Source organism: Pinus tabuliformis, chromosome 6, assembly GCF_031772625.1.
Source record: "Pinus tabuliformis cultivar Carrire ecotype Pingquan chromosome 6, CPIR1, whole genome shotgun sequence".
Classification (NCBI taxonomy): Eukaryota; Viridiplantae; Streptophyta; class Pinopsida; order Pinales; family Pinaceae; genus Pinus; species Pinus tabuliformis.
In genome coordinates, this window is record NC_142292.1 from 285,475,206 (window position 1) to 285,547,294 (window position 72,089).

General features: G+C 38.6%; 1 protein-coding gene and 1 pseudogene across 1 annotated transcript; one reads left to right on the top strand and one right to left on the bottom strand.

Annotated features, from left to right (window-relative positions):
* Nucleotides 1–5,700: 5,700 nt before the first annotated feature.
* Nucleotides 5,701–48,791, top strand: LOC149258464 (uncharacterized). Its single transcript, XM_089418250.1, has 4 exons — nt 5,701–7,470; nt 8,962–9,108; nt 9,233–9,358; nt 48,024–48,791. Exons 1-4 carry the CDS (start codon nt 5,896–5,898, stop codon nt 48,789–48,791), a joined length of 2,616 nt encoding a protein of 871 aa, XP_089274376.1. The 5' UTR covers nt 5,701–5,895.
* Nucleotides 48,792–65,918: 17,127 nt separating this feature from the next.
* Nucleotides 65,919–66,485, bottom strand: LOC149258465 (cyclin-dependent kinase B2-2 pseudogene; annotated as a pseudogene).
* Nucleotides 66,486–72,089: the final 5,604 nt, after the last annotated feature.

Below are 72,089 nucleotides of genomic sequence, written 5' to 3' on the forward strand. Positions count from 1 at the left end.
AATTACAACTAAAATATAACTCAATCTCATCTCCTTAATTTAAGGGATAACTGTTGCATGACTTCAGAAAGACTTCTAACTTGAATTTCTCCAACTAATTAACTCAAGATGAATTAATTAATTATTTTTCAAGCAGCTAGTGAGACTAAATTCGAATTTTAATTCACAATTTTAATTCAAGGACAAATTAAAGTTGGAATATTATGGATTCTATTTTTATCATTTCTTGTTGCTATTTTCAACATGATGAATAAATCTAACTAAGGAACATGAAGAAGATAAATAAGATTCGCAAGAAAATATCAAGGTTAAGGAAAATAAGTATAATAAGCTGCCATTATTGATTTTCCAACATGGTATCATAGCTAAGGTGAGCAAGGAAGGCAGCTGGAAGGACACTAGAAGGAGTTACTTGTCAAGGGGAAGGGAAAAGGACACTCTGAAGTAGAAGACTTCAAGAAGGATTGGAGACTCATTGAAAAACTTAGGAGGGTTTCTACAAGAAGATCAAGTCTACATCAAGCTCGCATCAAAGGAAGATATGGGAGAAAGAATTAAGAAGAATATTGATCTCTTTCTCAAAGTAGGTCCACTTGGAAGGAATTCTTAAAGGAAGCATCAAGAATCTTTGGAGCGGTTGTTGAAAGAAAAATCTTTCTAAGACATCATCAAAGACTCTTCAAAGATCTTGAAGGCATCAAGAAGATTAGAGACATCATCAAGGAGAACCTTAGTCATCAAGTAAGTAACATATTATTACATCATGCCTGAATCTTCAAGTCATATGGGTTCTTTTTGCAAGGAAAGCAATAAGCTCGTTGGCGCATCAAACTATATAGAATTGAAGAAAATAATTGACTTAATACTCACACAACAAGAAGTAATGGAATATGTTACTGGGGAAATTAGTGAACCTAAGAAATATAAGACACAAGAACTAGAAAAATACAAGAAAGGAGAAATAGGGTCACATAGGATCATGTTGGAATCCATTAAAGATTCTCTTGTTCCATTTGTTGCAAATTTGAAGACTCCAAAGGCTATGTATGACAAGCTAGTGAATTTGTATTCGGTAAGTACAACAGGTCAAAAGATGTTGTTAAGGAACAAGTTGTACATAATGAGGAAATCAAAGGATTAGGATGTGGCATCCTTCCTCATGACAGTCTCTCAACTAAGAGGCCATCTGTAAGGACTTGGGGAACCAATCATTGATTCTGAAGTAGCCATCTGTATACTAAATGCATTGCCACCAGAATGGAGCAACTTTGCAACAAGCATCTACTCCAAGAAGGATTCAACTCCCTTTGATAAGTTGTGGGTACAATGCATATTGGAAGAATCAAGGATCAAGGTCAAGGATGATATTGGATTAGATGGGCAATCTCAAACCTTTCTAGCCCGAGTCAAGAAGTTAGAGAAGGGAAAGTTTGGCAAGGCCAAGAAGAAAGACATATCCAAAGCACAATGTTTTGGATGTAACAAATTTGGACACTCTAGGAGGAACTTTCCAAACTAGCATAACAATAAGATAAAGGAAAGGAATGAAGCTCATGTGGCCGAAGCAATGGGAGAACATGAGAAGAAGGCAAAGAAGGAAGAAGTGAAGGATCTTTACTACTAAAGAAGGTTCATTGACTGTCCGGTTCTCTGTGAAGTTTAATATTTATTTTAGGATAATATGTTTTGTTTAACATCTTAGAAAGAAGCATATGATAGTAGCATGTATAGAATTTACATGATTAAGTTTCTTTGTATAGATCATCTAGATAGATGGATAGATAAACCATTTTGCATATTGACCATCCAAGCATTATCTAACATTATATTGGAAGATATCATCCTGCTTAGTTGAATCATCATGATTCAAGAAAGACCATCGTTTTTTGAAGGTCTTTGGAAAAATCATCATGTCAAGGTTAAGTAGACATTCCATGTAATGTGGAACCAATACTAGTAAAGGGATGAAAGAATGCAATGGGTCAGGATGTAGGCTCTTTGCGAGATATATGAATATCTAAATGATTGGATGAAAGCATAGGAATGCATGTTGGATATAAAACTCTGGATAAGATTCTTGTGTATAGAATCTTGTGAAAGAAAGTTGGTCATAAAATATGCTTAGGTATATGGATATATGATGCTTGAAAGGAATATGATTTGGCTTACTTAAGGATGTGTAAATAATTTAAGACTTTCTCTAAAATATATGTATAATGATGATTAACATCTAGTCTAGTCTCTAGAAGAAAAATTGTAACTTGGTAATAAAGTTCGATCCTTCGGCGCTTTGATGCATGAAAGAAGATTCATATGGAGATGGATCACGAGGATGTTGATGGAATGAGAAGGTCATCATAACGAGGCAAGTCTAATTTTCATTATTGTTGGTTATTTGGTTAACATATTATTTTGCTACCTGGAAGAATGTTGCAGGAATATATGATGGCAGTTGAGGCAAGTTCAATTGTATGGATGAAGAATATTGAGGGAAGCTCAATATTTGGTACTAGAAAGCTGTAAGTTCAAGAAATGTTAATTTGGAATGGGATGGTAGAAGTATGATAAGATAACCTGAAGGTTAAAGAATATCACATTTATAAGGAAGCCATGATCAAGCTTCAAGTTTCGGAAAGCTCAATGCAATGCCTTCATGTTGAATATGAAAGTGATAAGCAAGAAAGGTACCCTGAAACTTGTCACAAGATTGAAGAGAGAAGGTGGCTCCATGATACCTTGAAAGAAAGAAAGCTCGATGATGTAGAGGAAAGAGGGAGCCAGAAAACTATGAAGAACTGGTAGCTAATACTCTTATGAAGGCAAATTGTAAGGCTTGTGATGATGACTTCTCAAATAAAAGGGAAGTCTAGATCTCCTCTATTTTTTTAGAGGGGGTTATTCTCAAGATTAAAGGAGAATAGGGATGTTGTCTTTGGTTGAGAGGGAGTGATGTGGGACATCAATTGTACATTATCCTCTTCAAGTGATGAAGAGAGAATGGCAGAGAATTGGATAAGAATTTGCGGTTCCTTGATGATATTACATTCAAGAAAGGAAAGGGACCAACACTCTTTGAGGATGTGATAAGTATCCAAGTGAAGAGTGGTCGAAGAGGACTGATATTCTTTGAGGACTCAAGATTCGAGATCCAAGATAAGAATAGTCCTAATAGGACATATCTTATAGACATCCAGATGGGGTATGTGCCTTGTAGAGGTAGTGCGGTATCACACATAAAGCCTCCCAACATAATGCTCTTGATTAAAGAAGAGATTGTCAAGTTAGGCCTAAGAGACAGTGCTGGTCATGATGATGATGCTTACAATATGGCTTATCAATCCGACTCTTTTTGTGATAACTCTTCAATTTGAGATATGATGTTGTACTGAGTGTACAATTATGAATACCTCCCTAGTTAAGAGGGATTGTTGAAAATGTAACTAGTTTCGGTCTTCATAATTGTTGTACTCATTTCAATATGTATCCTATGTAACAAACAAGAAAAGAAAAGAAAATATATTATTATTAAAGCATGGGTTTCATGCTCATTATTGATTGTGTTTTAGGTAAAGCATGTTCTTCATGCTTATAAGGTTTGTTAGGTCTTAGGATTTACTGTCTCGAGTCAAAGGAGTCAACATCATGTTTGTAAGACTCTTATGGGCAAAAATATATTTGTAAAAATATTTATTTTTGAGTTTAGAAAATCCTGGAAGCTCCTAAAGTACAAGTCAACCCTGGGAAAATCAAGTCGGCCTAAAGGAGAGATTTCGACCCCTTGAGAAGGATATAAAAGGAAGCAATTCAACCTCATTTGGAAACACTCACTCAACAAGTTCAATCTACAAGAAAGAGTTCGATCTATAGCTGGGAAGAGCAGGAAAAGAAGAGTGAAGGCCAAGAAAGCACAAAAAGGACATAAATATTTTGTTTTGGGCTCTATCTCTCTCACACGTGCGAAATTCTAGCGTTTTTGGGTTGCAGGAAGAAGTGAAGTTACAGGTCTGAGTTGCAGGAAGATGAAGTGCAACATCTTGTAACTAGAAGGAAGGATACTTGATCTAGAACTCATAAGGAGTTGTCTTGCTATTAGGAAGGTCCCAAGAGGAGGCTGATCTAGGGTTTACTTGGAAGCTTTAAGGCTGAAATTGCAGGGTCGAAGTTGCAGGTTGAGTAGCAGTATTGAAGCTGGCAGGTCAAAGTTGTAATGTCTAACATTTTGGTGCAGAATCAAGGAAGGATTTAAGGAAGGGATGACTTGGTACTAGGAGAAGGATTGGTCTAGGGTTTGGGTCTTTGTATATCATTTGAAGCATATTTTAAGAAGAAAGGCAATATATGTGTCTATTGTTGTTATTATTGTTCTTGATATTGTTTGATGAATAGATCTAACTAAAGAACACAAAGAAGATAAATAAGATTCACAAGAAGATATCAAGTTAAAGGAAAATAAGTACAATAAGTTGCCATTATCGATTTTCTAACAATTTCATCCTGGAGTTCTCGTGGGAAGGCAGGGGGGGGTAGTTGCATTGAAGAGGTAAACAACAATTAGGGCTTGCAACTGAGCACAGGGTTTGCCAAAAGGGCCTTAACCATCAGAGCCACGTCTCGACCACATCCATTGTTGAGGCACGGTGATAATGAGGCGAGTGAACCTAATTGGTGAAGTCTCGAAAGACAAAAGGATTTTAGGGGATTGAAAACCAAAGTGAGGCCAATGCACAATGTACAAAATGAAGGATTTTAGGGATAAAGGTGGAAGGTAAACCAAAGGCTAAAGGAGCTGCAAAGGAATGGTAAAACCAAGACACAATGTGAGGAAGATTGTCGTAGGCAGGAGGAGGACAAGGCCACCTCACCCCTAGATAACACGTTGAACCTTCCCCAAAAAATCCTAAACCAAGCAAACCAAAGTAATATAAATGTAGCTGACCCAGTGGAAAAAATTAAGAGCAAAGACAATACTAGTATACTTGTTGGAGTTGAGCTCCCATAAACCTAGAAGAGTTTAAGTGTAGGTACTCCCACTAGTGGGTATGCGGGCCACATGCAACCTTGCCAATACTTGGAAAATGTAGATAGTCTAGCTCATGAAATGGAGTGAAGGATGGAAGGCCAAACCAACATGGAAGAACAACTTGGACCTTCCACGTTGCTTAAGGAACTACTATAGAAGCCGCAAAGGAAATATCCCATAGATAACCCGACAACACGACATTGACACCAAATATCATCAATTTGACCCCAATAATTGTAGGAAATTGAGGAAGTTTCAAAGATTTCCAAATTAAGACACTGCATTATCATTAAATGTGGGTGACACTATCCCTCTCTTTAATGTTTGGGGTGACAACGGAATAACAAATCCGCTCAATAACCTAACACACATCTCAACACCCCATCAAATTTTTATTTATTTTTATATAATTTATTATTATATTTAAATTTTTAATCCCCTATCCTTATCACTAATGTAAGTAATTCATAAGAGAGTATCAATAATCACAATAATAATCCACAAGAGATAAGATATCCCTCTGGCAAGAACTTAAGATTACCGCCTCGCTTGCCCGGATGGTCACATAGAGAGTGGCCCTGTCCCCACAAACCAAAAACTCCTCAAAAACAACATAATTTCCCCACCCCACACTAACGTCTTTCAAGGGAAATGGCAAAAGTTGAAAAGCTACTTAAGGCGGTGCAAATATTTTGAAATAAAGAGAAGAGTATCCCCACCTTCGAATGCCTATAATACTAGATCAGAGAGTGCTGCGATCCGATGTAGTGTAGGGTTTAGTGGTTCTGCATGAGGGTTCAGGAAGATTCAAGGGGTTTATCTCGGGATTTAAGCCTCCGACCGGATCAGTAGAGAGACTGTAAAATTGAGGTGCAATGGCTGTGTCTTCTTCACCTTCGACAGATTTCTCTTTCGAAGCCCAAGAATTAAGTTCGCTGTTATTGAATGCTTCCTCATCATCGTCTGATATTTTGAATTCATGCCGGGTCGTGGAATCCTTCATCGATAGGCACAGCTGGGATCAGACCAGGCATTTTTACATAACATGCTTCCCCGTTCTGCTCCGCAAGATCTTCGGCTTCGAGGAGGTCTTACAGCCGTCCGGCATTGGCGGATGGATCGCGCAGACCTCTGAGCATTCCGCGAATGCGGTCGTAAATCTTCTCTCGCCGTCTGGAGCTTTGTTTTCGTCAATCTTTGCCGCAGACGAGGAAAATGTGGTTCGCTATGTGTTTCCATCCGAGCGCCTTCCGGCGTGGATTCGTCACATGCTTCAGTCGGAGAGGGGTTTGTATATTTTATCTGAAGTCTGCCCTGCTTTATTTAAAGACCGATTGAAGGAGGACGGCCATGGAGGAGGATTTCAGGTGCAGTTGAATGCATTTGAGTATTTTATGTTTTGGTTTGCTTATTACGCTGTATGCAAAGATAATGATATTATGCATCGTTCGGATGCGGATGAAATGAAATTGGGGTTTAAGAAGGCTTCCCGGTCTCGTTTCGAGAAATGGGCGTCTTCTCTGCATAGTTTGCACGGTAGCCATGACAATGGAAGGCCTGTGAAGTTCAATTCTAGCCCTTATTTGCATCTTCTGAATTTGTATCTACACAAATTTGTTCCTATATCTGATTTTTGTGCTCCCAGTGTGTCTGTACATCATTTTTTCGAGGAGAATCCATCGATATTTTCTCGCGCCGAGTTTGTTGTTCATACCTTTGTACAGTTTTGGTTGGTGAATGACGATTTTTCGCCCTTACCTTCACGGGTTTGCCAGTCTTTTGGTATTTTGTTACCTGTTAATAATCGATATCATAGGTATGCTCTCCCCAGTGTAGAAATCACAGAGGCTGTGAAAATACTGGTCAATTATGTAAGCAGTACTTTGTGTTGTCCTCAAGAAGAGTTGAATTCTGGATGGAGAGCTGCATCACAAATGGATACCTTGAGATTGAGTTCATTTTCCTTGTCACGGAGTAGTTTGGTTGTGCCTGCTACATGGTCCCTTCTGTTACAGAGGCCTTTGTACAGGTTTATATTACGAGCTTTCAGTTATTGGCCAGTAGGTGGTTGTCTGAAGAAGGCTACACACATTATTGATCTATGGTTGGATTATTTACAGCCTTGGAATATTGGTGAAGAAGGCGAAATGATGCCCGCTCTCGAAGAGGATCATTATTTGGAGGCAGAGAATAAGATGCTTAGGGATAGGGATCAACGATTATCTCCACTTTCAGGTAGCTTGCTTCAAAAGCAAAAGACTGGTACTGACTCTGTGGGATCATTAGTAAAAAGAAGCACGAAAGAAAGTTGTTATGGATATAATGATCATTGGCAAAACTATGTTCTGGCTAATTATCCTTTTTATAGCTCTCTTGTTGTTCAGTTTCTTGTATTTGCCCACAAGTTCGTGCACATCAATACCAAGGCAGTTCTTCAGATGACTCAGAAGGTGCATTGCTCTTTCCTTTATTCTATTATGTCTTATTGATAATATCAAGGAATAGATGAATAAACTTTGACATTTCAAGCAAGACCCCATGTTTATTTAAAGCAAGATCCAATGGTGGATTAAAGGTACTTATTTCAAGTTAGGATCAACAATTAGGATTATTATACCTAGGTTTTGTATCTAGAAAATTCAGACATGATGAATTTACTTTTGGAAGTGTGAAAATCAATTAGTTGGAACTTCCTCTTGCATGGGAATAATCACATAGCAGGAAAGGAGAAAAAGTGTCGTCCAGATCCAAATGTAGATTGCTACCTTTTAAATATTGAATTTGCCTATGCAGTCAGTGCTATATTAACAGAAAAATTCAACATTAACAACAAATGATCCATTCCTGATAGATTAAGTTGAAAAATTCAACATTAACAACAAATGATCCATTCCTGATAGATTAAGTTATGAGCAGTCTTAAGTTAGAATATGCTATACATGTTTAATTAGTTATCCATTTGACCTATAATATAATTTCATCTAAAGTAATTAGAAGTAAAAAAAATTATGTGAGTAAGACGTTTAAACCTTATACTTTTCAAAAAATATGTTCACACTTTATTTAAATAAATTACTTGAAGATCTATATTAATAACTTATGTGAATATCAACTTATGTGAATCTATGCTTAAGATGGATCCATGCTGGTAAATCATAATGCTTTTCTGACCAAAAAATGTCCTGAATGTGTGTAGTAAGTCTGTTGCTTTCAAAGAAAATTGAAGTCCTAAGTTTCTCAAATCTTTCCCTATAACTGTCTGGATAATGTCGATATGCCAATAATCGGCATTCGTAATCCATTCTCAAGTCACATAAGAAGTGAGTGCAACTCAATGTTACTTAGGTGGATCATGGCTGGGTGGGCAGTGGTCTTGCCCGAAACCTTGCGTTTCCTGCCAAGTTTGATGATTTTTTTTTATGTCTTATTGAAAATGTTCCTGGATTTCAATATTTCACTGTTTTAGCTTGATCTTCTAACAGGTTCACTTCTTTGATAACGGTAGCAGTTGGTGGTTATTATTTCTAATTTGTTTCTTTTATCCAGATAGAAACAATACTTGAAATCCAATTTACATTTGTGCATTTTCGTTGTATATTCATGATCACTTTAATTTTCAACAGGTTTGGTATTTGGCTGAGATTTATCTCAGTTTATACTGGACTTCATAGTACATGTATAATTTTGTTTGTTAATGTATTTTCTGACAAGTATATCAAATGGGATTCAAAAGGGTGGACTGTGGTTATTCACAATTCACAGTTGAATTTCCATGCGTATTTCATTGTATCATTAGAACTGAGATATGTAATGGCAATAACATCTCTTTTTGAACGTGTCCTTTGCAGTGTTACCTCTATTCTTTGCTTTTCCAGAAAACCGGTTTTATAATTTGTTAAAGTCTGTTGTATTCTAATGTAATATTTTGTTTTCATCTGTAGGTATTAAGTGTTTTGGTATCTTCAAAAGAGCTACTGTGTCTTATTCGAAGCATAGATTCGACATACAATGATGTGAAGTCGGGAAGTGCGCCATGCTGTTTTGACAGTTTGCATAAGGTTGTGCCTGCCATCCGAGAGCAGCTACAGGTCTTCCCTCTATGACCTATACAGTGTTCTGATGTAGGCTACCTTATCCAATGCACCATTTTTAAAAAGGTTTTGTTTGGAAAATACCTCATTATATTAAGATGTTTCTTTGTGACTACTACAGGACTGGGAGGGTGATTTATCAAATTTTGAGAAAGGCAGTGAAATTACTCACTCTCCTTCGCAAAAAGAAACACCAATGTTGCAACTTTTCAGTGCCAGTGATAGTGGAGGCCATCAAATGCTAAAGGTAAGTTTTGTGAATAGTTTCTCTTTTTCTCTTTCTTTTTGCAAGACTCATTGGGTTGATGGGTAGGTTTATAATTTATTCTGCCCGTACATCAAAATTGGAACCTTACAAAGATAATTCCTTACAAACATTAATTCAACACAATTATTATTTATGCCATTATAAGGAGGTAACTGCATCAGTAATTGTTTATATTAATTTTCCCAGAGAAAGATGTTCCCTTAACTTGCCCACATATTAAGTGTTCCAAGTGAGGAAGTTGGTACATTGTCAGAGTATGATGGAATCCCCCTTTCTCCCTCCTTTCCCTGTAATTTTTTTTTTCTGGGTGAGGAATGGAATTGACTTCTAGTTGAAATACCAGCTGGTAACTGGACAGAACTACTTGGGAATAGATCCTGTAACCTCCCTGGGTATTATGCCTTCTGTAGAAAGGGTTGGGCAAACTGAGCTATACTATTGCGCTAAGTGTTCATTGCATATGTACAAACATGAAACCAATCACTATCTTTATTGGGATTTTCTATAACTAAAATGGAAATGAATTCTATAAATCTTCCATACAAAAAGTTAGAATGAATTTAAAGCTCAGGTAGCTGGACATTATTTTATTCAAGAGGAGAGCTGTGTTGGAGTAGATTATTCCTCAATATTTTGACCACACTGCAGAGCTCATCTTCAGGGTATAATTGAAGTTTGATTAAATTTGGGCTTGATAAGAACATACTTTTAAAAAATTGATTTCTGATTAATCTTAGCTGGATAATAATCTGATTTAATTTTGCTAGTTGGAAAATAATCCGCCATGGTCTGGATTCAACTTGTCCTGATGATGAACCACACTTGTTGGTTTGAAACTCGTCGACAAATGATTTATGATGTGATTTATGCAGAAAAATCTTCTCAATAATTGAGTTTCTAAACTTTATAGATGATTTTTATTTTTTGTTTTTGGGAGGGGTTGGGGAGGTAATTTAAAGGCCTTTTATTAACTGTTGATGATTACATATGATCCAACCTTCTGTATGCCTCTGGTCTGCCACTAGGGAAACCGGGGTCCATTGGCAATACAGGAAGTCTGCTGTCCAAAAATATACATTTTAAAAAAATATACTGAGTTCTAAAAAGCCTACAGTGCCTTGGCTTAACAGCCACAAAATATAACACATAATCCTACTATAATAGTAAAGATAGAAAACATAAATTTTCATGAGGAGACTAGGAGGTGGAAACCTCCACATCTATGGGTGCTTGATAACCTGGACTGTCTAGATGAGTTGGGCCTTTGCCATGCAGTAAGACTGCTTTTATCCTAGTCAAATGCTTGTCCATGGCTTTAAATTCCAACTGCATCATGTTCATCATCATCAGAATTTTGTTTTTAGTGTCATTTTTGGAAAGGAGTACCCTTCCCTGCAGCTGTCTAGTTGTAATGGGACTGGAACATCTACTCTTGATAGATGACCTTTCAGCAATGAAGCAGTGATACCTCTCAAATTTCCATTGCCATTTTCCCACCCTCAAATGCTAGTTCCAACTCACGCGGCAATTGATGAGCTTTCGGGGTTATGTATGCCCTCAGGAGGCCCTGCCGCAGATAGAATGCACCTCAGAAGTAAGTGCCCCAGCCAACTGAGGAGTAAGGACTTGATGAGAGGAAAAAAATAAAGAGACCTGAGTAGGAGCTGATCCCAAGAGGAGGGTAGCCCAAGATGGTCTGGTCCCTCTCTCAAACCACACCTCGACAAAGCCTCACACCACCATAAACAAAACCAGAAAAACCATAAAGCAGCAAGAAATAACAGAGGATGCCCTGGATTCAGCATAATCAGATAGAAATTGCCATTCATGAATAACATTTACCATCATGAAACAATACAATGTGCCTTTGCAAAGCTTCCCAAATCTGAACTGAGACCTTGCAAAGATTGCTTCTCTCATGGGAGGAGTTTGGTGGAGAGTAAAAGCATCATCTGAGATAATGAAGGGACGTACACATTCTCATGAAGTGGTGTGGTGGGCACATCTACCTTGCTGGGGTTAGATGAAGTTAATTTGATGTAAAGCATCAAAGAGGAAACCTGACATCAATGACTAGTTAAATGTGTTGTTTAGAAATTAGACGAGGTTAGAGAAGGTTATATTGAAATTTCACATTGGGTTGGCCTATACTTCTATCCCTTTTTTGGTTTCTTCTCTTTTTTCAGCTTTTATTTGTTTACGCAGAGGAGAAATTGCATGTTTGCAAAATGATGCTTTCAGAAACATCTTCATCCATCTGACAAATCCATAATTTCTCCATAAATATACAAAAATGGTGAGGAGTGCAGAGTTCCTAAACTTCTGGTCTGTCTGATCTTCTGCTGTTAAATCTTAAAGTTAGCTCTAAGAGTCTAAACAAAACAATTTAGTAGTTAATTTTATATGAATTGAATCTTCTGTGTCTACCTTAGATAAAGTTTTACTTTGAAGCACATCGTTGTAGATTATACAACCTTTAGGCATACATATTTTCTTGATTATCTCTTCTATTTTTTGCCTCACACCAGATACTTCTAATTGATTTATTCCAAAGTGTGTTTCCATCAATAGTATCAATAGATTTTCGTATAGGGGACCTTGCTAAAAAGATCTTCCATTCTGTCCCTCGTACCTATTTAAGAAATGCCACCCATTTCCAATGGAGTAGAGGCCACTTGTTTTCATTTTTATCTCTCCAAAGGATTTTTCTAATGATGCTCTCTAGATATTGTATAATTGTAGCAGGGGCCATTAGAATGTTGCTTTCATAGAGGGATATCTGATAGGATTGGTGGAATTGGGTTCATCCTCCCCACTGAGGATAAATATCCTTGAGTCTTGTACTTCAGTTTTTGTTTCAGCTTATCGTATAATAACAGTGTCCAGTCTCTTGCCGTATGTTTCAAACTTGACAGGTAAATAGGATAGGCCAATGGGATTGCTAACTTCATCAGTGTTGATGAGGTAGGGATGTAAAGATTGCCCCATCTCTTCTATTTAAGAAAAGCCCTATCTCTTGTCCGTCATGCCTATGGGGGAAGTTCAGTTTAGGTTTCAGCTTATTGTATAATAACAGTGTCCAGTCACTTGCCTCATGCTTCAAACTTGACAGATAAATAGGATGGGCCAATGGGATTGCTAACTTCGTCATTGTTGATATAAGATAGAGGTGTGAAGGTTGCCCCTGATAGAGGATATTACAAGTAGAGGAAGGTTCTCAACATGGCATTACTAAGTGATTGCATCCATCTAGAATTTGAAGAATTATAAATTTTTGCTTGTCTCTGCATTACAAAATGTTTCCATCCATCTAGAATTTGAAAAGTCATAAATCTTTGCTTGTCACTTCTTTGCCCAGTTAAATGGGACAATCAGGAAGTATGCGGTGTTGCTCTTGAGGGCTTCTGTTTAGGGTGGAATTTGAAGAATGATAGATCTTTGATTGTCGCTTGCTGCCCCAAATAGATGCAACAACTGAGAAGTATGAAGTGATCCTCTTGAGGGCCTGTGGTTAGGGTGATACAAGTACACATTGATATTTGTGTCTGATACTTCTCTTATGAGGAGAGCAAGTCATTGTTTGTCAGTGTAGTAGAAAAGGTGGAAAGGGAGCTTCCCAGTCATGAATCGGTGAATCTATTTGTCTTTCATCAGCGTAGGAGAAAAAATTGGAAAGGGAGCTCGCCAAGTCATGAATAGGTGAATCTATCTCTTGAGATTGGGCATTGAAAGATGGGGTGCTCTGTCAATGGCATAAGTGGCAAATCTTGTTTTGCTGCAGGATGTGGTGATTTGTCTCAGTCCAGAGTCCTTGAGAACTAACATGAAACCAAGGTCATGCATCTAGTCCTTGTTTATGAAGGTTGGATCATAATGCTATCTTTCAACTCCAGAAAGTGATTAGAGTGGAAGGTCTTTGCTAGGTCTATTTTCATTGACATACCTGTGTGCTTTTCTTTGTCTGTGTATGGTTTCTTGTGCTATTTCAGAAATTTGACTTCCATGTACAATGCATCATTGATCTTTTGATATGAGATGGTTCAACGGAGGCCAAAGTCTGGTAGTAATGACTTTGACTATGATTCTGTAAACTGAGTTGCACAACTAGATTGGTCAGCAAGATACAAAGTTACTGACATGATCTTTTTTAGAATGAGGATGAATAAAGTGATGTTCATAGCCTTTTAAGATCTTACCAGACTACCTTGATTTTTTCATCTCATAAAGGATATTTTTTTATGTTGCCATATTTTTTGGAAGAGAACCACTGGAAAACCATCCTGTTTTTCTGTGTTGTTCCTTTTATGGAGAATACATATTACAACTTGATGTAGTTCTTCTCCTGAGATCAGGGCCAGGAGCTTCTGGTTCATTTCTTTTGTTATTGCTCCAAGGGTGATCTGGTGAAGCTTTTCTTCATTATTTCTATATATTGATGCCTGATCAATGTTAGCAGAGTCTTGAAATTTTTTTGGCTTTTGTGCACAGTTGATCACTTTTTCAAGGAAATTTGTGTTAGTGCTGATTGTTCACTTGATTTTAAACTTATTGAATCTTCTTGTTATAGCTTTCTTTTATTGGAAAGATGTTCTGACAGTTTGTGCATTCGGAAAATTCATTGTTTTAGTTTCTGCAGTTTGTTTATGATAATAAACGTACGAGTGCCTGCTATAGTCTTCTTTTCGTCCTACCACCTCTTGATTCTTTGTTATAATTCTGATTGGCTAAATCATGCTGCTACTAAATGGTGTTTTTTTGGCATTTCACTCTTATCCAGGATTAAACTAATGGACTGATGGTTAGAAATAAGTCCCCTACAATCACCTTCCATATGCCACCTACAAGGTATTCTAATACTACGGGTCAAGATGACTTATTTTGGAGGTCTAAGGATAGGTAGAGGTTTTGGCAGGGCCAAAGATGACCAAGATATTTAATGCTAGGGTTCAAGCTCTCTAAGATTAGACCAATGACAAGACTGCTATAAGTTAGGGTTTGAATGATGTTCAATATTAGAGCATGCAATGGCATATAGCGGCCTTAGAAAAACCCTACAAATGATGTTCAACAAGAAGGGGACATGGGCTTCCAATAGAGACTAGGGCTTACTTAAGCTAACTAGTTTTAGGGTTGTTAGATGTATGTAAACAACAATGAATTGAGGGGATGTTAGCCTTATTAGGGTATGCAAACCAATCTGATGTTAGATTTTGCCTTTAGATGGTTTATATGGATTATCCTACAATTTGGAGCCACTCTTATGCAGTAAAACAACCCTTTATAAATTAATCAACACCTAAAACCCTAGCAGTTGCCCTAGCAGTCTAGGAGATAGAGGGTTCAGAAAAAAATATATTTGGTTTTAAGGTGATCAACCCACTTCTAGACTCGTACCTTAACCTACAAGGGCAAATGGAGCCTAAATAGAGCAAAATTCCAAGAAAATATTATGATGGAGTAAGGGGGAATGCCCTCAAGCATCCACTTGTAAAACAATAGCAAAATAGTCTTGAGGGGATAAATAAGGTCTGCACACTAGGCAGTTCCTTATAGGATATTAAGAAGACAATTTTATAGGCATTTATGAAGCAAAGTTTCATCAATGATAAACATTTAGTCATGAAACAATAGACACCTTATTTAATGTTGAAAATGGTATCAAGGAGAGGTGTTACTAGGCTTTTATCCCTTTTAGCCTAGTGAGCATATTAATTAATTTGGTCACCATGATATTTATGAGTTATACTAATGGCATGGGTGGAAAAGGTACTTAGAAGTGTTGTACCATGTACTTTTTCTAATATTAAAGTCACTTTGTACTTTATAAAGTGACTTTATCTGTAAAGTACTAAGTGTACTTTACAACTACACATCTTGAGATTTGAGGATGAAATCTCAACTATTGGATCCTAGGTTTAGGGATTCAATCTTTTCCAAGGAGACAAAAGAGGGAAAAAAGGAAATCATTCTTCACTTCACACTCGAGAGAAAGCATGAAAAGAAGAAGAGGAGAAGAGAAACTTCATGAAGGAGGAGAGGTTGCAGCTAGGAGGCAACATGAATTTCTAGAGGAAGGAGGTTGTACAACAACACAAATCAAAGCAATGAGGCATGAATTTTGAGCAGCCTATAGCATGAATTCCAACGAGTAGACAATTTGAATTTTGAGGAAGATTTTGTTGCTGCCTCAAATTTTGGGACAACAATCACAAGCAACATCAAAATCGAGGAGTTGTTAGGCACAAATTTTGAGGCAGAACAATCACCTTCTAGCGCATATTTCAAGGTATAATTTTGGGCACAAATTTTGAGGAGCTAGGTTGAGAATTTAATGCAAAAATTTGGGCATAAAAATTTGTGAAAATTCGATTTTATAGTGGGCACAAATTTCTAGATAAGAGCATTTAATGCTACAGTAGAAAAGGGAGATAAATATTGCGTTTGTTTTATGTACTTATTCTAAATTTCTCAATCAATAAAATCCTCCTTTGAAGACCGGTTTTCCCCAAGAGGTTGTGGGGTTTTCTTGGGGTTAGGTTGACCAAAAAGTAGTGTCTCAAAAGTGTTGAATGATTCCATAATTTTTTCATTAATTAGGAAAATGAAAAATTAGTAGAAGCACTCTTTAATGTTTGCAATAAATGCATACTGAAATTTATATTTGCATATCAAAACATGTGGGTTGGGCTTAAACAAACACATTTAAACATGTAAACTGGGTTAAGGGTGCATATCATTTATTTTCTACATGGTATCAAACCTAAGTTGAGGCTCATATCTCAATTTTCACTCAGCTGATAAAGAGGGCAACAAGCATCTAAAGTCTTCAAACAATGAACTAATACCTTTGAAACATTGTCAGAAACCCAACAGTAAAGAGGGAGGAAGGTTCCAACTTTTAGATTTGCTCCATTTTGTTGGTTGTGGGGTCATGGCTACTGGGTTGAGAGTAGAGGATAGATTGGCAGGGGTTGAAAAATTTTGCCGATGGAAGGAGAGAATTATGCTTTTACTGGAGTTCAACAAGAAGAATGTGGAGTCAAAGAGGATCCTTTTAGATGCCATCAATGTTAATTTTAGGTATGTTCTATGCTAGAGCAATTTATTTAAATTTTCCCAGTTAGCAATCACATCAGCATTAAAGTAAACTGCAGATAGAACATAAATATAAATCGCAGAAGACAAGCCAAGCCAAGAGGACACAAGATGTGGCGCCAGCCAGGGATAAACCCCAATGTGGGGAAACCCTTGATCAATCTTCTTTTATGTTCTTCAAAGTTTAGCAGAGAAAGTGAGAGAGATAGTACATTTACAATAGAAGTCTATCTTGACTTTTGATATTGCATGAGATCAATTGAAGACATATTGCTTCAATTGATTCTCTAAGGTGACTCCTTCACCTATCAGAGTGCTGCCTTTCGTCTATTTGCTGCACATAACTGTGTGACACCATGCTGTATTGTCACATGTGTCGAACCTTGATGACTGCGCTGCTCTTGCTCTCATCATCATGCTACTCATTATTTATCATGCCCATCATGCTGCATCATACATCATCATGCTGCATCATACATCATCATGTTGTCTCATCCATCATCATGTTGCTCATTATAGAGATGGTTTCTACATATTCTTCAAGCCTTGCAACTGCACCTGCTGTAGATTATGCAGCATCATGATATTAGACTGTTCATTCTTGCCATCCTTTATTATGACTGAGATCACTATGTCGTGCATTTTTGTGGGATCACTGGAATCCTTCTCATTATAATTATGATGGTACTATGACTGTAGGTCGAGACAAAGAGTGTCACTTCAAGACTCGTGTCTTCACAAGTATGCCTGAGACTGTTACGTCTCGATGACAACGTATCTTCACGACTGTGTATAAGGTGTCTCCATGACAATATATAGATGACTCCATGATTCGCATATAAATGTTTACATGGCTGCGTATGAGTTTCCATCCATAACTGCGTATAAATGAGCCTTTGTTGCTGTGTATTAAGATTCATTGACAATGTTGTGTTTGATTGCGGCTCTTCCACTGCGGATTCATCAAATCTCCTTCAAGTATGTCGATAGCCTAGAACGTATGATTGTGTTTGACTGTGGCTACACCTCCTCATTGCTGCGGCTCCTCTTCTTCATGACTGCAGCTCCACGCCTTACCTGCTGCTTCACCTCCTCGTGATTGCGGTTATGACTGCGGCTGTTCCATATGACAGTCACTGTGTGTAGGGAGTCTCTCTATCCTGCGTATATCCAGAACAACGTATAACATTTACAATGACCAGTGTATAACCCATATGACAGTGACTGCGTGTAGGGCATTCACAATGACCAGTGTATAAAGACAACGCATAAGTCTTTTGCGTATATGTCTCCATTATGATCTGCGTATATGGGAGCCCCCTTGATTGCGTAGATTAGGGCTTGCGTATAAGACTTCTGGACAACGTATTAGGGCATGTGTGCTGCATAGATCATCCTCATATGCTGCGGCTTCCTGCGGTTAGGGCATCATCCTTGGGCCAATGTATCTTCGTTGTGTCTCTCCTTCACCAAAACCCAAACGTGGAGAGGAGGAGACCGCAGATGAAGAGGATGTTTTTTTCAAATGATTTCAAGTCCTTTATTTATACTAAAACGTAGATGATGAATAGACACGACTATTGGGCTTCTGAGCCTACATAGGATGCTAGGCGACTTGACAATATGTCTTATAATACAAATAAATTCATAACTCCATGAATATTTATTGGAATCAGATGATCTTTAGATCAATCCTATAGCTCTCGATGAGAGGGATCCAATAAAAATATCAGCTGCCATAAATAAGATGACCCACATGGAGTTTGGCCCTAGTTGCCAATTTAATACTCCCTCTCAACTAGGGGCATCTCCATCCGTTGATCCATATGTCTGACTGTACTATCTCTGCCATTAGTGCCCTGCACTGCTCCGCTTGGCTCTGCTAGCTCTGTTCGGCTCTGCTAACTCTGCTCGGCTCTGCTCAGCTTTGCTAGCTCTGCTCAGCGTTGCTAGCTTTGCTCGGCTTTGTTGGCTCTGCTATGCTCTGTTGGCTCGGCTCTGCTCAGCTCAGCTCAGCTCTGTTGGCTCTGCTTAGCTTTGCTGGCTTTGCTTTGCTCTGCTGAACCATGAAGAAGAAGAATTGATCGAGAATGTGTCATACCTCCACTAACCCAAAGTTAGTCTCGGAGTGTGTACCATTGGTCCCAGACCAGTCCTCAACCGACTCGAAGTCAGTGTCATAGTGGGTACAACTCCTACAATTGGTCCCAGACCAATCTTCTACTGACTCGAAGTCGGTCTTAGAGTATGTACCATTGGTCCCAGACCAGTCCTCAACCGACCCGAAGTCAGTGTCATAGTGGGTACAACTCTTACCACTGGTCCCAGACCAGTATCATTGATCCCAGATCAATGAAGGTCATCCTAGCATAGGGAGTACGATACATACAATGATGCATCCATCGGTACTACTATGGTCCCTATCCTCATTTCCCTGCTCATTGATCAGATGAGAGGTACTTCCCATGAGTCCTGGGATGCCTTGACAGGAGAACTAATCAATCCTGTCCACAGGAGGGCGAATCATCTTGTCCCACAAGAGAGCGAATCATCTTGTCCACAATCGCCATGGAGAACACATCATCCAGACCTCACAGGAGAACTAATCATCTTGCTACACAATCGTCATGGAGAACACATCATCCAGACCTCACAGGAGATCTAATCATCTTGTCCACAGGAGAGCGAATCATCCTGTCCAGTGCGTACCACCAGGGGAGGGTGAGTCACCCTGTGGTCGTATGTTGCTCTAGTAAGAACCACAAGCCCCCAGAGCTCCCAGAGTTCAGTGTATACAACATGCAGGACCCTTGTACAAGGGTCTCTTGACGACTCCAAGTCGTTCGGGAAAATCACAGATTTGATCTTCCCCCGGGGCTTAGACAAAGTATAGCAACCTGTACATCATCTCATAACGATGGAGCTTCCTTGCTTATAGGCTTACCATATCCCAGATAAGGTAGTATCTGATGTCTATTTGCAAGAGAAATCGTCGAATACGGGATTCCTCAATAATCGAATCCCTCCTTTGGTTGTCACAGAGAATCATAGTGGTATTCATCATGTGTACAAACAGCTCACTGAAGAGCTTCCCCAATCAGGCAGCTTCGTACGAGATCATACTTGTAGATATGTATCCAGTCTTGACGGTGCTTATAACAACCGACTTTTGCTTCTTGCTCATCCATGATATCGAAGCAGAATCCAAAGCGAAACAACACTAAGAAGTGCTCCAGTGATCCTCCACACTGCCTGCCCAATTAGCATTTTGAATACTCATGCAGTTTCATATTTTCGGCAGTGTATCTCCATCAATGAGAGATTGTGCCTTGAAGACATCTCAGAAGATTCTTGGCACCAATCCAGTGAGGCTTAACCAAATATGAGCTCCCCGTGCTAACTGCAAAACATATGTCCGGACGGAAGTTCACCAAGAACTTTCCCAAATCTGGTCTGACATCACTACCGTATAACTTATGAAAGTTAAGATCCTCGAGTTAGTCATAGGCTTGCAGTTTATCATTTCACATCCGAAATCCAACTCCCTCTTACTTCTGCAAGTGAGAGGGTCTGCATAGGTCATCCTCATAAGGTGTTGGTATGAGAGGTCTATCATCCACAAACTTCGGATGGTTTGGATCCGTTCCACTCCTAGTGAATCTCGGCTTCATTAGACAACGATCGATCCTCTCATACTATGCCTGGGTTGTTTTGCTTCAAGCCATAGAGGGCTTTCTTCCACTTGCATATGCGAGATTCCTGATTATCAATCCCAAACTCCTCGTGTTGTTCCAAACTTGTGTATCTGCTGTATGAGGGGAATGGTCCCCTTATAGGATTTTCCTTCGGTACATCTCAGACATGTACTTTCATGCTCTTTTTGAATCTAGGCATCCCTATCACCATTTGACTCACAGGGCTCCGGTGCTGTGTGTCAATGGACATGGTCCCCAGTGGACTTCCTGTAACTTAATGCAAACCTGAACTCAAAAACATCTTTGAAAATTCTAAAAACATGTACCTTTTCCATTGATGAGTGCCACCCTGAAACCTTTGACTTCCATTTCTGAGATGGATACTAGGTTCTTCTTGCGATCAGGTACATAAAAGAGATTCTGCGGTTCCTTGCTTTTTTTGAAGAGTCGACCATTTCCTTGATGACTTGCATTATCAGTGATTCCTTTGACCATTGAAGATGTCCTTGGAATAATTGTTATCTCTTCATCAAGAGATGTGTCTTTGCCATTCGGACACTCCTTTGCATGATGGCCGAACTTATTGCAACCAAGGCATCTGCCTTTCCTTCCACCTTCCGCTGCGCCATTCTGATAATATACTCTGCTTCGACTTCACCCTTTGTGAACTTAGAAGAGAGATGTGGAACCCATTGATCCTTTTGTCCTTGTCCCAACTGTCTTTGGTGATTGCTCTTTCACTCTTGCTTGGGCATTGTCTTCACCTCGCTTTGATACCATGTTAATTTTAGGTATGTTCTATGCTAGAGCAATTTATTTAAATTTTCCCAGTTAGCAATCACATCAGCATTAAAGTAAACTGCAGATAGAACATAAATATAAATCACAGAAGACAAGCCAAGACAAGAGGACACAAGATGTGGCTCCAGCTAGGGACAAACCCCAATGTGGGGAAACCCTTGATCAATTCTTCTTTTATGTTCTTCAAAGTTTAGCAGAGAAAGTGACAGAGATAGTACATTTACAATAGAAGTCAATATCTTGACTTTTGATATTGCATGAGATCAGTTGAAGGCATATTGCTTCCACTGATTCTCTAAGGTGACTCCTTCACCTATCAGAGTGCTGCCTTTCGTCCATTTATTGCACATAACTGTGTGACACCACGCTGTACTATCACATGTGTCGAACCTTGATGACTGAGCTGCTCCTGCTTTCATCATCATGCTACTCATTATTTATCATGCCCATCATGCTGCATCATACATAATCATACTATCTCATACATCAACATGTTGTCTCATCCATCATCATGTTGCTCATTATAGAGATGGTTTCTACATATTCTTCAAGCCGTGCAACTGCACCTGCTGTAGATTATGCAGCATCATGATATTAGACTGTTCATTCTTGCCATCCTTTATTATAACTGAGATCACTATGTCGTGCATTTCTGTGGGATCACTGGAATCCTTCTCATCATAATTATGATGGGACTATGACTGTAGGTCGAGACAAAGAGTGTTTCTTTAAGACTCTTGTCTTCACAAGTATGCCTGAGACTGTTATGTCTCCATGACAGCGTATCTTCATGACTGTGTATAAGGTGTCTCCATGACAGTATATAGATGACTCCATGATCTGCATATAAATGTTTCCATGGCTGCGTATGAGTTTCCATCCATGACTGTGTATAAATGAGTCTTTATCGCTGCGTATAAAGATTCATTGACAATGCTGTGTTTGACTGTGGCTCTTCCACTGCGGCTTCATCAAATCTCCTTCAGGTATGCCGATAGCCTAGAATGTATGACTGCGGTTGACTGTGGCTACACCTCCTCATCGCTGCGGCTCCTCTTCTTCGTGACTGCAGCTCCACGCCTTACCTGCGGCTTCACCTCCTCGTGACTGCCGTTATGACTGCGGCTGTTCCATATGACAGTCACTGCGTGTATGGAGTCTCTTTGTCCTGTGTATATGCAGAACAGCGTATAACATTCACAGTGACCAGCGTATAACCCATATGACAGTGACTGCATGTAGAGCATTCACAATGACCGGTGTATAAAGACATTGCATAAGTCTTCTGCATATATGTCTCCATTATGATCTGCGTATATGGGAGCCCCCTTGATTGCGTAGATTAGGGCTTGCGTATAAGACTTCTGCACAACGTATTAGGGCTTGTGTGTTGCATAGATCATCCTCATATGCCTGCGGCTTCCTGCGGTTAGGGCATCAACCTTGGGCCAGCATATCTTCATTGTGTCTCTCCTTCACCAAAACACAAACGTGGAGAGGAGACCACATATGAAGAGGATGTTTTTTTTCAAATGATTTCAAGTCCTCTATATTTATACTAAAATATAGATGATGAATAGACACGACTATTGGGCTTCTGAGCCTACATAGGATGCTGGCCGACTTGACAATATGTCTTATAATATAAATAAATTCATAACTCCATGAATATTTATCGGAATCGGATGATCTTTAGATCAATCCTACAGCTCTCGATGAGAGGGATCCAATAAAAATATCGGTTGCCATAAATAAGATGACCCATATGGAGTTTGGCCCTGGTTGGCAATTTAACAATCAAGGACCATTTATTCCCTCTTGTGTTAGGGTGAGTGATGCATATCAGATGTGGGAGTCCTTGGTCTCTTTACACCAGAGTTCTAATGAGAACAGGAAGATGGTGTTGAGACAAAAACTATGCAACACCAAGATGACCAAGACTGACAGTGTGACATCTTTCCTCACCAGAGTCTCACAGGTGAAGGATGAGTTAGCTGCCATTGGAGAGGTTGTTCCAAAGGAGTAGTTGGTTAGGATTGCCTTAGATGGGTTCACCAAGAAGTGGGATGGCTTTATCCATGGCTTGGTGGCTAGAGAGCACTTTCTTGGTTGGAGGAGGATGTGGGACGACTTCACCTGGGAGGAGATTAGGTGGAGTGCAAGGGGTGGCAACAAGAGTGGTGGGGGAGGTGAAGAGGAGAATGTTGCTCTTGTGGCAAAGGGCAAGAAGGGTAAGAAGGTTAAGAAGGGGTCTTCTAGTGGAGCAAAGAAAGAGAAGGGAAAACAAAAGGCTAAGGAGAAGGATATGAGCAAAGTGAAATGCTTTTCTTGTGGGAAGATGGGTCACTATGCTATACAATGTCCCAACAAGAAGGGTAAGAAGAAATACGGAGTTGCAACTTCAACAGATGTGGATGATTTTGCGGCTATGTTTGATTCACATTGTGCTTTGGTGGTGAGTTTAGCCACTCATGTCACATCTTCCCGTGCATGGTTCATAGATAGCATAGTAGCCTGCGATATGACCGGAGCTAGAGAGCACTTCACGAGCTTTTTAGAGGATGATATTGACTTGGAGGTTGTGCTTGGCGACAACTCCAAAGTCAAAGTGACAGGTATGGGGACAATTTCATTTTAGAGGGAGCCATCACCTCCTTTGAAGGTGTAGATGTTCTTTATGTTTTGGGGTTGAAGAAGAGTTTGATTAGGACAGACATTACTTCGGCCTCGGTACAATTGTCAATGTTCCATGAATAAGTGGAACTTGCTGACCAATCCTTATGATATTCTGATTTCATTAAATCACGACGGTCAGGAGCAGGGTTCCAAGTTGAAGTCCAGGTGGATCTAGAAGTAGTAGCATGGACTTGCTGGTCAATTTCAGAAGTCTCTATTTCTTCAGAAGGATTCAATGCTGAAATACCAAATTTTTCTTTATCCTGCTGAGAGAAATTATTTATGCAGCTTTCTAACTCTTCAAGTTTAGGTGTATCATCTATCTTATTGACACTAGTAATTGCTGCATCTGATTTTTCTTCTTCTTCATCATGACTAGATGAAGCAAAGAACTCTGAAAAACTTCCTTTGAATTCTTTAGAGTCTTCTTCTTCTTTCTTTGAACCAAGAGTGACTTTAGAAACCGACTTTGGAAGTGGTGTAAAGAAACTTGGATTAGCAAATAAAGAGTATGGATGAGAAGAAGTGGGAGGAGGAAAGTTTATAATACTTGGAGTTTTGATTAAACTTTCCACAGAAGGAGAAATAGAATAGGGCACAGTGGTAACTGGATTGGAGAACAAAGTTGCAGATTTATAGCTTTCAGTATTTGGCTTTTTCTTCAAAGTAGCTAAATCTGAAGAAACAATTTTCACTTGTCCCTTGATAAAATCTAGATTGTTATTGACTCTAACAATCTCTCGTCCATGAGCAACTGCTACATCATGGATCTGCTTTTCGGTCTTTAAAGACAGCTTGTCAAGACTCTGTGCTATAGTCTGATCGTTTTCAGCCAAGGTCTTCACATGTTCATTTAGATACATAGTATTGTAATCTTGCTTTTGCAAAATTCTATCCAGAAGAGCTTTCATTTCACTATTTGCTTTTTCTAAATTATCAAATTTAGCTTTAGCAAATCTTTCTAAGCTGGATAAAGCAAGATTAGTCCAATTAGTAGCTGCTATCATTTCTTTGGCTGATGAATTTGGATCATCTGGATGGGAAGGCAAAAGTTTGTACAATTTCCCATCTTGTCCTCTAATGACCATATTTTTCCAAGGAGGAAAATCATTTTCTGTCTCAAAAATATTTCCATCAAGGAGCTCCCATTTATGCTTTGCAGGGGTTCCTGATCTTATCATGTTTATTCTAAGATTAGAACAAACTTCTAATATAAACCAAATTTCTAGGGGTGTTTGGTTTACATATCATTTTTTGAATTTTCTGATCAAATTCTGGGATCTTTAGAGGAGAAGGAATTACTACAACATTTTCAACCATTTTTTCATCAACAAAATTTTCTAGATCACTCAATCTTTTCTGCTTTGCTTGATTTCTGAAGGATTTCATCAAGGCATCTTCTACTTGATTAATTGAAGGATAATACCATTCATAGAATGATATCCACTGATTATTAATAGTCATCCAGGCTTTCCATGACTCACTATTTTGCTCATTAAATTTCCTGCGATTCTTTTTCTCTTGTAGCAACATTTCTTGCATATAGAGATGCTCTTTTTCATGAGTAAAAATATCCCAATGGAACATTTTCTTTTTCCAAGGATCAGCTGGGTCATAAGGGCCAATTCCTTTAAAGATTTTCAGAAAAGAGAGGATTTCTTCATCAGACGGAATCTCTACAGACTTTGGAATCTTGTCTATATGATGTCTTTTATATTCTGGAATTTGAGAAGAATGTACAAAGCCTAAACGTGAAGTAGAGGTTGGGTTGACTAACTGAACAAGCATTTCTTCGCAAGGGTTGAAGAATGCAACTTTAGTATAACTCTTATCAGAACAAACCGAGTCTTCAGCTGGTATAAACTTGATCATATTAATATGGAAGTCTTGAGATGACTTTCCATGAGGGTTAGGAGGGTCATTTGAAAATTGACAATATGTCTTGGAACAATGAGGATGATCGCAAACTGAAGATAAGGCATTTTGAGAAGAAGAAGGATTGCTGAACATATTTTTTAAAGCTTCAAAAACAGCAGGGTCAATGACGATCTGCTGAGGATTTTGTACAGAAGGAATGATATTTGAAGGATTTGTATTTACAATAGGTATAGAGGTGACAACAGTGTCAGAAGGATTTGATCTTGGAAATCTTGTGACAACTTTGTCATCCATTTCGGTTGTTACAGATTGAGCAGCATGTACTGTCCTTTTTGCAGGTTTTTTCCAGTTAGTAACCCAGTCATCCGGGGGACACAAACGCTTTCTTGAAACAGAAATTGGGGCAAATGGGTTACAGGATGAATCATATTGAATAAGAGTAACTTTTCCGAGTACAAGTGAAACAGAATATGGCTAGATTTTTGGATTTAGACTTAAAATTCTCATAGCCTTGTGTTTGTATACCAAGAGGTCAAACACTGTAGAATATTTACATCATCAAGTGCAACAGAAAAATCTGGAAAAACATCATACTGTACAGGGCCATCGGACAAACTTGTTTCTATCCCCCCATCAAGGCTTGTGTAAAGGATGACCATCTATTATCAAAGAGGGCTGAGAAAACATAGGCTTTTTGGCCTTTTCGATGGAGTGCATTCAGACCGACTCTCACCATATTCTCTAGAAAGTTGATGTATCTAATGAGAATGGAGGACATATATATATATATATATATATATATATATATATATATATATTGTCCTTATGGAGGTGAAGCCAACCTTAACATTTTGGAGGCAAATTTGAATTTCAGATTTTCATTTTTCTCACCTTAATAAGGTCACGACTTGTAGAATTTCTTTTAAGTAAATATATATTTTTCCTTATCCAAATTTAGTGATCTTTAGGTCGATTTTGGCCCTCTGAGAAAGAGGAAATCATTGCCACATCTATCTTCTTCAAAAGCGCTGTCCAAAGTGGAATTTGGCCCTAGTTTCCAATTTTAACACTTATGTACCCTCACAAGAGGAAAAAGAGTGACGCGACATCAAACAACTCAAGCGTTGGGGCTCCAAGTTGATGTACAAGCCCTCCCTTGTCATCTCAAGGGTGACCATCATCATCTAGGCTTTGGATTAGGTAATGCCGACCAAATAGTGTCAAGGTCGACCTAGGGGCATCCCGGGTCCACTAGTTATGTCATCAATATCTCTAACACTAAGAATTGTGGGCTTAACATTCAACATGTGGTTCGCCCTCCAGGTGTCAAGGAACATGTGAAGTCCTCAAATAGCCCAATGATTTGCTTTGGGTAGGCAATGTTGCACCATCAAAGTCAAATTTCTCTCTCCCCCTCTCTGCATTAGATAGTACAACCTTTGCTATTCTCCTGTGGAGGTGGGGCATTCACCACTAGAAGCCTTTGTTGCTGTGATATGGGCCACCTAACAACTCTCTCAAGATCAATTGTAAATCAACAATCATTAGGCAACTAAAACCATAGATGCGACATGGTGGACCCTACTTAAAGTTAGGGGCACAACCAATACTTCACAAAAGACCACCTTCAAATATCTAACTAGACTAAGTCTCGTATAGGTGTTCCCTCTCTTATGTTTGAGATGGCTAGATGGATAACCCTTTTAGGTGTTTCCAACCCCCAAGGGGAAGTGACAGGTATGAGGTCAACCCATTAGTCCATAGGTGAAAGTGTAGATGGTGGTAATGGATTGGGCAAGACTTTAGGACCAGGTGCCATAACCAAGTCACCGACTCATGGTGGTCCAACATCCTTATTGTATAGATGTAAGGAGGGAGCAATCGTGGAGGCATGGAGTTACGATTCACCCCTTTTTCCAACTTGCTTTTCCACCCCTATGGTACTTTTGCCTTTTTTTTAATAATACTTTGCTATGGGTGTGTAGCACAGGAGCCCAAGCTTGCATTTGAGAGATTTAGCATTTATAACTCCTTAAGATAAGGTGGTTTTTTGCTCATTAGGGTTGATGAGACAATACAAGGGTTACATTTTATGTGGGGAGGATCATGTGCTCTAGGAAATACGTGATGGCCGATGAGGGGGGTAGAGCTCCTCATAGACTTTTGCCCACATGCTAATTTTATTCTCTACAATCATTTGCATTTTTCTTTCTTTCAGTGCAACTTTCTTCGCTTTTATTGCGCTGAGAGATGCTCTCTAACCTAGTATGGAAGAAATGTTGTAATGTCCTGTCCTATTAAACATTTTGACTTTAGTCAAATTATGTAAAAATAAAAATAAAAAATAAAATAAAGAATAAATAATTAAAATAAAATTGAGGTAAATTAGTCGTTCCCAATTTTTTGGCTCCAGGTTTTTAACAACCCATGATTTTTCCCATGGTATTGTTCTCTAATGTAACCTATTTAAAAACATCAAATTCTATCGGATGTACAACAACCATTGTGTCATGTCATGTTTAGTGTTTTCTGACTCTAGGTTTTGAGAGCCCATGTAGTCTATTCAAAGACATAAAAATCTAATGAATAGGTTTTCATAAGTAGTAATATGTATTATGGAACTAGATGTTTAGACCATGCTAGATTTCTTCATAGTAACCCATTCCATGAACGAAAATTTTATGGAAGAGATGTTGTAATGTCTTGTCTTGTTATGTGTTGCCCTGTTTGAGATGGTTAGATGGATAACCCTTTTAGGTGTTTCTAAACCCCAAGGGGAAGTGACAAGTACCGGGTCAACCCATTAGTCCATAGGTGAAAGTGTAGATGGTGGTAATGGACTGGGCAAGACTTTAGGGCCTGGTGCCATAACCAAGTGACCGACCAATGGTGGTCCAAAATCCTTAGTGTATAGATGTAAGGAGGGAGCAATCGTGGAAGCACGAGTTATGATTTACTCCTTTTGTCAACTTGCTTTTTCCACCCCTATGGTGATTTTATTCTTTTTTTTATAATACTTTGATATGGGTGTGTAACTTAGGAGCCCAAGCTTGCATTTGATAGATTTAGCATTTATAACCCCTTAAGATAAGGTGGTTTATTTCTCATTAGGGTTGAGACAATACAAGGGTTACATTTTATGTGTGGAGGATCAAGTGCTCTAGGAAACAAGTGATGGCTAATGAGGGGGGTAGAGCTCCTCCTAGACTTTTGCCCTCATGCTAATTTTAATCTCTACCATCATTTGCATTTTTTCTTTTAGAGTGGATTTTGTCACTTTTATTATTCTCTAACTTTGTATGGAAGAGATGTTGTAATGTCCTGTCTTATTAAACATTGTGACTTTGTCAAATTATGTAAAAATAAAAATAAAATAAAATTAAAAGAAATCAAGAATAAGTAATTAAAATAAAATTGAGGTAAATTAGTCAATCCTAGTTTCAGTTTTTTGGCTCCAGGTTTTTAACGACCCATGTTTTTTCCCATGGTATTTTTCAGTAATGCAACCTATTTAAAAACATCAAATTCTATCAGATGTATAACAACCATTGTGTCATGTCATGTTAAGTGTTTTTTTGACTCCAGGTTTTGAGAGCCCATGGTTTTGCCCATGGTATTCTTATTTAATGTAGTCTATTTAAAGACAAAATTCTAATGAATAGGTTTTCGTAAGTAGTAATATGTATCTATGGAACTAGATGTTTAGATTGTGCTAGATTTCTTCACATTAATCCACTCCATGAACGGAAAATTTATGGAAGAGATGTTGTAATGTCTTGTCCTGTCTTGTTAAACATTTTGACTCAGTGAAATTACATAAAAATAAAAATAAAAATAATAAAATAAAATAAAATAAAATAAAAAGCCTAGTATGGAAGAGATGTTGTAATATCTTGTCATATTAAACATTTTGACTTTGTTAAATTACATCAAAGTAAAAATAAAAATAAAAATAAAAATAAAATGAAATAAAAATATAAAATATAACATAAATAATTGAAATAAAATTGAGGTAAATTAGTTGTTCCCAGATTTTTGGCTCTAGGTTTTTAACAACCCATGGTTTTTCCCATGGTATTCTTATCTAATGTAACCTATTTAAAAGTATCAAATTTTATCAGATATACAACAACTATCATGCCATGCCATGCATGTAAGCATTAGTGGTTTTTGACTCTAGGTTTTGAGAGCCCATGGTTTTGCCCATGGTGTTCTTATCTAATGTAGTCTATTTAAAGACAAAATTCTAATGAATAGGTTTTCATAAGTAGTAGTATGTATCTATGGAACCAGATGTTTAGATCGTGCTAGATTTCTTCAAAGTAACCCACTCCATGAACGAAAAATGTTTCTTTAGCACGTATCATATAGATTTATGTTACAATGTCATCAGGATTTTTGCGGGGAACTAAGACTTTCATGTCATCATTTTCTACTTTTAAGGGAATTCATGCTCTAAATTCAGCGGTAGTGAGGAATTAGAGGTGAGGTTTGCTAATGTAAAAACTCATGGAATGTGCTACCAAAAAAGATAGTTTAAGTTTGTTTGTGTAAGGTGAATAATGAAGTTTGCTTCCATATAGTTTAACTTTCTCTGACTAAGGTGAAGCATGAAGTTTGTTTTGATATAGTGAAAAGGGATAATAAATAAAATTTGGAATAATGATGAATGTCTACCAAAATCATGTGAATTTGTTTTTTATGACATTTTCCCTTGTTTAAATTTATTTGTAGTATGGGATTTAGTTCCAATCAAATTTAAATTTTATAGAATTTTGTTTAAATTTATTTGTAATATGGGATTTAGTTCCAATCAAATTTAAATTTTATAAAATTTTGAAATTTAAACTTTATGAAATAAAATCATAATAGGAAAAGTTAAGTTTTAAATTAAATTAACTTATTTTTTTTTTTTCAAATTAACTTTTATTTAAATTTATTGTTCTCTAATCCAATAATTTAATAAAAAATATTCTTTTCATTATGTTAATATAACTAATTATCCCTTACTTGTATCATATTAATTTCAATTTGACCAAATCATTATTCTATGTTTTCTTTTCTTTCATTTTCTAACCCATTTAAGTGTAACTATTTTTATTCTTCTCTAATCCAATAATAATATGCTATATAAATAATATACTCTCATCTCTATAGTAAAAATTCAATTTTACCATAATCTATTTTATTTCTATTATTTTATTTTTGGCCATTAATTATTTTATTCCTAATTTTCCATTTTTTACCAATTACTATCATTTATCCATTAATTTAGTATTTAGCCAATTTGACCTAAATCAAATATATTATTAATTTATTATCATTTGACCAATATTTTAATTTATTTTCTCTTATCTAATTATTTAGTAGTTTATTATTTTAATTGTATTAATTAATCCTTCATATTTTAATCTAATCTGACCAATCTCCTCTAAAATTAAAAATTATTAATTACCTTTCACATTCTCTTCATTCCCCCTAATGATCACATTCTTTCTCTATTTATTCGCGGTCTACTCGTGTTTGTATCATTATCAAAGCTTTATGTCTTGAAGATGGGTGAATGTTCTCCCAAAATGTCAGACATCTCAATGATACCACACAATATTCCATAAGAAACTCTCAGCATCAACATAATTATGACTGTGAAAACCTACATGCAAAAAGATATATCAATTTAAAATAATTTGATTAAAAATAATAAAATAATAAATAAATTTATATTTATAAATATTTTCATTTTAAAAATAAAAGCAATCTAGATCCATCTTAAATGTGGATCTACCAAGTGTTGAAAGGGATCAAATCTCTTGCGCTGCAAATTTGAAAAGAAATTTTGATCCCTTGGCACTTGGTAGATTTGAAGTTAAGATGGATCTAGGCTGGTCTATTTTTTAGTTGCATCAATCTCTAGTGCTTGTTTTCTGGCGCAGACCCAAGTACGAGGATGAGAGAGCACCAATCCCAATGACTAATGACCACTTGCTCGAAGTATGGATATAGGGTAAGTATGGAATATCATGGGCACCCTACTTCAATCAGAGCCCCCCCCTATAACATCCTTCCTATAACCTTAAGGCCTCAGAGGAGGTTCCATTGGACTAGGATCAAAGGTTAGACACTCATGAAGTGAGATTGGTTGATCATTTGGATCACCTGCTTTATTCATATCACTATGCCCCAAAACAGTAAGTAAAAACACATGATTACAAAATGGTTAAAATACCTATTGATAAAAGATCCACCTTCCTTCAAGGAATGCCGAATGGGAGAAAGAAATATGAAATAGGCCTTAGAGGAGGTTCCATGGCATTATATCAAGCCTTGATCAATAGGGGGGCTAGTTGGCTGTCTAAGGAGGATACAAATTTCTCCTATGGGTTACCCACTTTTTATTGGGTAATAGGAATGAGACCCATCTTTCAGAGAAGATAAGAACAACTTTGATGGGAGAGCCTTACTATAATGAAAATTTACACGGATTTTGTTGTGTGTCCAACTTCATTTCGATAGAGAGCTTTGAAGTTTCCAACCAAATTATGAATTATTGGAAGAAAACAATCATTCCAGAATTTGGATATCTGTTAAATTAAGGAACTATGACCACCCTTCTAAAGTTGCTTCTCTTTATTTGGTGTAAGAAAAGAACACTTAATACCCAAGGATAGGAATGCTTGCAGTAGCTTTTCAACTTTGATTTTCTTTGATTCAGGATTTGATAGTCTCCGAGGGCTATGACTCCTTGAATCTGCATAGAAAGACTGGTTTAAGATTGAAGATATCCATGACAATACTTTTGTTAAAAGGCAACTAGGGCTAAACTCCACATGGGTCATCTTATTTATGACAACTGATATTTTTCTTGGATTCCTCTCTCTGAGAGGCGTAGGATTGATCTAGAGATCATCCGATTCTAACATGTACAAATGAAGCTATGAATTTATTTTGATTATGGACAAATTGTCAAGGTCGGCCAACAAACTTATGTAGGCACAGAACCCCAATAGTCACGTCTATTCATCCTCAACGTTGTATATAAATAGAAGATGACTTAGCCTCATTTGGACACACTCATCTTCACATATCTCTCTCTCTCCTCATTGATTGGGTATGCATTTCTAGGCAGCATCTCTCTCCACACGTGCGAAGGAAAGACAAACGAGTTTTTTGTTTTGGGCGTTGACCGAATTTCAGGGATAATTTGACCAAGCGTTGACCAGCAATTGACCTCTTTGATTGGGATTTTTGTTGGAGAAATTTTGTCCTAGCATGCTGCATTTTTGGGCATAGAAATTGAGGCAATCCGTTGACTTTGACCAGTGTTGACTGCAATTAGGGCTGACCGCAGGTTGATTGTTTGACTAGATTTTGATGGGGCTGGTTTCAGACTGTTTTGAGCGCTGATTCATCTTGCTGCTTGGAGGTTGAAGTTGACTGAATTGTTGAGGGTCAAATCTGCCATGTTGACCAGCGTTGAGTTTTTTGGTTAGGGCTCTTTTTGCTGCTATATAAATTATCAGATTTGTAAATTGTACTATCTTTGTTGAACTATTGAAGACTATAAGAAGAATTTATCAAGGGTTTCCCCACATTGGGGTTTGTCCTTGGTTGGTACCACATCTTGTGTCCTCTTGTCTTGGTTTGTCTTCTATTGTTTATGTTTATGTTCTATGATTCTATCTGCATTTTACTATCATTTTACTAGAAGTGAAGCTGATCCGAACCTTTACTTTAAAGTTGAAAATGATAAACCTCTCATTCTGGTACTTGGTACTTTATGTGGACGACCTCTTTTTGACAAGTGCAGACCCTTTCATTCACAAATGTAGGAGGGAGTTAGCTTCTGATTTTGAGATGAAGGACTTAGGACCGATGCACTACTTCCTAGGTTTGGAGGTATGGCAAAAGCCGGGTGAAATTTTCCTCTCTCAAGGAAATTATGTTGTGAAGATATTGGGAAGATTTGGGATGGTAGATTGCAAGCCTGTGACTACTTCGATGGAACTTAACTTTAAGAAGTTATGTGGTAGTGTTGCTGGACTTGAATTGGAAAATGCTTCTGAGTATCATCAACTCATAGGAGCAATGATGTTCTTGGTGAACTCTCGCCCGGACATATGTTTTGCAGTTAACCCATTGAACCAATACATGGTTGAGCCTCATCATATACATTGGATTGTTGCCAAGAATCTTTTGAGATATCTTCGGGGCACAATTAGTCATGGACTCAAATACACTGTCGAAAATGTGAGTCTGCATGGTTATTTTGATGCTGATATTGCTGACAATGTGGTGGATCGCAAGAGCACTTTTGGATGTTTTTCTTTAGGTTCTGCTTCGATATCCTGGATGAGCAAGAAGCAGAAATCGGTTGCCTTGAGCACCGTCGAGGTCGAATACATAGTTGCTATTATGGCCGCCTGTGAAGCTATCTGGTTGAGGAAGCTCTTCATTGAGCTGTTTGGACATGTGCTTGATACCACCGTGATCCTCTGCGACAACCAGAGTGGGATCCAATTATCAAAGAATCCTGTGTTTCATGATCGCTCCAAGCATATAGATATCAGGTACCACTTTATCCTGGATATGGTACAACGAGGAGTAATAAGGCTCCATCACATTGGGACTAATGAGTAGGTTGTCGATGTTTTGACAAAGTCCCTAGGGAAGGTCAAATTCTTGGCCTTCCGAGAACGACTTGGAGTCATGGAGAGACCCCTCTAATTAGGGTCTTGTATGAGATGGACATTGAGTTCTGGGAGCTTCGAGGGGGGGCTTGGGGTTTTTCTTGGAGCGGTGAACAACCATAGGGTGAGTGGTTCAACCTTCCCCTAGTGGTTTGTTGTGTACAGGGTGAGTGGTTCATCCTTCTCCTGTGATACCCCTTGGCGACGTGTGAGCAAGACAAGTGGTTCATCCTTCTCTTGTCGAGACATCCTACCCATGCAGTCTGGGACTCATTGGAAGTACCTTTCATCTGGCGATTGAGTAGGTAAATGAGGATAGGGACCATAGTACTACCGATGGACGCATCGTGTACTACTGTACTCCCTATGCTAGGATGTCCAATATTGATATGGGATCTATTGGAACTGACTTTGGGTCAGTAAGAGTGGTATGAGACACTCTTTTGATTGGAACTGACTTCGGGTCAGTAAGAGTGGTATGAGACACTCTTTTGATTGGGACTGACTTCGGGTCAGTAGAGAATGGTATGATACGTTCTCGATCACTTCTTCTTCTTCATAGTTCAGCAGAGCAGAGTAGTGCATTGATGGCAGAGATAGTACAGATTGGCAGATGGATTAACAGATAGAGTTCAACTCAGTTGAGAGGGAGTGTTAAAATTGGCAACTAGGGCCAAACTCCACATGGATCATCTTATTTATGACAGCTGATATATTTCTTGGATTCCTCTCTCCGAGAGGTGTAGAATTGATCTAGAGATCATCCAGGTTTGACATGTACAAATGAAGCTATGAATTTATTTTGAGTATGGACAAATTGTCAAGGTCGGCCAGCAAACTTATGTAGGCTCAAAAGCCCAATAGTCACGTCTATTCATCTTCATCCTGAACGTTGCATATAAATAGAAGATGACTTAGCCTCATTTGGACATACTCATCTACTTATCTTCACACATCTCTCTCTCTCTCTCTCCTCATTGATTGGGTATGCATTTCTGGGCAGCATCTCTCTCCACACGTGCGAAGGAAAGAAGGACGAGTTTTTGTTTTGGGCGTTGACTGTGTTGACCGAATTTCAGGGACAATTTGACCAACCGTTGACTAGCAGCCTTGACCTCTTTGACTGTGATTTGTGGTGGAGAAATTTTGTCCCAGCAGGCTGCATTTTTGGGCACAGAAATTGAGGCAATCTGTTGACTTTGACCAGCGTTGACTGCAACTAGGGCTGACCGCAGGTTGACTGTTTGATTAGATTTTCACTGGGCTGATTTTGGACTGTTTTGCGGGCTGATTCATCTTGCTGTTGGAGGCTGAAGTTGACCGAATTGTTGAGGGTCAAATCTGCCCTGTTGATCAGCGTTGACTTTTTTGGTTAGGGCTCTTTTTGCTGCTGTTATAAATTATCATATTTGTAAATTGTACTATCTCTTTCAAGTTTCTGCTGAACTATTGAAGACTATAAGAAGAATTGATCAAGGGTTTCCCGACATTGGAGTTTGTCCCTCGCTGGTGCCACATCTTGTGTCCTCTTGTCTTGGCTTGTCTTCTAGTGTATAGTTTATGTTCTATCTGCATTTTACTATCATGTTGATGTGATTGCTAAACTGGATATTTGTTAAATTTGGACAACTAGGTCCAAACTCCATGTTCTGATGCTCAGATTAAGAGGCTAATATTTTTGTTGGATTCCTCTTTCTGAGAGGTGTAAAATCCATATAAAAATAGTCTTAATCCGATGAGCAGAACTTATATTTTGAATTTATTATTCTTAATAAATTATATGTGCAAAGGTCAGCCAGTTTTGTAATGTAGGCTCACATGCCCAACAGATGTGTCACACACCCTCATTGATGGATATATATATACAGGAAAAGTTGGAGAGAATTTGATCACAAAAACAACTCACATCTTCCTCTCTCATCCTAAAAAGTACGAGCTACCTGGAGGACGAATTTCAGCCACACGTGGAAAGGACGAAGAGGATTTTTCTGCTGCTAGGGTTTCGCAGAAGTTTGACCAGCGTTGACTTTGGTCAACGCTTGGTCCAAACAAGCTGAAAACTTGTGGGAGGTTCGATTTTTGAAGGCCATACTACTTGGCACAAAAATCGAGGTCAAAGGGTTGACCGTTTTGCTGCTGTGTTGACTTTTAGCTTGCTGCCCCTGCGTTGACTTTTCAGGACAACGTTGACTTTTGTAGAACTGACTTGGGTTGACTCATCTACTGGTTGGAGGGTTGTTGTGACACATGCTGGGCTGGCTGACCAAAGGAGACTTTGCTGGTTGAAGCATCCTGTTGACCGCCGAAACAAACACATACATTTTTCTTGTTTCTGATTTGTCTTCTGTAAGCTCTGCTTATATGTTCTATCTGCATTTTGCTTATCTACTTGTATGATTGCTGTGAGAAAAGTGAAATTGCTCTTAGCATAGAACATCTACAAAACTTTACATGGTATCAGAGCTGAGGTGAAGACAAACTCTATCTATAGCAATCATCATCGAAGGAAATGGATTCCTCTAAGCTTGAATTCAGGGAGAATGACAAGCTGACTGGAAGTGATGACTTCCATGCCTGGAAGATGTTATTAGATCTCAAATTAGAAGATCATGATCTCCTAGATCATGTGACAGGGAAGATTCAAGAACCTCCATCAAATGCCTCTGCTGCTGTTAAACACAAGTATAAGAAGGGAGAAATCAGAGCAAAACTGCTGATCAGGGAATCCATAAATAAGAGTCTGGTTGCCTACATATCTGAACTAGGCACATCCAAGGAGATGTATGACAAACTGATACTTATGTTCCGAGTAAACAATGTGAACCAAGTGCTATTCCTCAAGAACAAGTTGAAGAATATGAAGAAGGGCCGAGACGAGTCTATTCAAACTTTCTTTATGAAGTTGACCGAAACCAGGAACAATCTGCTAGCTATTGGGGAGACAATAGCTGATCGTGAGATGGTTCTCACCGCACTTGGAGGACTTCCATATGAATGGCAAGTATTCACAACTACCATTCTCAACAATAATACCATCCCTAACTTTGATGAGCTTCTGTCTAGATGTATGCAAGAAGAAACAAGGATGAAGGAATTTGATAATGAAAGAAATGCTGCCTATGTTGCTCATTCCCGAAAGAAGAACTCTGGTGGTTCCAAGGACAAAGGAAGGACTAAGACTCAAAAGAAGAAGGGTAAATGTTTCACCTGCCATAGGACTGGACACTATGCTAGAGAATGCCCCTTCCAGAAGAATTCTCCCGATAGTGACGACAACAACAACAACCGAAGGAATGGGAATCAAAGAAATGACAAATCCAAAGGAAAGAGGAAGGCTCACTTTGAAGGAAACCATCCACCTTCTAAAAGGACCAGAAATACCAGGTATGAGGAGTCTAATGTTGTTGATAAAAGAAATGAGTATATTCTAATATCTGCTCTCTCAGCTGCATCTCCGCCCGACACTATGGATGTCTGGCTAATCGATAGTGGTGCCTCAAGACACATCACCGGATTCAAGGAAGCACTTTCTGACATGGTTGAAAGGGATACTAATCTAGAAATTACCCTTGGGGATAATGCCACTTATCCTGTGAAAGGGACCGAGACTGTGACCCTCCACTTGTCTCAAGGACAAGTCCTCCATCTACAAGATGTACTCTATGTACCCAAATTGAAGAAGAACCTTGTGTCTGTATCTGCCATGGAAGACAAAGGATTCAATGTAACTTTCTCTGATGGAAAGGTACTCATGTGGAAGAAGAGCTTCAAGGAAGCTATCTCAATTGGTTTTAGAGTTGGTACACTCTACCAGGTTGGAAGGAGTCCGTTGGGAGCTATGACTTGTGATACTATCCGTCAAACCGAACTATGGCACCGAAGATTTGGACACCTTCATTACAAGGCTCTTCCCGAAGCAAGGAAGGTGGTGACAGGGATGCCTGATTTTGGAAATAATCATAAAGGTGTATGTAAGGGCTGTGCTGAAGGAAAACATACAAGGGGACCTTTCCCCTCAAGTGTCACAAAGACATCTGAGATATTGCAACTGGTCCATTCTGATCTTTCCGGTATGTTGCCTGTAACATCCCTGGGGGGATGTTCTTACTATATGACATTTACTGATGACTTCTCTTGCAAAACCTGGATATACTTCTTGAAGAAGAAGGATGAGGCTTTCATGTGGTTCCGTACCTTCAAAGCCTTGGTGGAAAATATGACCGGAAAGAAGATCAAGATTTTGAGGACTGACAATGGCACTGAATATGAGTCAAATGAGTTCAAAGACTTTTGCAGAGAAGCTGGCATTAAGAGGGAGACTACCACTGCATATACTCCTGAGCAGAATGGTGTTGCTGAACGCAAGAATAGGACTATTGTGGAAGCTGCCCGTGCCATGCTATGTGACCAGGGTCTTCTAAAGTTTCTGTGGGGAGAAGCTGCAAATACTGCTGTGTACATTCAAAACTGATGCCCTCATTTCGCTTTGGACTCCAAAACTCCCGAAGAGGTTTTCTCTGGTAAGAAACCTGATATCTCACATTTTAGAATTTTTGGATGTCCTGTCTATTTTCATGTGCTGAAAGAAAAGAGAAGTAAGCTGGACGCTACTGGGAAGAAAGGAATGTTTGTGGGCTACAGTGAGACTTCTAAGGCATATAGAGTCTATGTACCTGGTCAAAGGGAAGTTGAGATAAGCCATGATGTCACTTTTGATGAAGATGCTTCCCTGAAGAAAGTAGTAGATCTTCCTAGATCTGAAGAAAACCATGAAGAAAGACCTGGAAATCTGGAAGAACCTCAGGATGAGACTATGCCTGATGTTGAAGAGCCAATGGACCCTATTGATCCTTCCCCTTCTCTAGGAAAGAGGCCATCATGGCTCAGGGACACCCTCGAAGATGCTGAGGGTCATGCTGCCCCAAGGGGAACATTCCGAGAAAGCAAGAAGCCGTGTAGATACCAAGGGTATCTAGCTGCCATGAGTACTATTATACAATCTGAACCTGGATCTTTTGAAGAAGCCATCAAGCATCAAGTCTGGAAGGATGCTATGCATGAAGAATATGAGGCTATTATGAAGAATGATGTCTGGGATGTGGTCTCGAGACCGAAGGACAAATTTGTTGTCACCGCTAAATGGCTCTACAAGATTAAACATGGATCTGATGGGAGTGCTGAAAAGTTTAAGGCAAGATTTGTTGCCCGTGGCTTCTCTCAAAAGGAAGGAATTGACTATGACGATATATTTGCACCTGTGGCTCGATATACCACCATCCGATCCATCATAGCCCTTGCTGCTACGCAAGGATGGAGTCTTCATCAAATGGATGTCAAGACTGCTTTTCTGCATGGTGCAATAAAGGAAGAGGTGTATGTAGAACAACCTCTGGGATTTGAAGTTCAAGATCGAGACACTTATGTCTGCAGGTTGAAGAAAGCCCTCTATGGGTTAAAGCAAGCACCCAGAGCTTGGTATGAGAGGATGGATAGTTACTTTAAGGTTGAGGAAGCAATGCTGATCCAAACCTTTACTTTAAGGTTGAGGAAGGAAAGCCTCTCATTCTAGTGCTGTATGTGGACGACCTCTTCCTGACAGGTGATGACCCTCTCATTCATCAATGTAAGAGGGAGCTTGCTGCTGAGTTCGAGATGAAAGACCTAGGACTGATGCACTATTTCCTAGGCCTGGAGGTCTGGCAGAGACCTGGAGAGATTTTCCTTTCTCAAGGAAAGTATATTGTGAAGCTTCTGGAAAGATTTGGGATGGTGGACTGTAAGTCCGTGTCGACACCAATGGAACTCAACTTTAAGAAGTTGAGTGGCAGCGCTGCAGGGCCTATCTTGGCCAATCCTACTGAGTATCGTCAACTCATAGGAGCTTTGATGTTCTTAGTGAACACCCGTCCGGACATATGTTTTGCAGTGAATACTTTGAGTCAACAGATGGTTGAGCCTCATCATTTTCACTGGGTTGGTGCCAAGAATCTTTTGAGATATCTTCGGGGCACGATAAACCATGGGCTGAGATACACTGCCGGGAGTGTGATACTCCGGGGATATACTGATGCCGATTGGGCTGGCAGTGTGGTGGATCGTAAGAGCACATCTGGATGCTGTTTCAATCTTGGTTCTGCTTCGATCTCATGGATGAGCAGGAAGCAGAAGTCGGTGGCTTTGAGCACCGCGGAGGCCGAATACATTGCTGCTAGTATGGCCTGTTGTGAAGCAGTTTGGTTGAGGAAGCTCTTTAGTGAGCTGTTCCAACATGTGCTAGATACCACTGTAATACTCTGTGATAATCAGAGTGGGATTCGTATGACTGAGAATCCTGTGTTCCACGACCGATCCAAGCATATTGATATCAGGTACCACTTTATCCGGGATATGGTACAGCGAGGCGCCGTAAGGCTCGATCATATAGGAACTGATGAGCAGGTCGCGGATATTCTCACTAAGCCCCTGGGGAAGGTCAAGTTCCTAACCTTCCGTGAGAGTCTTGGTGTCGTGGAAAGACCCTATGATGTGGGTCCTGTTGGACAATGAGCTCTGGGAGCTCTGGGGGCTTTGGGGATAGCTTCTCGGAGCTATAAGCACTCATAATGCTTCTGCCCCACCCTTGTGATTATTGAGCTGGTTCGCCACTCATTTAATCTGTGCCCCGTATGCATCCTACCCATTGAGTTCATGGCTCATGGGAAGTACCTCTCATTTGGCCAATGAGGTGTGGAAAAGCTAGAGACTATTAGCAAAGACTGATGGACGCATCAGAGATTGCCGTACTCTCTATCTAGGATGGCATGGTCCAACCACTTGATTTGGGATCAAGATTTGTGAGGTCTGGGACCTCTGGACTGATTATGTCAGTCGGGGAATGATGTCTTTGTGACTGACCCACTTCTGTTCTGAAATAAAGAAGCCAGCAAAGCAAGTTTCGGCGGGATGACTCACGATGTTAATTGCACTAATAGATGGAGTTCTCCCTAGTTGAGAGGGAGTGTTAAATTTGGACAACTAGGTCCAAATTCCATGTTCTGATGCTCAGATTAAGAGGCTAATATTTTTGTTGGATTCCTCTTTCTGAGAGGTGTAAAATCCATATGAAAATAGTCTTAATCCGATGAGTAGAACTTATATTTTGAATTTATTATTCTTAATAAATTATATGTGCAAAGGTCAGCCAGTTTTGTAATGTAGGCTCACATGCCCAACAGATGTGTCACACACCCTCATTGATGGATATATATATACAGGAAAAGTTGGAGAGAATTTGATCACAAAAACAACTCACATCTTCCTCTCTCATCCTAAAAAGTACGAGCTACCTGGAGGACGAATTTCAGCCACACGTGGAAAGGACGAAGAGGATTTTTCTGCTGCTAGGGTTTCGCAGAAGTTTGACCAGCGTTGACTTTGGTCAACGCTTGGTCCAAACAAGCTGAAAACTTGTGGGAGGTTCGATTTTTGAAGGCCATACTACCTGGCACAAAAATCGAGGTCAAAGGGTTGACCGTTTTGCTGCTGCGTTGACTTTTAGCTTGCTGCCCCTGCGTTGACTTTTCAGGACAGCGTTGACTTTTGTAGAACTGACTTGGGTTGACTCATCTACTGGTTGGAGGGTTGTTGTGACACATGCTGGGCTGGCTGACCAAAGGAGACTTTGCTGGTTGAAGCATCCTGTTGACCGCCGAAACAAACACATACATTTTTCTTGTTTCTGATTTGTCTTCTGTAAGATCTGCTTATATGTTCTATCTGCATTTTGCTTATCTACTTGTATGATTGCTGTGAGAAAAGTGAAATTGCTCTTAGCATAGAACATCTACAAAACTTTACAATATTGATATTGGGCTAATAAAGAAATTGAAGTAAAAGTACTCTTAAGCATGGAACATACCATTGTTGTCTAAAATTAACAACTTTTATGTTCATTTTGAACAATTGGCTCCCAATGACATTTTCCAGGCACCAGTGCTTGGGAAGGTGGGGAATAACCTCTCGCTGCACTTCTTTCAGTTTCTGGAGATAATATTGAATTAGCTTCTTAGTCCATGTTTGGCAAGGTGGAATATTTTGTGATAAGTAACAATCCAGAAATTGACGATTCTCTGAGGGCTATGTCCTCATGAATCTGCATAGAAAGACTGTTTAAAATTGAAGATATCCATGACAATACTTTTATGTTAATTTTGAACAATTGGCTCCCAATGACATTTTCCAGGCACTAGTGCTTGGGAAGGTCGGGAATAACCTCTCGCTTCACTTCTTTCAGTTTCTGGAGATATTGCATTAGCTTCTTAATCCATGTTTGGCAAGGTGGAATATTTTGTGATAAATAACAATCCATAAATTGACCTTTCTTGCTTGAAATATGTTGTCTTCATTGTATCCATAGAAGAATTTTATGTCTCTATACCAAAGGTTGCAGGAAGTCTTGAGAAACATAAAAGAAAATATTAAAATGAACAGGTTATAAGTGGGAAAAATGAAAATCAGTTTATGAGAGTACTATTTAAAAACGTGTGTGCTGTTTTTCCATTTCAAACAATTTTGAATATCTGGTTTCTGAAATGCCTACCTTTTCAAAAGCTAAAATCACTTGTTACCATTTTTCTGCAACCAAAACAACTAATAATGATCTGTATCCTCACCACTTCTCTGCTGGTCTCTTCCAAGTTCACACAACCAAACTGAGCATGAAATTAGGGTTTAAAGATAATAAAAAAGGCAACACTTAGTTTTTAGGGCTTCCTGGTGGACCAAGCTCACATAGCAAAATTGAACATGGAATTAGGGTTTAAAACTTTAAAGCAGTGTGGAAAAAGTGGGGATTAAATCCCCAAAACGCGATTTTTTGCCGATTTTTTCCCAGTTGAAAAAGTCAGGATTAAATCGGGACTTTTTCCAAAAAATCGTGAATGAGGTAGTTTCTTTAACGACTTTTATTTTTATTTTTTTGAAAAAATCGGGATTTTATTGAAAAAGTCGGGATTTAAAAAAATGAATATTTGTGTTTTTTGTTTGTTTGTTTATTTAATTTTGCCGACTTTTTAAAAAAACTCCTAACTTTAACGACTTTTTCAACTGCTGGACCCTTGCTGATTTAATCCCAACTTTGACTTTTTCCACGTTGCTTTAAAGGCATAAAATGGGGCAACACTTAGTTGTTTCAGGATTTCCTGGTTGAACCATCATAAATGTATTATGTAACCTTATCACAGCTTTTGGAATTAAGAAAGATACTCTTTTTTTCTAATGTATAATTGGTGCTGGTGTACATATTTGAATTTGTCTGGGGTACGGCAGGGTACACAGGGGTGTTGTATATGGGGAGGACTAGAGTACAGAAATGATTTATTGAATGTGATTCAAAGGCATCATTGATTTTTTTCAGTTTATAGCTAATTAATTTTACACTTTGTTTTTTTAGTTTATACTATATAGCTAATTTTACACTCTTTTTATTTCGACTGATTTATTATTTTTATTTTTTTTTGAATTTTTGGGAAGGTAGCATGGATGCAAGTCCTTGATGGGCCAGTGGCTTCCTAATGCAAAACAGAAGACAGCACTGTTGGGTTGTGTGCACGTATAGTTCCAGGGTCTACATATGTTGTTTATAGATTTTATATCTTTTTCCAAATATTATCAGGTTAAAGTTTTCTGACCCATCATTGAAATATAAAAATGAACCTTAGATAATTTTATACACAGAAATTCATCTTAACCTATTGTGTCAAGAGATATAAAGATTTTGATACATCTTGGCATATAACAGATATTCAGGGATGAATTTGTTGGACAGTCCCATGTCTTCCGCTGTTTGCATCCTTGTAGACCACTTGTTCCCAGGTCTTGTCTGGAACTAGAACTGATTGATCAAAGATGGCATTTTTCTTATTCTGCAAAAGAATAGAAATTATGGTCTCGCAGGACAGATGGATTTGTCCTTCAGTTGCTGGATTTGCAGATCCACAGATTAAATTGGTATCAGGATATGGATTTGCTAGGATCTGGCACTGAAATGCATCCTGACAATCCCAACAGATCCTGTGCATGTGCAGTGGATCTTGTTCAAAATAATTTCTAAATTTTAAAACCGTATTTTGCCTTGATTGCTTCTAGAGGGGAGGAGTTGTCAATATTTAGACCTCTGTTCTCCTTGAACTAATATTGTGGGCTGTGTCCCAACATTGCCATAAAATCATATAAAATTGTGCCTAGTTCATGTTAACTATTTATGGTCATGTGGATTGGTTTAATAATTTAATTAACTATTATCAACTATGCATTTTAAATAACGGAGCATAAGGTATAGACATCGATTCTTTATTAGGATTAGTAAAATTTGTATCCATAACATGGATATTCTTGCTAATATATATATATATATATATATTAAAGAAATGGTTATGATTTTCTATTAATGGCTGTCTTGTTTCAAGGCCATAACCTTTACATCTTCAGTAAATACTTCATCAGCAGTGCAAAATCAACCAAAAGAGAGTTTCTTTCCTTCTAGCCTGACTACCTAACACACTAGAGATCTGACACAGCCTATATATTCGCTAAAAGACTCCTAATATAGCAACATACTTGCAATACATTGTTTCACAAACAGAAAGATTAAATAGCCTGCCCAATAACACTGGAATCAGGACTGAAGTCTTCTTGATTCTCTGCCATCTGCCCTAGCTGTGGAGGAGCAATGATCAGACTTTCCTCGGCCACCTTAGCAGCAATATGATGTTACTCTCCTGCTTCCAAAGTCGCTGTCACATTGCCTGTCTACTTCCATCTTGCCACAATCCCAGACACGGCTTCTAATTTGGCCAAGCCATGCTCCATGGAATCAAAGTTTAGCAGCAACTGCTCAACCTTGGTCTGTAGAAGACCAATTTTCTGGTTCATGATGACTAATTGAGCCTGTATACCAGAAGTTTTCATTGCTTCCTTGTTAACCAGAGTTACTATATATTCTGAATTCACCATGGAATTGTCCAAGTGGATTGCAAAATCATCCTTTTTTGAGCCAGATGAATGAGCCATGTTGAAACTGGACCCAGATATACCCTGCCTACCTGCAATCTTGAGATATCCTGCAAAGTTTTTGGGCGAAATGAAGCTAAATGGTCTATTCTTATATCCAAATCCTGCTGCCTCCATTTATATAATGCACTTTTCAATTTCAATGATATTAACTATTTTGCTCAGTCGCAGGACCATACTTCCAAATTTAACATTTATTTCTCTGCACACACCCTCCATCTCCAGAACAGAATTGTACCTGAGACATGCTTGAATCTCCTCGAGATCAGATTTAATATTTAATCACCCTTCCTATCCTTTCAATTTTAATAGCGAGTTGGGTAGAGATCCATCTGTCCCTTCCGCTGCATGCCCACATATGGACAAGCCAGGTGGATGTCATGCTTCAAGACCCACCGAAGTGAGAAGGAAAATCCTGGAACGGGAAATGAAGAATGAGGCTAGGATAAGCCCAGCTTTCCGACAGCCACATAATGATCCATATCTCTATATTTAAAAAGACCAAAGACTTCTCCCCTCCAATGTATACTATGCTTTATCATGGCCAAGTGTTGAATGTGCTATTGGAATTTGTCCAGGACCAAAATTAGTGGTTTGAGAGAAACTCCCTTGTTTGCCATTGCATCCACACCAGAGTGAGATGATGCTTTACGTGGAAGAACTCAACCTTCCCTTGAGGTTTTCTCACCTGTTAGAATGACAATCATGGAGTCTCCATAGACAATCATATGTTGAATTCTCCTTGAAATAGCCAGATCTAGTTCTTTCCACAAGGCCAAGAATTCGGCTTGATTGTTGGTCGCTTTGCCTGAGCCCCCATGCATATTATATCTCTGTTTTTTCATCAGAGTCCAATAGAACCCCTCTTGCTCCTGCCCCCCTGTTCTTGCTACTATTTTTAATAATTAACTTCTTACACATTTTCATGTGGAAAATACTTTATATTTCATACGAAGAATATGCATGTTCATTTCTTCGAGGGATTATTCTTTCTCAGCAACAAGGCTCAAAGCCCTTACATCAAAGTCAGTTGAAGGAATTCAACTTGGGTGGGGAGGATCCCAATCATTCCTCCGAACCACTTGTGATGAACCCAATGGGTGGGGAGGATCCCAATCATTCCTCCCAACCACTTGTGATGAACCCAATCGACTTAACATTTTACACTTATTAATAATATGATAATAAAATATTACTAAATATTATATGGCAATAAAATTTCAGTGATTACACTAGTAATTAGTAATGCTAATAAAGATAAGCAATATAAGTAATAATATTACTCCTTAATTCATATATGGGATGTATATTTTTTAATTGGAAATGCCATTTATTTTTTAGTGTCAAGCACCTCTTCCGGGGTTGTCGTTTCATCCCTAATGGTTTTGATTCTCGACTTTGATTTATTTTATTTTAATTTTAATATTTTAAATTATGAATATTTTTATATTTTTTTGTACTTTCCGTTTTCTCTGCCGTATCTGGATCTGGAGATCTCTAAAATTTTGTATATGGGTCTGTATGCATATACATGTCCTGAAAACTTGGATGGATAGGATTCATGACTTGCTTGAGGACTCCAGCCTGTCTTTCAGTTTTGCGGTGATTTAGGAATGTAGAAAATCATCATAATGCACATTCTCATGAAAGTTTCTGTAACGGAGTTTTCTATATCGAAAGTTTCAAGCTACCATCATTGAACTATTGTCAAAGTTGTGGACATACAGGCAGAGGAGGATTTGTATGGGAAAATATTAATAGAAGATTAGTGGCATTCTACTTTTCTGCCTGCATACGTGCTTACTCATAGTTTAACCATGTTTGCACGTCTTTGATTATGAATTATTGTTCACTTCATGTTGGACTGTTTGCCCTCATATGACTTGAGGTGCTGGGGTTTTCTGAAGTTTATTTCTACCAGCTTTCCCTTTTAGATTACGCGCTGGTTACCTTCTTATTTTGTTTTTTTCGATAGTGCCTAAGTTTGTGTTAAATCTAGGTTATATGTCAAATAGGCAATTTGAACTAGGGTTTGCACTGGGGTCATGATAGCGTGGAGCATCTTTTTCTGCGCAAATGCATCAATTGCGGGAATTATGGTTTTTACCGGTTTCGAAGTTGAATTTCGTCATGAAAGGCAGTATATGCTAGCAATGTAACATTGGGGGATGTTAGTTGACATATTATTAATTCTTGATATAGATTGTTCGTATTAGTTTTATATCGTGAGTTTTGAAAGAGCAGTAATTGTAGGTCTAGCTAAGGTTCAGGCTTAATAGTTTATAGGACCAGCCTGTAAATTTTTTGATGTACATTAGTTTTGATTTGCTGAAAAAGCCTTTTCATATACTGCTATGCGGAGGGTGATTTTAAATATCTACCCATTGCAATTTTACAGTTATTGTGGATTTTGTGCATAAAAGAGCAAGCTTACTCTCCAATCCAGTCCCTTTTGAAGCTTTGTTATCAGTGTTAAATTCAATTATTATTATTAAATGGATATATAGAATTATTCTATTAAATGCATGTGCTTCATCATATTGCAATCATCTGCGGGAAAAGCAGATGGTGCATATAGCTAAATTTAAATCACAGTATTTGGATCTTTTTTCAACAGTAAATCTTCCAGTTTGCCCTCTCTTTTTAACCCTTTAATGCTTTGATTTCTACCATGTCTCTCTGTAAGTCTAGATTGAATTTTTCAGTTGCCACTGGCATAGACTCGATGCTTAAATGTTTCCCAATTGTGTAAATGAAATGCAGTTGCTAATTTTGCGAGCGGAAGCTTGGATTCAGACAGGCTCAGGAGAGAAGATATTACCTTGTCTGAATTCGCTAGAAGCTCTGAAAGTTATGACAAGCAGAATTTTTGGTTCATGTGATATGGGGGCTCCAGTTGAGTTAGTATCCATGTATAATTCAGAAAGTGAAAAATCGCATTTCGTGAAACATCCAGGATTTGGTCGCCATACATGGGCAGACATTAAATATAGAGGTGATTGGATGAGACGTCCAATTGAAGACACCGAAGTTGCTTGGTTGGCTCGGCTTCTTGTCAGGGTTTCGGATTGGCTGAACACAAGACTAGGGTTGGATCATCAAGAGAGTGCAGTTCATATCAATAATAGCTGGGGTGAGAACTCTTATGATAGCATGAGGACTTCAGAACCTATATTTGCAGATATCATTGATGACGAGGACGAGATCCCTCTTGTAGATTTTTTATCTAATCGGACAACTTGGATAAATCTATTTTCCACTATTTTGTCACCTGTTATGTACTGTTCTATATCACTGTATAAATTTGCACTGCAAGTCTTGAGAAGAAGTGGCTGCCGGATAAATTTGAGAATGATGGCAGAAAAAAAGGTTTTGGTATTCTTCTTTACCTGTATCATACTTACCATTTTATCAAAGATTTTTAAGCATTATTCTTATTTTGTATTGTTGTCAGACTCTTCTATAGTGATATATGTATATTGCCTTTCATTTGAATTTTATAGCTTTGTATATATGCAAGTGAGTTATTAAGTGAACACACACATGCCTCCATATAGGATGAAACAGTGTGTATCTCAACTACATGGAAAAATGCAAGTATCTGTAAGTGAGAATCTGTTAAATTGATAACGTGCTACAAAGTAGTGTTTTTCAAGTGCACGGCAATGTGGAAGTATGCTATAATTATGAAACCCTAATGGACGGGTTAAGTTAAAAAAATGTGCTACAACGCAGTAAGTGCATGGAAATGTGGAGATGCTTTTATTACAAGTCTAATGAAGGGGTTAAATTCAAAACGTGCTACACAGCAGTTATTGGAGATTGAAGGGCTGGGTAGTTTAGAAAACAAGGATTTCTTGGGTTTCTTATTTCGAGGAGTTCGTATTAAATGACCTAAACTTAGGTTGAATCTTGCAAAATTTCGTTTTATCTGTATGGTCAAAATGGGCTATTGTTATATTTCACTTATTTTTAAAATGCATATTGTATGATACAATATGTTGGTGGTAAAGAAGTGTTGATTGCGTAGTGACATAATGTAAGATTACTTGTCTGACATAAGTAAATGTTTTTAAATATGAAGTACAAAACTATGGGTTATAACAAAATTATCGGCCATAACATGTTTATCAAAAACCATTTTTATCGCAATCAAATCCAGTCTACAATGAAAGTTACTTCTGTAATCCACTTTAACAGAAGTGAAATGAAGTGAATGGTCTAATGAATTATAGATTAAAGTGATATTTATATATTAAACTCGTATTTATATATGATATTGAATTTAATAGAAATTAAATTTATAATTTAATAATATTTAGGATTAATAAAAAAATTACTAATAAATTTGACCATGGTTCATTAAAATAATTAATATAAAATATAAGTATATATATTAATGATTTAATAAAAACAATTACAAATTTGTTGTATATGAAGAGCCATTAAACACAAACAATAATTATAGTAAATAACATATAGGAAAATGTCTATTTCAATTTTTAAGTGAAATTCAAAAGTTATAAATAAATAAATCAAGAATTAAATACTCTAATTTGTAAATGGATTAATAATTAATTGTAAAGACATCTTTTATCAAAATTATGAATTAAGTTCGGGTGGTCTATTTGATGGGTCTATTTTAACCCTGGATCTACCAACCGCGGAGAGGGATCGAATCTCTTGATATACAAACTTATTTTAAAGTGAATGAGATTTGATCCCTCCCAACACTTGGTAGATTCAGAGTTAAGATGGATCTACGCTGATCCATCTTAAGGAAATTTTAACTCCGGATCTATCAAGTGCTGAGAGGGATCAAATCTTTTGATACACAAACTTCTTTTGAAGCGAATAGAGATTTGATCCCTCCCAGCGCTTGGTAGATCTGGAATTAAGATGGATCTAGATTGATCCATATTACATCTACAATAAATGAAAACTAATTAATATAAAATATAACCATATATATTAATGATTTAATAAATGTAAATACAAAATATCCTAGAGAAATCAACCCAGAAAGAGGGAATTCAACCCTATGGAAATAGTATAAATAGAGACGACTTATTTTAAGCACACACTCACAAGTTTGGTTTACAAGAAAAAGAGGACAAAAAAGAGCGAATTGTAGAAGACCTAATTGAAGGAAGAAACAAAATTGAAGTTTGGAGCATCTCTCTCACACATGCAAAGTTTTTAGGGTTTTTGGGCTAGTAGTTGGGGTTGAAACTTTTGAAGTAGCTACAGGTCTGAAATTTTGGATTGATGTTGCATCTAAGAAGTTGACACTCGAGACTTTGGTTGAGATCATCTACTTGAAAGAAGTGTTGACTTGGTGATTGGAGGCAGCCTTGGTCCAAGTCAAAAGGGTCTTGAATTGTCTCATCTTAATTTGAATCTACTAGTGGAAGAGTTTCACTGGGTTTTCCCTTTGATAGGCTATCATTTGAAGAAAAGAAAGCAATTTTGGTAGAAAAGATCACTCTCTCAATGGCTAATTATTTGAAGATGGGAAATCTCATGAAAATTGCAAGAAGCTTGATTTGAAGGATCATCTACAATCTATCTAGGAAAGTTAAGAGTAGAGGATTCTTGGTTGCATTTACAGGTACACTTGATGATGACAATGCACGGATTATTGATAGTGGAGCCTTAAGACACATGACAGGAGAAAGTGGACAACTTCATACTCTATCAAAATGATCATCATCACATGTAGTGGAGCTTGGAGACAATGACAACTATGCAGTCAAGGGCCTTGGATCTACATCATTGAAGCTAGAAAGTGGAGCAAAGGCACACCTCAACAACATCCTCTATGTCCAAGGTTTGAAAAAGAATGTACTTTCCATTTTTTGTTTAGAAGATAAAGAAATAGGGTTGCTTTTGTAAATGATAAAATTTTGGCTTGGGGAAAGTATTCTAGCTTTGAAAAGGCAAGGGTTATTGGGATTTATGAAGGAAGATTAATAGAGTTATAACTCCATCTCCTCAAGTCCTTGTTCATATGAAAATTAATCCCAATGAACTTTGGCATAGAAAATATGGACATATTCACTACAAAATAATACCTTCTCTAAGTCAAATGGTAAAGGGCATCCCAAACATCAAGGAGGAACATGGAGGAGTATGCAAGGGATGATCCTTGGAAAAGAATACTAAGAAACCCTTTACAAACAATGATACAAGGTCTAAGGAGATAATAGAGATCATTCAATCTGATGTAAGTGGGCCTATGTCTAATAAATCTCTTGGAGGCCACCAATATTATGTAACCTTCATTGATGATCACTCTAGAAAGACATGGCTCTATCTTCTCAAGATAAAGGATGAAGTATTTGAGAAGTTCAAGGAGTTTAGATCTGAGGTTGAGACCCTGACCGAAAGAAAGATAAAAACTCCGAGATTCGACAATGGGGGTGAATACACTTCAAAAGAACTTATAACATATTGCAAGGAAGTAGGCATTAAGAGAGATCTCATTTTTTCCTACAACCCCGAACATAATGGAGTAACAGAAAGGAAGAATAAAACCATTGAAGAATGCATAAGGACTATGATGTTTGATCAAAACCTACCAAAATTTCTATGGGGAGAAGCAACCATGACAACAACGTACATACAAAATAGAAGTCCTCATAGAATCCTTTGATAATATGACACTAGAAGAAGCGTTCTCAGGGAAGAGGCCATGTGTAGACCATCTTTGAGTCTTTGGATGTCCTGCATACATTCATTTGCCAAAAGACAAGCGAAAGAAGTTAGACTTTACAAGTATAAAATTTATCTTCATTGGTTATAACCTTTCATCAAAGGCTTATAGAATCTACATCAAAGAAGATAGAAAAATTAAAGTTTGCAGATATGTTATATTTGATGAAAATCATGCCTACAAGAGATCCAAGGATATACCAATTGAGTCCAATGAAGAAAATGTACCACTATTTGAGAAGAAGAGCAACATGACAAGTCACCTACAAACCTAGAGGAAGAAGGACCAAGTGAACCTATTCAACCTACAATTATTCCCGAAATAAAGAAGAGGCCAAATTGGTTAAGAGCTACACTTGAAGATGCCGAAGGACATGGAGCAACAAAAGGAACTTTAGAGAAAGCAAAAGACCGAAAAGATACTCCAGGTATGCAACATATATGACAAAGTTAATCGAAGTAGAACCAACTACCTTTGAAGAAGTCACTCATCAAGAAGAATGGAAGAAATAAATGCAGGAAGAATACCAATCTATCATGAAGAATGGGGTTTGAGAAGTTATTCCTAGACATAGCCTACAAATCTGTTGTCACTTCCAAATGGATTTTCAAGATTAAACACGCTGTTGATGGAAGCATAGACAAATACAAAGCAAGATTTGTTGCAAGAGGTTTCTCTCAAAAGGAAGGAATAGATTATGAAGAAACCTTCGCTTCCACTGCCAGGTACACTACTGTTAGATCTTTGGTTTCACTCGCTGCAACTATGGGACGGAAATACATCAATGGATGTTAAAACAACCTTTCTAAATGGAACCATTGATGAGGAAGTATATATTGAACAACCGAAAGGCTTTGAGATAAATAGTAGGGAAACTCATGTTTGCAGAATAAAGAAAGCTCTATCTGGCTTAAAGCAAGTTCCTAGGGCTTGGTGTGCAAGAATGGATGCCTATCTTTTAAGGATTGGCTTTGTCAAAAGTTTTGTTGATCCAAACATCTACATCAAGATAGTGAAGAATGAACCAATTATTGTACTTCTATATGTGAATGGTTTATTTATTACAAGTGTGGAGCGTAAAATTCTGAATGTAAGAAGCTGATGGCAGCTGAATTTGAAATGAAAGATTTGGGACTCATGCACTACCATTTGGACTTGGAGGTTTGGCATAAACCCGATGAGATATATCTTGGTAAAGGAAAAGTACATAATCATTATGTTACAAAAGTTCGGTATGATGGATTCCAAACCTATGACTACTCCCATGATCACACTTCTAAAGAAGTTGAGAAGCTTCGACTCTATTCCCATTGATACCACAAGGTATCGTAAATTGATGGGCTCTTTGATGTACTTGGTGATTACTAGACTTGACATATGCTTTGTTGTAAACGTTCTTAGTCAATCTTAGTTAGAGATCATCATGACCATTAGATCGCTGCCAAGCACATTGAGGTACCTACGTGGAACAATTCATTAGTGCTTGAAGTATGATGGGAAGGATGTTAAATTGATAGGTTTTATCGATTCCAATTAGGGTGGCAATGAGACTGATGGAAGAAGCACTACCGGTGGCTGTTTCAGTTTGGGATCTGTAATGATTTCATGGTTGAGTAGAAAACAAGATCATGTTGCTTTAAGTAGTGCTGAAGTTGAATATGTTGTTGCATGTGAAGTAGGAAAATCCGCAGTTTGGTTAAGAAAAATCTTGTCAGATTTGTTTGGAAGGCCACTAGATTCTACAATGATAAATTGTGATAATGAAAGCAACATCAAGATGTCTAAAGACCTTGTGTTTCATGCCAGGACGAAGGATATCAATAACAAGTACCACTACATTAGAAGTTTGTTGTAGGATGGGGTTGTGAAGCTACAATATATTCTGACAGATGAACATATAGCTGACGCGTTGACACAATCTCTTCCAAATAAGAAGTTCAAATATTTTGGAAGCATGCTTGGATTGATTGATATTAAAAATTTAGTAGATAGGGAGAGATGAAGCATCTTGGGGTGACAAGATGGTTGGGAGGACATCTAGATAGCTTGTGATGATGTCTAGATCCCGAAGTACGGAGGGTGGCATTTGTCTTGGAGCTTCAACCTTGGATACACACCTAGATCCCCGAGTTGGCGTTAGAGCTAAAACTTGATGGTACCTAGAGTGGCTAAAGCTTGGAACACACCTTAGTCCCACTCGGTTAGATACCTTGGTCATGTATCTAATCTATAGCACTGCATGTGTTGTGACTCTTCATAGAGCATATCATTTTGAGATCTTCCATGTACCTCTGTATATATGTAATTATGAATACCTCCCTAGTTAAGGAGGAGTGTTAAATAATGTAACTAGTGTTGGTCTACATAATGAGATGGAGTTGAGCACTGAAGAACAATCAATTCAAAGGGAAATGATGATTCCCTTTGCTTGATTTGAGGTACCGAACATTGATGAAGGTTGGAACCAAGGTACACCTCCCTCTAAACCACTCTCTTGGAATAAATGTGTTGAAGTTGACAGAGGAGGGCTCGCTAGAGTTGAGGCAATGAGGATTCCTCAACAAAGGCACGAGGATCATAGTAGTGTGATTGATAATCTGACACCAGGGGTGATGATGGAAGGATGAGATGAGTGGCGGACTGATGGATTCCCTTGTCAGAGCATAATAGGCATGGTTGACCCGACAATGACCGACTGGATTCCAGAGGGGATGGTCAATTACTTGGACAAAGGCTTTTGAGACAAATCAATATAGATGGAGGCAAAATATGAGTGAAATGGGATAAATGCGATGCAATGATGGATGATGTAATGTAACAAGACTCAATGGGACTTTTGAACAAACTCCATGGGTGCAAGGGTGAATCATCTTAGATGCTCTAAACAAGGCTGAGTTGATGATGCTGCCACATGGGGGAGGCCCAAATGGGACCATAAAAACATGACTAAATAATGGTTACTCATGATAAAATCGACACATGAATCGACAAGTGAAAAGGTAAAGTGGTACCATAGTACATGCGACTCATATGAAGAAATTTGGTATTGAGAGGTGGCAAAGTGAGACTTCATGGAACGAATAGCTTCCTAGTGAAGTTTCAAATTACCAAAAACAGAGAGAGACCCATTATAGAGCTCAGTAAGAGCTTTCCAACGACGCTAACGATTCATTAAACCGAGCTGCAAATTTCTCCTAATGGTCAAGGGAAAAACTAGGGTTTTTTCCTGTAAAAGGGCTTCTTGCCCCCAAATCCAATTAATTTGCTTAGTGCGCTGTTGGAGAATTCAGAGAGGAGAAGGCCCTAAATATTCGCGAGCTTGTAGTGGAAAAAGCGATTGTCTGAATTTATATCTACGAATTTCGGGTAGGTGGCCTTACTTGTCTAAAGACGACCTTAATGCTTCTTGGAAGGATGGTTCCTGGTGAAAAATTAGGGCACGAGAATGAACTACTAGAGAAGGTCTAGGATCATTCTTGCCCACCAAGTCAAACATGGGGACTAAGTGGTAAGTATGGTATCACATAGAGTAGGATCTTTGGATATATGGTATCAAACATCTATGATATGCGATGTGTATATGGCTCGTTGGAGAGGCTAGTAGGACAAACTATCCAATGAATGAAAGGATAATCGATCATACCTAGATCATTGATGTCTAGGTCGAGAATTATGTTAATCAAGTGAGAAAGGTGGCCAACGATGCTATCATGCCCCAAAGCATGAGATATTCCCCCCAAACATATCATGATTGAAGGTACTTATTGGGTATGCAAAGGTGGGAATGATGCCCCTAACTGGATGAGTTTGTGGAGCGCTTTTGTGTTCCAAGTGCTCAAATAAGGGATTCAAGCATTCGACCCTATTGGCATGAGATATTTCAGAGGATGATGAGTAGATGTAGGGGCATATGTGCCCCCAAGTTTTTTATGGTTAGATGTATCATGCTATGGACATTCCGAATGTATTTAGAATAATGGAATCCAAACACATTTTGATGATGTGGTTTTCCATTTGTTGTTTTATGGATGTCTTCTTATGGGAAGAACGAATAAAGGATGTGGTAAGAGAAAGGAAATGGTGGATTACCAATATCACTTGGAAGAATTTCATATACAAGTCAAATGGACTGGATTTCTAGGTTCGCATACATGGTGTCAACATACCAAAGAGTGGCTTCAGATATCGTGAACTGATTCTCACCTAGACGAAAGAATGGTTGATCAACAACAATGTCTAAGGGACTGGGTTATTGATGTAATATGGAGGAATGATTAAGTGGATCATACCTATAGTGATCTGAAGTGATATGAGACTCTATAGGTTCTTCTAAATGGGGAAGAAAAATGGTATTAGAGTTGACACTACCAAATACACTAGGAGGGTTGGGGAGATCTCTCAAACATAAATGCCCCCTTATCCAAACATTGTGTGGCAATGTAATGGTCACAAGGTGGATGCAGTTTGATTTCATGGATTTGAAGTAAGGGGTGATGAAACCAATCATCATCATGGGAGACATGGTTCACATGCCTATCTTTATAATGGTTGGGGGGGGGTGATTAGTAGATGTGACATTTACTGATGTTGAAACCAAAATGTCTTCCGAAGTAGGTTCGAAAGAAGCACAATAGGAAACTCCTAAAGATTTCGAATCTATGTTGCACGAAACTTCTAGGAATATGAAGTTTTGGGCCGCACTCGTACCTGAACTCTGAAACTCGACCATCATGTCATCATCTATGAGAGTTAATATAGACTTGGCTTTCCTTTTAAATTGTCATCTATGTGTCTTATTTCCTTTTCACATGCAAGATAATGTGTTACTCACTTATTTATAAATATCTTTATATATATATATATATATATGATGTTTCAGTCGGAGTTTTCGCTGATGTTTCCATTTTCGGGAGGTGACGTTTCTAAACGTACTCGTTTCAGAAACTCTAAAATGTTTCAGCGTTTTGTGCAACTTAGGTTCGAATATATAGATCCCATGGATGATAGGTAGAGAATAGGGGCTAAAATATATGTTATCGTGACATCAGGAGGGGGAATCAAAATGTTGGGTTGAGAAACCTCCTATCCTGGCAAATCATTGGCGCCATAACCCACAGGTGGAGTATAGGTAAAAGCACTACGGGCGACATCTAACTCGTGAAGCACTTGAAGCGTATCATGAAAATATTCGATACAGGGACAATGATGAGAACAATGGCCATAGTTATCACATAAAGCATAAGGGTGATTGGTGCATAAGGTTTTGTTCTTCTTGGCTGACTCAGGTAAGGTAACATGAACCTCAAGAATGTTAGAGTCAAGAAAGGTATCAATGACCACATTCTTAATATCAGGGAGCTTAGGAAAATTATTGGTGGCATACCCAACAATGTCACACAAAGCGCATGGAGGAGAGAGATTTGGTGGTTTAAGAGTGGGAGTTGTTTGGGGTGGCTTGTCTTTGTTCCCTTTTTTCCAGGCTTTTCCATCCTCACCAGATGCTTTCAGAACAAGAGTGGCTTCCTATAGAGGTTTCTATGGAACTGAAGCAAAGGAACCGGTGGTTACAACGGTTGAAATGGAGTCAAAGCCATATAAGGTTTGAGTTGGTCGGGAGGAGTGTTTATGGGAGGATCAATGTACTAGATTGGGATCCCCAAGGTGATGTTAGAAAGACTCAACATAGCCATTATAGGGGTAGAAAAAAATCTTGGTGGCAAGAACAAGAAATGTATTTGACCAGAGGGGTAATGACATGGAGGAACTGCTCCGGGATGGGAGAGATTTGGGGGAATGGTTCTGGGTGGAAAAGGACTGGGAGAGATATCAACAAAAGGAAACTGGCCTGACAAAATTGTACTTAAAGGACAAGTTGCGTCTTGAGCATGAGGTTGCGGAGGCGCTGGCTACTCAGAAGGAATCCCATACCATTTACCTATAAACCTTGATGCTTGAAGTATGCAAACACTGGAAGAGCTAGGCTCAAAATGAGTAGGCGATGGGCCATAGTAAGCCCCAAGCAGCATGGAATCTTTGTAGACTCCAAGAGAAACATTGGTTAAGGAAGGGATAGTCTTATTGCCAGTCATCGATGAGATAGTGGTCCGAGGAGAGGTCTGAGACTGAGGGTCATAATAAGTCAACTGATCGATAGTGATGATCTTTCCATTGTGAGGAAAGCACATTGTGAAAGATAGAGGATGCGACAACAAACATGGCATAGGTGTAACTACGACCCATCAAGATGTTATAATCTAATGGGTCATCAATGAATTTGATATCAATCAAGACTACAGTGCCAACAACAGTGATGGGGAAATTGCGATATAAAATGAAGGGCGGTGAGGGGTGACCATCCCAAGCACAAAGAGTGATAGTGGATGGTGATAGGTCAGGGGAACCAAGTTGCTTCTAAACACTAACAATAGTCACATAGGTAGATGCGCCTTCATCTATTATACACCGCTGGACAGTGGCATTTTTTATGGAGATTGGTATTTGAAAGGAAACAAATGAAGGTGGGAATGTTCCGGTTTATCAACATCAAAGACAATCATACGATCGTCAGAGGGATCCACCGCGCCTAAAGAAAATAGTAGAGATTTTCTTTGGGATGGCCATGTCTGGAGGACTTCCAACTTTGACATGGCAACAAGAGACTGTGCCAACTCATCTACTATGCTATAGGTATGGGCGACTTTAGAAGAAGAAACATTTCGATGTAATGGACCTTTGGGGATCTTGGGGGGAACCTCGACCTTAGGCAGAGGGATCTGTAAGGTGCCATTTGGTGATGATAGGGGCTTAATGGAAACTTTGGGTTGTGACTCAGTGGCTGTCTTCGAAGGAGGTTGGTCATATTAGCGTGACTGATTCTGGAGGTGAACTTGTTAGGTGTTGACTTCTTCAGAATTCATCATGAGAATCAGGGAATTGTTATGGCTAGATTGTGAAGGTTGGGGAGATGCATTACTTTATGAAGGTTGTGCAACCACATATCCTTCACGAGTAAAAGGATTTGTAAGCACTACTAATTGTGATGAAGCAGAGGGGGAGGAGGAGGAGCAGCGCGCTGAGGTCCTCAAGAAGTAGCTACTTGAGATTCCCATACTTGGTGCATATGAGGTAAAAAGGGGACATTCATGAGTATAATGGTTGAAAATTCTGCAACATGCATAAGTTTTATTGGTTATAAGTTCCCTGTTCAGCTTGGGTTGCTCACCCTGTTGTTGGGTTTTTGGATTAGGTTGGTCACCCTTAGGGGCATTATGTTGTCGACCATGGTTGCTTTGGTTACCTTGAGGTTGTTTATTCTGGTTACCTTTCCCCTTGTTCCTTTAGTTGGGGTTAGGGGGATTGGTAGTACTTTGCTGAGCATACACTTGATTATGTGGAGGTGATTTCTGTTGGGGAAAAGGAGGTGGAGGCATGGGAGGTTGAAGCGCTGGTGCTAGTGGGGCTGGAGTGCTAGGCGATGCATAAGGATAGTAAGGCTTCGTGGAAACATTTTGATAACTAGGCTGAGAAATAACTGGTCTTGGCATCGACTGATGCATATGGGGATATGCATATGACGTACTTGTACATTGGTAAGAGTTGACACGTGAAGGATTGAGAGGGGGATAGGTGTAAGCGGAACTAGTACCCCCTTGGGGTTGACTATAACTCATAGAAGGTTGAGGATATGGTGATGGTTGAGGGTGGGAAAGAGATTAAATGATACTGTCACCAACATGTGATTCCCCCAACGCATTAACAACGCTAGGCCAAGGAAGATCAGGGAGGACGATATAAACATTACCTAACTAGGCATATATCAGATCATATTTTAAGGCTATACGGAAAGATTCTTCCTCAGTCTGAGGGAAGTGAGAGGTGACATATTTACCTATGGGGGAAAATCATTCTTAGAAACAAATCCATGTATACACAGTTTTCAAACTCAGGGGATCTACACATGCTCCTCCTTCTGTGCCATTCTTGTACATGGTTAGAAAGGTGGGTAGTAGAAGTTTGACGAAAATAGGTTAAGAGTTTAGTATATGTGTCGTATCAGAGAGATAGAGGGAAATAGGAAAGAAAATATTTGGCGAGAGTCGTAAAGGTGGAAGGGGAGGCACATGGTTGGTCCACATACCATTTAGCAACAACTCCAGTTAGGGTGCGTTGGAAGAGGCGGAGACAAATGGAGTCTTCGGTAATGGAATTTGTTGAACACCACATGTGAAAAGAGTGAACATGATTTGTGGGGTATTCTCTAGGATTACCTTCGAACTTAGGGATGTCGGAAGGAAGATTGGTAGGCATAGGAGGCCAATTTAGGTTATGGAGAAGAGGATCGTTGATGACCTGACTGAAATTAGGGAGGCTAAAACCAACCATATAAGGAAGCAAGGGAGGGTTAATGGCCATATCGGTAGGGATTATGTTTGTGGGGTTACCTTGGTTATCACCTAGGTTTCCATTGCTAACATTGGTGCCTGACATGGTGGCAGTATGTTGTTGGGAAGATACATAACCAGAGGAAGAAATCAAAGAAGCAGAAGAACTAGAGTCGGTATGGGGACTCAATGGAGGAATAGGAGGATAGGTTTAAACTCAACGAGAGGGAGTAAGATGTCCTAAAGGAAACTGCCGGCGAAGGCCACAAAGTCTCCGCGATCAACGCCTTGGGGGCACAATGATGTTAAGACAAAGATGACTCAAAAGACTAAAGGGCGATGATAGGAGAAAAGAGTAAAAAACAAAAAACAAAAACCTAGTGTAGTGGTGCCAAGTGTAAACTAAAGGGAATGTAAAAAACTGCCAAAAGGGATGAGAAACAGTGGCTGAAACAACTGCACACTAGAATCCTCAACTCAACTAATATTTTCCTAAATGGTGGAGGTGTACTCTAAACTGTAGGGGGATTTTTCCTTCCTCAATGAGAAACTACTAAGAGGATCTAGGCCTAGAGGTGGCTCAGGAAATAACAAGAACTCTTGTTAGCACAAACACACAATAGTCTTGGCAAAATATGGAAAAATATGTTTTTTTTTTTTGAAAAAATGCGGAGTACAGAAACTAACCCAAAAAGTGCACTGGCGCAGTTTTTGGGTTGAAAAGTGCACTATGGGCACAAAAAAAGGGCCAAAAAGTGGACTCTATTCCCGCTTCTCTCGCTCGACATATTTGACCCAGAATATTCCATCTCCTGCTTGGCTGGTACCTGTGACTTGCGAAAAGATGCCGAACCCCAACAAAAACAAAACATTTTCCGGGAAAAAAAAAACGAGATCTAAAAATAGAAATTGAGAGGTCTAAAAATAGCTAGAAAAACACTGACGATAGCTGAAACAAATAGTTACCAAAGTTTTGAATTACTACACTAGGGGACTCACCATTTGTTAGTGTAAATATTTCAGGGAAGTGTACGAAACATGCTTCACTTAAGTCATTGGTGACATTGAGAGACCCTACCAACAAAATATAGCTATTTACAGTTCAGATCTACAATGAAAAAAGAGGAAAAACTCTGCAACAAAAGATCATATGCAACCAGAAACATATAACAACAAAAATGAAAGTGTAGCAACCTAATGGATCATATGAATAAGCAAATTTTATTAATAATTTTTTTACACCTAGTGAGAACTTATAAACTTGGGTCTATAGATCCCCCTCCATAGGATGGGTCATTTTCATGTCCTTGTGCTTCAACGATTTATTTCTCTCTCTCAACTTGCAATGGGCAAAAAACAAACAAAAATAACTTGAACTCAAGTGGGAGCTCAAATGTGATAAGATGATAGTGGTGACGATGAGAATGATCAAGGTGAAGAATGGATGGAAGAACCCTCTATTTATAACAAAGCATTGAGGTAAATTAAGAATTAGAAAATAATAAAATAATATTGACCAAATCAAAATCTAGCCGTTGGGAATATATTATTATATTTTTTGGAGAGGGAAAAGATATTTGAAGTGGTCAAATATCTTTTTTTAGAAAGTGGTTGAAGTAATTAACAAATAAAAAGGATTTACTAATCACTTTGTTAGGATTAAGAAAGAAACAATTATTAAATAGTGGTTTAATAATTATCTCATAAGGAAAATATGGAATAATAAATAAATAGTGATTTATTTAATAATTATTTCTAGAGAAAATTAAATAAATAATGATTTATTCAATTATTCTCATGGGAATTTTGAATTTTAATGAGAAATAATTTAGGAAAAATGGTTTACTAAATTATTTCCCATGGTGAAAGTGGTTTTACCATGGTAAAATTAATCCTACATGGTGTATTTCGATCCACCTAGTAATAAATGGATAGGAGATCATTTTTTGGGTGATAAAAATCCATATAGCTAGTTATATTTCATCTTGTTACAATGCTTGCAAAATTTTCTTGGATCATATATATGAAAACTCATTGTTCCAAAATGAAGGCGCCCGAGTTCTTCAATGTCAACATCAACCGCCTTGAGGCTCTTGAGCTCATAAATTCCAATCTAGAAAGGAAAAGAGGGCCAAGGAGCCTTCTTCTTCCTCTAGAGTTGTGTAAACAATCCATTGTTCAATTGATAGGTTACCTCCTACAAGACCACCTTATTGTTCATATACCTAGGCATAAGTCAGGGGATATCTGACACCCGAAACATTTGATGTATGTGCTCTGTGGTGAAGCAAACCAATCTGCAATCTCATAAAATGCTTCCTTCACCTGATTTGTCATGCAGGGAGGTTCTATCTCAAAGATCATCTTGTAGACAACTGAAAAGAAATGCTTAGCCAACTGTGTATATACTCCTCGAAAAATGACTTCTGATAACACTCTGCAATGAAAGTAGAGATGTAACTTCTCCTCAGGGGTCAAGTTCCACTTCATCCCGATGAAGTTATAATGGGAACAAATACCATCCAACAGATAAGTAGACATGTAGAACTCTAGTGCTTGTTTGGCTTGTAATGCTATCTTGTCTTGATGTATGTGGAGCTATAGTTCGTGGGAGAGGATATTAGCCCAGTTGAAAACCTTACCTCTAGAGACAACCATGTTGAGAAAGTAAATCCAATTCTCCTCAAAGTATTTTGAATTCTTCCGTCCATGTAGTTTGCAACACATTGCCATGAAACACTGGTAAACGTTTCTCAAAGATTTGGTTTGGTAAAATGCACTTGGTCTCTGGCGAAATTTTGCAAGCTCTTGGCACTAGGATGTAATAAATTCCATAGTATTGATATTTGTTGGAAATACTGGGGGGGTGAATCAATATTCCTTTTCAATTTTTATTTTTACCAGTTAAATCATTTATATTTAGAACACAAAATGAATAATAGGAATAAATGCTTTTATTAATATAATCTTTACAATAAATCAGATACAATATATATAAGGCTCCAACATGTTTCCAAGCACCAACTTGGAATTTTTGTGAGGCTCCAACCTCCAGGGCACCAACCCTGTCTTATCAAGGCACCAACCTTGGATTTAGGAGCACCAACTCCAAGGACACCAATCCTTCCAATTCTGAGGCACCAACCCCAAGGGATCCAACCCTCTACTATATATTGTCTGGTAGTAATTCTTTGCTCCCAAAATCTTCTTCACTAAATTCTGTCAATCTACAGCTTCATTGTGGTCTCCATGCTACATCATCAATGACAACCTGCCTTCATATGAAGGAGTCTTCACAACTCTTCATATTTCCCACACAGAGTCTGCAAATTTACCTCATGATGATTCAAATAGCCAACATGATCTCCAATAATTTCTCCAAGATCTGCTGGTACTTATCAACAAGATATTTGCACTAGGCCTCAATGTCTTTCCAAGACAACTCTGTTTCGACCCTCTGTTCTTACTGTCACAGTAACTGCTTCGGGAGTGAGGCTTCAGGAGTAACTACTTCAAGAATGACTTCTTCATCGGAGTGACTGTCACAGTTTCATATTGTGCGCTCATTTAAAAAAAAACAACCCTGCCCTGTTCATACTCAGATAATCTTCTTAGATCTGTAGAGCATCCTTTTGAACTATTATCAGAAATCACATCAAAACACAGGCCTGAGCTTTTCAATAAATAACCTAGTCAACATAATGTTTGATGTTCAGTTTCCTTCTTCTTCTGCTGGACCCTTTGGCTTCCTTCTTTGCTCGCGCTTTGGCTTCCTTTCTTCTTCCGCTGGACCTTTCGGCTTCCTTCTTCGATCGCTTGATCTTCGGCTTCCTCTGTGCTCACTCGACCTTTTAGCTTCTTTCTTCGCTCGCTTGATCTTCGACTTCCCAATCTTCGGCTTCCTCTGTCTCTTCGAGTTCACCAATACTCAAAAGACACGTTCATTTGGAAGAGAGGCCGAATTACAATAGATGTTGCATATTAAAATTATATCAGAGAGGCCCTTTTTTAATATTCATACAATAGACTCATTATTTACGGAAGATTTCATAGGAGACACTGTACCCAATGAGGTCTCGCATCCACGTCCTCAATCGCAATCACAACTCTTAACATCACCTATGTAACATGGCCAATATTCATACTGCCGATGAAATGGATGTGATATAATATTAAACAATCATATATAGATCCGTCGGGTCCATGGCTCCATCACAATCGGTGGTCTGTCGGGCCCAAAAGTCTTATCGCAATTGCACTTTACCATCGTTACATTTCTTCAAGACTTGTGATATGCGATGGATGCAATATTTCTTTAGGACGTATTATAATGGTGCAACGGGTCCACAATGTTATTGTAATCGACAGTTTGTGGGACTTCAACTGGCACATGGATTAAAACCGGCCTTAACCCTCGTAGTTGACCATGATCTAAGGGTTGACTATGAGATCGACGGCTAGGATTGAGTGCGGGACTTCAGCCACGATCAAGGAATTTCGTACTTTCCTACCCCCGCTCTTCCGATAGGTGTTTCTCCTGTGACTTCTCTTCACTCTTCTACTCTTCCGATAGTTTTCTTCTTTACTCCTCTGTTATCTTTGTTCAATTGCTGAAAAATTGACCTCCTGTGCCATTTGTTGTTCAATTGACCTCTTGCGTCATTTGCTGTTCCATCAACCTCTTGCGTCATTTGCTGTTCAATTGACCTCCTGCGTCATTTGCTGTTCAATTGACCTCCTGCTGTTTAATCCACTTGTGTCCTCCATCTCATCATATCATCATATATCAAACTTTCATCACTATGAGCATTATGATCAATGGGTATCAATGGGAAATCATGTATCAAATAATTTGCCATCACAAACACTGCTATATTGATCATATCAATGACAACCTAGATTAACAATCTCCCCCTTTGTCATTGATGGCAATATTCTTCTTCTCTCCCCCTTTGACATCAATGGCAAAGGAGTGCACAAGGACTCCCCCTGTCGAACTGCTTCTGTTCTTTATGAATAGTATATTTTTATGGGTATGTTACTCCCCCTGTCGTGGTGCTCTTCTTTTTACTCAAGATAGAAGGATTTCTGCCTCATCATCAACTAGCACATTATCCCCTCTTCATGTCTTAGAACTTATTCATAATGCTTTCAACAATGCTTAAAGATGCTCCATTTCAATGCTTCCAAATAGGCTCCAAATAGCCATACACCAAATGTTCAAGTCCAAGTTTTTATGCTTCTGCAATCTGAATTTTGTTGTCTTCACAGTTAGAATTAAGGAGTCTTTATAGTCTGAATCAGGAGAAGATGCCACTGAAATTGTCATTCTCGCTATCTTTCTTCAAATCAGGATTCCTTCAAAGCATCAAACCATATTTTCTTTCACATGTTCATGTAGTTTCAAGCCAGTACTGCGACATCCACATTGTATACTTAGTATTCATTACCTTCGAGCAGTGGAAACCCACTCAAACTATATTTTTGCATCTACCCGTTCACAAACTGTCCTATGAAAAATTTAAATGTTGGAGAGGGACACGTTCTCAAAGTACTGTGTAGCTATGCTCTACTCAACTCAAAGAAATAAGGATGCAACAGAGCACGCTTGGCAGAGATTCTCTTCGAAGAGTCACATACCAACAATTTCCATAACAAATCGAAAGCATCATCATCTAAATCCGGGACTTTGGTTCTAAGATCAGAGGGCTCCCATTGAGGATAAGGATGCCAATAATTGAGTTGTGAAAATCCTGGCCAAACTTCTTCTCCTGGAGTTCCGAGCAAGCTGAAGATCGCTTGAAGAATCTCAAAATCATTCCATCCCACAAAGAGAGGCTCCCTTCTATACAATTCAGCGAAAATGCAACTGACATTCCACATGTCAACAGAAAGACAGTAGGTATCCTGATCCAAGAGTAGTCCGGGAGAAACGTACCAGTGCACCCGTACCCTCTTCGTATAAGCCTTGCCAGATAAATCGGTAGCTCTTCCCAAACAAAACCTTGCGCTTTTCAGTGACACAAATTTCCCGTCCTCCACTTCTATCCATATTGCTTTAAGATTCAGGCTTTTGTGCATGACATCATGGCCATGGATAGAAGCAACACATTTCACAAGCTCGCACATATTTTTTTTGATAACCAGGGGTGGTATTGTGAGCGACCGTGTCCGATATCTGTTGATAAATAAAAAACGATTTGACTTCATATCATCAAATACTATATGAAGGCGAAATTGGCCGTGTCAACTCTTTCGGCGTTCCACATCTCGCAACTTGACGATGTTGTAGGCGCTGTCAGAAATCATTCGTAAAATTGATATCTCTCCGATGGAAGTGGGGCGAATTCCTTACGTAAAATGTGTGTAAGCGACCTTGAGAGTCACCTCCTCCCCTATTTCTAGCATTATGCCCTTATAAATCCTTCCTTCCAGATCTTCCTCTAATAATTGACACCTCATATACTTCGAAATCGTATCAGATTCATGTTACTGCTACAAAATTGAAAACTATAAGCTGATTTTCCCTTCAAACAAAGCCTCTATTACTGTCCTTGATTTACTTGTTCTCACATTATATCCGTGAGTCGAGACATTCAACTTCTGTAATACCAACAACATAGTTATTAGCCCTATTTCTCTAACATTGGATGGCCTTCTCTACTACTCCAATTTCTGATTAGTGATCAAGTGGAAAACATCTTCAACAATAGTCCAAAGAATGGTTACAAGATCATGTTCTTCAATGTAGTGCTCTTGAGAAATGATCTTTATCAAAGGATGATTGTTAATATAGCTCAACAAAGATTTCATAAGGATCCCTTCATGAATAGTTTCTGCAATAATGATCAAGAATCACAAGCTCCCCCTAACTGTATGCATGGTCTCTTTTTGGAAAAATCCCATTATCAAACACTTGAAATATCAAGAATATCTTCATCAAGTCAACAATGTGTTGTTGGCTGGAGGGTTCAGGAGATTTTCAGATTGTATTTGCTTTCTTCTCCATACTTGTGTAACTTTCTTTTCTGGCATGGTTCTAGCTTGAGAAGGTGCCCAAATCAAGTTACAATTACGTGCCATATGACCAATGTTATGACACTTGAAGCATTCTATGTTGTTCATGAATAAGAATTCATGACTTCTTCTTGTGAAATTGCTTCTTGGAGATTGACGAGGATCATTATAAGCCCTACAATCTTTTGCCATGTGTCCAAAGTTTGTACAAGAATAACAATAACCAAAAAATAAACTTTGGTACCTGGGAGATGGAGATTTCCTTGATGTAATTCTGAAGCCTTTTTGCCTTGAGATCCTTTGATGATAATTATTGCTTCTCGCATCCTTGACAACATTTGCATTTCTTCTTGGAACAAGACTTTCTTCATTATTGCCTTGACTCTTATCTTTACCTTTGCTGAAACTGGGAGCATCAACATTTCTTTCTGACTTCCTCATATCCTTGTTGTTTGAAGCATTATCATTCTTGCTTGAGGATTCACTTGCATACCCGAGACCTGATTTATCAAATGGACATCTTTGATGGTTGAGCATGTCATCCAAGGCTTGAGAGCTCTTCAAGGTTTTGTCCATCCCTTCAACCTTTTTCCTGAGGGAGACAATCTCTTCTTCCAATCTTTCGCAATCATTATTCTTCTTAGCAAGTTGTTTCTCAATCTCTTCCTTAATACGTATTGCTTCATTTGCTTCTAATTTAAGGGAGATGATATCTGACTTCATTTTCCTTTGCTAGACTGCTCTCCATTTCTTCCTTGATCCTTGTAGCTTTACATGTTTCGGCCTTGAGAAGGTTGATGTTAGATTTTAATTTGAAGATTTCTCCATCCTTTGCTTTTAGTTGACATATCATGGTGTTTCTCTCCTTTTCTGCTTCATCAACCTGTCCTTCTATGATTTCCAATGCTTCCATTGTCTTCGCAGCTCCTTGTGCTAACTTTCTTGCTCCTTGTAGTTGAGATTTGAGAGAGGATACCTCTACCTTGTATTGACCAATCTCTTCTTAAAGTTTGTTCAAGCTCTTGTGCCTTTGTTCAAGTTGACTTGACAAGGTATATTCCCGTTTCTTTGCTTTATCAAATTGATTTGTCATGGATATGACTTCTATTTTAGTGGTAGAGGGAGACACATCTTTAGGAGGATTGGAGACTTTCTTCCTTGGCTTCGCCACTTGTGTTCTAATGATCAACCTTTAAGCTGTTAGGCTTTGAGTGAAGTTATTGGCTCTGATACCAATTGTTGGAAATACTGAGAGGGTGGGCGGGGTGAATTAGTGTTCCTTTTCAATTGTTATTTTTACCAGTTAAATCATTTATATTTAGAACACAAAATGAACAATAGGAATAAATGCTTTTATTAATATAATCTTTACAATAAATCAGATACAATATATATAAGGCTCCAACATGTTGCCAAGCACCAACTTGGACTTTTTGTGAGGCTCCAACCTCCAGGGCACCAACCCTGTCTTGTCAAGGCACCAACCTTGGATTTAGGAGCACCAACTCCAAGGACACCAATCCTTCCAATTCTGAGGCACCAACCCCAAGGGCTCCAACCCTCTGCTATATATTGTCTAGATATGTTTGGTAGTAATTCTCTGCTCCCAAAATCTTCTTCACTGAATTCTGTCAATCTACAGCTTCACTGTAGTCTCCATGCTACATCATCAATGACAACCTATCTTCATATGAAGGAGTCTTCACAACTCTTCATATTTCCCACACAGAGTCTGCAAAGTTACCTCATGATGATTTCAAATAGCCATCATGATCTCCAATAATGTCTCCAAGATCTGCTGATACTTATCAACAAGATATCTGCGCTAGGCCTCAATGTCTTTTCAAAACAACTCTGTTTCGACCCTCTAATCTTACTATCATAGTAACTGCTTCGGGAGTGAGGCTTCAAGAGAAACTGCTTCATTGATGACTTCTTCAGAGGAGTGACTGTCGCAGTTTCATATTGTGTGTTCAATTAAAAAAAACAACCCTGCCCTGTTCATACTTAGATAATATTCTTATATCCGTAGAGCGTCCTTTTGAACTGTTATCAGAAATCACTTCAAAACACAAGTCAAAGCTTTTCAATAAATAACCCAGTCAATAGAATGTTTGACGTTCAGTTTCCTTCTTCTTCCGCTGGACCCTTCGACTTCCTTCTTCACTCGCGCTTTGGCTTCCTTTCTTCTTCCGCTGGACCCTTCGGCTTCCTTCTTCGATCACTTGATCTTCAGCTTCCTCTGTGCTCACTCGACCTTTCAGCTTCCTTCTTCGCTTGCTTGATCTTCGGCTTCCTCTACGCTCGCTTGACCTTCAACTTCCTTTGTCTCTTCGAGTTCACCAATACTCAAAAGACACGTTCATTTGGAAGAGAGGCCGGATTACAATAGATGTTGCATATCAAAATTATATCAGAGAGGCCCTTTTTTAATATTCATACAACAGACTCATTATTTACGCAGGATTTCATAGGAGAGACCGTACCCAATGAGGTCCCACATCCACGTCATCAATCGCAATTGCAACTCTTAACATCACCGATGTAACATGGCTGATATTCATACTGCTGATGAAATGGACGTGATATAATATTAAACAGTTGTCAATAGATCGTCGGGTCCATAGCTCCATCAGAATCGACGGTCTGTTGGGTGCACAAGACTTATCGTAATCGCAGTTTACCATCATTACATTTCTTCAAGACTTGTGATATGCGACAGATGCTATATTTATTTAGGACGTATTATAATGGTGCAGCGGGTCCACAATGTTATCGCAATCGACAGTTTGTGGGACTTCGACAGGCACATGGATTAAAACCGACCTTAACCCCTGCAATTGACCGTGATATAAGGGTTGACTATGAGATCGACGGCTAGGATTGAGTGCAAGACTTCAGCCACGATCAAGGAAGTTTGTACTTTCCTACCCACACTTTTCCGATAGCTGTTGCTCCTGTGACTTCTCTTCACTCTTTTGCTCTTCCGATAGTTTTCTTCTTTACTCCTCTATTATCGTTGTTCAATTGCTCCCGTTCAATTGCTGATCAATTGACCTCCTACGTGATTTGCTGTTCAATTGATGTTCAATTGCTATTCAATTGACCTCCTACATCATTTGCTGTTCAATTGCTATTCAATCAACCTCATGCGTCATTTGTTGTTCAATTGACCTCCTGCGTCATTTGCTGTTCAATTGACCTCTTGCTGTTCAATCCACTTGGGTCCTCCATCTCATCATATCATCATATATCAAACTTTCATCACTATGAGCATTATGATCAATGGGCATCAATGGGAAATCATGTATCAAAGAATTTTCCATCACAAACACTGCTATATTGATATCAATGACAACCTAGATTAACAAGAAGAAGAATATTGATATCAATGATTTCTGATAACAGTCTGCAGTGAAAGTAGAGATGTAACTTCTCCTCAGGGGTTGAGTTCCACTTCATCCCGATGAAGTCATAATGGGAACAAATACCATCCAACAGATAAGTAGAAATGTAGAACTCTGGTGCTTGTTTGGCTTGTAATGCTATCTTGTCTTGCTGTATGTGGAGCTACAGTTTGTGGGAGATGATATTAGCCTAGTTGAAAACCTTACCTCTAGAGACAACCATATTGAGCAAGTAAATCCAATTCTCCTCAAAGTATTTTGCATTCTTCCGTCCATGTAGTTTGCAACACATTGCCATGAAATACTGGTAAATGTTTCTCAAATATTTGGTCTGGTAAAATGCACTTGGTCTCTGGCGAAACTTTGCAAGCTCTTGGCACTAGGATTTAATAAATTCCTTAGTATTGATATTTTCCCAAGTTGCATAAAAATTTGTGTTCGCATACTGCTTGGGGGTTACCATCTTGTAATAAGAATATATGCCATGTGGATGGTAAGTAGTAATCTCATTCCTTATTTCACCTCTAAGGACCAAATTCTTGCTATCCATGTGTAACAATATCCATTCGATAGCCTCTGCACAAGGCATCACTGTGAATCTGCATGCAACTCTATGTATCTATGATCTCTCGATGTTTATGTACACTTCCTTGTCTTCCAAGTTTCCTGGGAAGTGATTTTGCATGGAATCTTCTTTGATTTCCTTCCACGAGACATTCAAATATTTATCAATGAAGCACCGTGTGTCTAAAAGGATAGGGACAATTGGCTTAGTAATTTCCACAACCTCCTCAGTACTAGCTTATGAAATCTCTTTTGAGGTAGCTTAATGGGTGTTAGAAGCCATTGTCTTAGTAGATGATGAGAGTGTGATGTATTATATATTTGTAGCACTTGGAAGTAGAAATTCACTCATGGAGAACACCAATTAGTTTGAAGGAATCCCCTAACCATCATGTGCAAACTATTCAAAAGACAGTGATTGAGGGTAGAATTGGGCAATCCGGAAGCACAAGCCTATCAAAAGCGAGATAGGGTGGCTTGAATAGCCATTAGGAGTGTGCATTGTGCCAAGGAAAAGCAAGAGGGAACATGTTAGGAAAAAAATGAACATACAAGGCCTAATTGAGTCTTCAGACTGCGCTATGTGCTCTTGGAGAGAGAGAGGGAGATTGCTTGGGCGCAGGGCGCATTTTCAATGAACAAGGAGGGGCACACTGATTCTTGAGAGTGCACAATGCACCAAGGAGTGTCAGTAAGGGTGAAAGGTGTAGTGGTAGTGGACAAGGATGACAACTGTTGCTTGAAA

Excerpts from the sequence above, each read along its gene's own strand:
- LOC149258464 (XM_089418250.1), top strand. The coding sequence starts at position 5,896 with ATGGCTGTGTCTTCTTCACCTTCGACAGATTTCTCTTTCGAAGCCCAA. Across the intron at positions 7,471-8,961 it reads TTCTTCAGATGACTCAGAAG|GTATTAAGTGTTTTGGTATC; the intron begins GTGCATTGCTCT and ends TTTCATCTGTAG. Across the intron at positions 9,359-48,023 it reads GAGGCCATCAAATGCTAAAG|TTGCTAATTTTGCGAGCGGA; the intron begins GTAAGTTTTGTG and ends AATGAAATGCAG.